Raw genomic sequence first — 72,089 nt, 5'->3', positions numbered from 1 at the left:
GGGCAAATCCTGGGCTTTCTTCCTAGTTTTCATTTATGTAATGATATTAAACCAAATGACAAATTAACTTCATTTGAAAAAAAAAAACATTAAACACGAAAGCATCTTGTCATTATCTTCTTCCTCCTCTTCTTCTTCCTCCTCTTGTTCTTCATTGCTCGATGTACTATACTCACAACTACCTACGCTGTCAGAAATACCATCATTGTCGTCCTCATGAATTTCACCTTCTTCATCAATATTATTTTCATTATCTAAACCGTTGCTTGACATTTCGTGATCATCATAATTGTTTATATTGGCTACACTTGGTATGATGATTTCATTTGATTCAACTTCATCTTCTTGGAATGCAACGTCTTTCTGATGATGATTTTCATCGGTCTAACCACGAGGTTTAACTTTAAATACATCCCACCAGTCCGAGTTGTTTGTTTTCAAAATTGGGTAAGGAATGTAACACCCTTGAGTGGCTTGCATGGCTAAAACAAATAGTTCGAACTTGTTGTATTTTCTTTTGACATTTATCTCGACCAAGTTATATTGTTTGTGAACCTTAACTCCTATGTTAGGTGTTGGATCGTACCAATGACATTTAAACAAAACTGCGGTTTTAATTGGGTAACCAGGGTACTCGACTTCTAAAATTTCCTCTACCTTACCATAATAATCACCTCCTTAGCTACTAACACACAATCCGCTATTGGTTGTTGATTTGTTCAGACTATGAGTTTCTGTGTGAAACTTGTAACCATTGGCAAAGTATACACTATATAATTTCACTTTTTTGAATGGCATTTTGGAAAGGTCAGATATATACTTGTTGTTTATCGGGATCTTACGTGCCTATATGAAAAATGGTAAAACACTTAATTAGAGTTAATTATAACCATAACAAAAAATAATGATTTTTTTAAAAAATACAAGAATAAAACCCACATAGTTTTGAAACCATACTGCAAAGTTCTTCTCAACTTCAGCTGCAAGGACCTATTCCTTTATATCCCTTATAAGTTCATTCAAATTTTCTTCAAATATTTTGTATCACAATTTGAATAACATTTTGAAGTTACTATGAATGGAATAAACAAAATCATGCGTGTTAATGTTATTAATTCATAGAAATTACACAACAAATGATTATTATAATTAAAATTGATGCAAATGTTACGTACCTAATGTAATGCTTGATTTTATCTTCGTTAAGGTGTATGTAAGTTTGGGCAGCATGTACTTCCTCATCAGACATCATTCTATTCGTGAATCTTCCATAATGACGCCCATGATATGAAAATATATCTAACTTGTCGTGGTTAGCATCCGCTTTCTCATCTCCTCCTCCATTATCATTTCGAGGCAACTTTCTATTACATGTGGGGACACCAGTATTGAAATAATGAGAGCAAAATATTGATGCTTCACGTAGCAAGTATGCGTTAACAACGGACCATTCCACTCGAGCTTTATTTTTCACATCATTTTTCAATTGATTTAGATACCTATGGTGAAGATTATTTAAATCAGCGTACAAAATAGCAACATACATTATGATGTACGATACAAACCTTTCAAATGGATACATCCACCGATATTAGACATGACCGACTATCTTTGCTTCGTATGGAAAATGTACTGGTAAATGTTTCATGGAGTAAAAAATACCAGGGACAAAGATGGTCTCTAATTTACATAGTATTATTGGGATCTCGGTTTCAATCATTTCCATGTCTTTTGCTGTGATTGTTGTTGCTGTTAATGTTTTGAAGAAAATACTCAACTCTGTTAATGCTTCCCACACTTGTTTTGGCAACATCTCACGGAATGCAATTGGCATCAATCTTTGCATAAAAACATGACAATCGTGGCTTTTCATTCGGAATAGTCTACACCCTGTTAAAGCAACACACCTCCCCAAATTAGAAACATAACCATCGGGGAAACACAATTTCTCCACCCATTGGCATATGGCCTTCTTTTGATTTTGCTCCAGAGTGTAGTATGCTCTTTCATTATCTTCGACTCCTTTTCTCTTCCTACAATAGAGCTTCAGATCTCTTCTGGCTGCTACATTGTTCTTCATCTTCCCTTTGACATCCATTATAGTGTAAAAAAAGTTTCAAATAAAATTTTCACAATATGCGTAACATCAAAATTATGTCTAATGAGATTTTTTTCCAATATGGTAAATCCCAAAATATGCTTTTCTTTTTCCAACCATGAGCGCCACATATTATGTTTACATCATCAACATTTAGTTCAGCCACTTTTACCAAACATAATTGTTCAATCTTCCTTAAATTTTGTTCACCATTCTTACTTGGAGGAGGACCTTCTATCATTTCACGATTCTTCTTGAACTTATTTTTATCCTTTCTATATGGGTGATTCACCTGTAGAAATCTTCTATGGCAGTCAAACCATGACATCTTATTACCATTCTCTAGTCTGAATGCTTGTGTATGTTTCCCACAATGAGGACATGCTAGCTTACCTACTGTAGCCATCCGGACAACATTGCATATGCTAGAAAATCACTTATTTTCCATATCAAAGCTGCTCTTAGATGGAAATTTTGTTTTAAGGATATATCATATGTTACTACGCCTTCTTCCCATAATTGCTCCAACTCTGCAACAATTGATTGCAAAAATACATCTATTTTATGCTTAGGGTTTGACGGTCCTGTCACAAGGGCAGTCAAAAACATGTAAGGCTCTTTCATGCATATAGAAGTTGGCAAGTTATAAGGTGTTATAATAATATGCTAAGATGAATATTGCTTTCCAAATGCTCCTTGTGGTGCAAACCCATCTGTACTTAGGCTTGATCTTACATTACGTACTTCTGCTGCAAATGAAGGATGACTTTTGTCAAAGTGCTTCTAAGCTTTTGAACCGGATGGATGACACATTACTCCAGCATCATGTCCATGATTCTCAGAGTGCCATCGCATGGAAGTGGCTGTGGCTTCTGAAGCATACAGTCTCTTCAACCTTGGAGTCAAAGGAAAGTAATGGATTTTCTTGAAGGATACGCGAGAACATCTGGCCAAATTTTTTGACCGTTTGTACCTATCTGCATTGCAGAATTTGCACCGACAAAGATCTTTGTCTTGACTCCAATATATCATACATCCAGACCTGCATCAGTCAATCATCTCCATGAGCAAACCTAGTGCTTGTATTAACTTTTTGCTCTCGTATAAACTACCTACCATATTATTCTCCTCTGGTAACACATCATTTATCAACTGGAAGATAGTGTCATAACTATGCTCAGGTATGAGATACTCTGATTTTAAATTCAATAGTCTAGCTACAATAGATAGTTGTGTCACTTTTTTTTACATCCAGGCCATAATTCTTTATCGGCTGCATCTAGCATATTAAAGAATTTTTTTTATCTAGTGCATTTGGCTCCTCTTCAGGATCAATATTATTTAAATCAGGAGCCATTGTATCTATGACCATTTCTCTATAAGAACATGCACCTTCTCTAAAATTTGTGTTTGAATCATCAACCCCTAAAAACGTATTGTCATCATCAATTGATGTTTCGCCATGTTTATCCCAAAACCAATATTCGTCAACAAAACCAAACTTGTACAAATGATGTTTAACAATATCAACTTATGTATATGGTATGTTACGACATTTTATGCATGGGCATTTGATTTATCTTCATCCATGAACCTATGTTGAGTGGTAGCAAAATCTATAAATATTTTCACTCCTTGTATGAAAACAAGCGATATACAACTACTATTATCTTTTCTTTCATACATCCATTTTCTACTTGAATTGTTCTTTGTCTTAAATTTGTAAAGTATAAATTTCAATAACACAATATTAATTTTATGTTCATTAATGTTGATTTGAATTCATATATGACATTTGAAGTAAATATATAGTTACCATACAAACATCGCAAAGGTACCTTAACAACGACTTGTTTCACAAAGCTAATGACCAAATGCTGAACAAATCCTCAAAGTTTTCTAATTTGAATGGTTGAATAACTTTTATTATTGGATAAAGTCTTAGAAAATTAGTAGAATGGTTTAATTGAGATCGACACTTGCAGAACACATATTCAAACAAAGTGTGTATCGATTAAAGAACCTTCGACAACCCTTGATTTCAATGTGTTGGATGGATACTAGGTCATATTAGTGGGTCGATATTATTCAGTACCTGGTTAAAACCCATGTAGTATACGGGTAATTATAAATTTAAATAACATTCATAATAAATATAGATATAGATCTACTTATAATATAAATTCTATATATACAATATTTTCCTTTTAATAACGACTTGATTAAATTTTTTTTTATTTCCATAGCAAAAATGGCCCCTTCACTTTAGAGATTGCAAATAGACCAAAGTGCCCTTGAAATCTATATCAAAACTAGGTCACAATGAACTTTTAGTTAGTAAAATGAAAAAGACAAAAATAACATACATATAAAAACTAACATATATATATATATATATATATATATATATATATATATATATATATATATATATATATATATTTATATTAACATTTAATAAAGTTAAAAATATGTATTCCCATTACACCAAAATAAACATAAAATATGCATCACTAATTGTGTGAATCAAACAACAATCATATATGTAACTACTCCAAACTAATGTTAAACATCCTAGCAAACTTAACAAAACATCCATCCCACAAACAACCAACTGCATTGATACATAAAAGCTGAATCATAACTGCTCACATAAGGATGCTTTGCACAGCTTCTATGTAAGCCATGGAATTTTATCTGCTTTGATCTCCTTGCCAAGTGGTTTTGAACCTTGTTACAGGTATGCCTTAGATTCCAACTTCTTCTAGTATTAACGTAGGCATTATTTAACACGATCAGAGCTTCTTGCTTCCTTTCAATACCTTCGGCCATCAACATCATTCCCAGAATGAAGATAGCATCCAACTGCCCATGATCAACTGCATCTTGAAGCAACTGTTTCCCTGCTAGTTCTTCCCCTAACATAAAATACTTCGCCTGACATACAATAATTAATCATACAATTATAAAAATACAAATATAAAAAACTAATTGAATTCTTAATTATCCGATTGCTTAAAAGAAGAGTACCATTCCATCGTTGAAGAGTATGTGTGGGTTGTTCAACTTTTTGCATTTGCTTATGACTTCATATTGTTGAATACTTAATGGACGAAACCTTAATCGATTTGTGTCTATGATTTTATATATTGCGTCTGATGTTATAGAATCCCTAAAGAGTTTGCAACTATAATTCACAAATCAACAAAATTAATCTATTAAACACTAAATTAAATATGTATATAAGTATAATATAAGTAATGCACATCATACTTACACTAACTGGCACTTAAAAGCATCGATTGGTGAATTTCCTCCAACCGTAGTTACTATTTTTTCGATCAAGTACGACAACAAAGTAGTAATTCTTTTTCATTGTTGTCTTGTTTGCATTCTTTCTGATGAACATCTCGCTGCCATTATGTTGAAATGCGTCTAGTGTAATTCAAATTATATAACAACAACGATTTTAGGGTTTATTGATCAACGTGCCAGAATTTTGATTGTTGGGAATGGAATGTAGATGATCAATTGCCGATAAACTTAAATGACGGGATAAGTCTGACTAAAAATTATGGTGCCTAAGTGTTTAGACTATGAATTGACATAATTGCCCTTTAACATACAAAGGTTACTACGTAAATGGTTAGGGTATTTTTGTCAATACCTACTGGCATTTTTGTAAATAAATTGACATTTTAAATTTAAAAAGATGAAGCTAAATAAAATTATTGATTAAATTTAGAGGGACGAATTTAAATAAAATTACTGACATAAGTAGGATTTGAACCTGCTACTTCAGGTAGGAAGTAAGACGTGTGTGCGAGCTAAACTAAATTAACTTCTGTTTCTTCTAATTAAAAAACCATAATATTATGCTCATTAATATTGCAACCCATATGTTATCCATGGACACCATAAGCCACTACTATGTTGACCAATGACCCATATGTCATCCATGGACACCATAAGCCACTACTATGTTGACCAATGAACCAAATGTCATCCATACGTCATCCATGGACACCATAAGCCACTACCATGTTGACCAATGGCCCATATGTCATACATGGACACCATACGCCACTACCATGTTGACCAATGGCCCATCTGTCATCCATATACACCACAAGCTACTACCATGGTGACTAATGACCCATATGTCATCCATATACACCATAAGCCACTACCATGTTGACCAATGTCCCAAATGTCATCCATATGTCATCCATGGACACCATAAGCCACTGCCATGTTGATCAATGGACCATATGTCATCCATATACACCATAAGCCGCTACCATGTTGACCAATGACCGATATGTCATCCATATACACCATAAGCCACTACCATGTTGACCAATGACCCAAATGTCATCCATGGACACCATAAGCCACTACCATGTTGACCAATGGCCCATATGTCATCCATATACACCATAAGACACTAACATGTTGACCAATAACCTAAATGTCATCCATGGACACCATAAGCCACTGCCATGTTGACTAATGGCCCATATGTTATCCATATATATCATAAGCCAATACCATGTTCACCAATGACCCATATGTCATCCATATACACCATAAGCCACTACCATGTTGACCAATGACCCATATGTCATCCATATACACCATTAGCCACTACAATGTTGACCAATGGTCCATATGTCATCGATGGACACCATAAGCCACTACCATGTTGACCAATGGCCCATATGTCATACATATACACCATAAGCCACTACCACGGTGACCAATGACCCATATGTCATCCATATACACCATAAGCCACTACTATGTTGACCAATGACCCAAGTGTCATCCATGAACACCATAAGCCACTACCATGTTCACCAATGGCCCATCTATCATCCATGGACACCATAAGCCACTACCATGTTGACCAATGACCCATATATCATCCATATACACCACAAGCCACTACTATGTTGACCAATGATCTATATGTCATTCATATACACCATAAGGCACTACCATGTTGACCAATGGCTCATATGTCATCCATATGTCATCCATGGACACCATAAGCCACTACCATGTTGACCAATGGCCCATATGTCATCCATATACACCATAAGCTACTACTATGATGACCAATGACCAATGACCAATATGTCATCCATATACACCATAAGCCACTACCATGTTGACCAATGACCCATATGTCATCCATATACACCATAAGCCACTACCATGTTGACCAATATCCCATATGTCATCCATGGACACCATAAAGCCACTACCATGTTGACCAATGGCCCATATGTCATCCATATACACGATAAGCCTCTACCATGTTGACTAATGTCCCATATGTCATCCATATACACCATAAGCCACTACCATGTTGACCAATGACCCATATGTCAGCCATAGACACCATAAGACACTACCATGTTGACCAATGACCCATATGTCATCCATGGACACCATAAGCCACTTCCATGTTTACCGGTTGACCAATGGCCCATATGTCATCCATGGACACCATAAGCCACTTCTACGTTGACTACAGTTTTTTGTTAATTTTTAAGCAAGAAAGATGTTGAACTCGAAAGCAAAAGGAGCATCCGGTGTGAAGCCAACTAAATTCATTGCACCACAGGTTATGAAACACAACAGGATATCAGCTGCAAAATCTGCAAATACATCTAAAACTTTAGTAACTGGAACAATACAATCCTTAATACTTACATCAATAACCAAAACTTCAACACCTATATCATCTAAGCCGTCATCAACACCGACACCCCCTACCACATCATCAACACCTATATCTACTACCACAACCTCAAAACCTGCATCTACACTACCATCCTCTCTACAACTACAGTAACTACCACACCCTACTTAAGTAAAGGAACTACCACAGCCTCAACATATACATCTATCCCAACACCTACCCGAAAATATACCCCATCAACAACACCTATCCCAGAATCTACCCCATCACCAACACAACCAACCATGAATGAATATGTAGTGGAAAGTGTAGAAGGTGAAACAATTCTTCTGAAGATTGTGGACCAGATAGATGTTTAACAGTTCATGTTTGGAAAAAAATGTGAGTTACCAATCAAATCTTAATTACAATTTTTTCTATGTATAACCTTTTGGTTTACATGGACATATCAATTCATAACTAAACACATCCCATGATTACTTGCAGGCTAATGCCACCGGGTGCTTGTGCACACTTTATTAGTCTGTCATTTAAACAAAGGGTAAAGCCAAAACGGTACGTTTGGGGACAAGTAAGCAAAGAAATGCGCAAATTATATTGGGAGGAGTTTCATGTAATTAGCTATATGTGATAAAATTTTGTTTGGTAAACATTTACACTTAAGTTATGTTTGTATTGTTAATGTGTAGAAAAAATGTTGTTGGGATGAAACAATAGACTCGCTAGTGACGCATGCTTGGGCAAGGAAAGAGGCACAAAGTTATGGCCAATATCTCTTCAGCATGCGGAGCCCAAAAAGAAACAAACATGGCTTTAAACCTACTCATATTCCATAGGAATTTTGGAACTCCTGGCAATTAAAATGGAATACAAAAGAATATAAGCTAAAATATGAGCAGAACAAGAAAAATAGGCGTAAAGGTGTGGCTGATGGAGTAGCAAAACCAGCACATAACGTTGGATCCGCAAGTCATTTAAAGATAGCTTCTGATTTTGGTAATTTTTTTTTAATGGTACATCGTATCAATGTTTATATATGTTTATTTGTATATTTGATATTTTATATGGTATTTATGCAGAAGAGGAAATTAGTACATAATCCACCCCATAGTGAATTGTTCCTGTATACACACACGAAGAATCACGATGGAGTCACTTTCACAAATGAAAAAGATAGACAAATTCATGTAATATTCATTTCAGTGTTAAACTTTTATATTGTAGCTACTCCATAATATCATTCATAAATTTGATATCTTTTAACTTATAATATTTTTATTTTGTAGATGGCCTATACAGAAAAACGGGAAGAGTTGGAAGCTGAAGGTGTTGAATTTGAGGAAAGCTATTTTATGCTGTTGTTGGTGGTCATGATAAAAAAAGAAAGACTTGATGGATTAGGCTCTTTTGCAAAGGCGGTTCCCAATAGGAACGGTAAAACAGATGTATGTTACATTCCGGAAAAAATGATAAAATAGAAGAAACGTGGGAGCTTGTTGCTAAACAAAAACAGGAAAATGAAGAGCTAAAAGAAATGATGAACGCCCAACAAGAGGAAAGCAAAGCAAGGGTCGGGCATCTTGAAAAACAACTTCAAACGACATTGGATCTTATTAATGTCTTTACACAACAACAACAATAGTAGGTTGATATATGTTTATTTGCAGTTTATGTATTTTAGAGTAACAACTTTCTTAATTTTTTCCATGTAATAAATAATTATTGTATTATTTTATGACATAATGGTTTTGATTTTTTTGTTTTTCATATATTACTACAAAATAATTTGGATATAATTTATAAATCAGTTATCTATCGGTCCATATGGAATATGGTATATAATATACACCACAAAAATTGCTAGGGATTCATGACCACAGAATTTGCTAGGAAGTCATCAAACGGAATTTACTAGGGATTCATGACCACGAAATTTGCTAGGGATTCAGCACGACGAAATTTGCTACGGAATCACCACCATAGAATTTACTAGGGAATGGCCACCATGGATTTTTCTAGGGAATGACCACCACGAAATTACTAGGGAATCACCACCACCGAATTTGCTAGGGATTCATCACCACATAATTTGCTAGGGAATCACCACCACGGAATTTGCTAGGGAGTCACCACCACAGAATTTGCTAGGGAATCGCCACCACAGAATTTGTGATGGAATAACTACCACGGATTGTGCGATGGAATCCTACTATGGAATAAACGACGGAATACCACCTACCACGAACTTCATTATGTTGTCACATTTGTGACGGAATTATCTTTTCTGTTGCAAACCCTCGCTACGACGTTTTTAGGGACGAAAATAGGTCATTGCAAATTCCGTCGCTATTCGTCTTTTGCAACGGAATTGCAACTTTTCACGACGGATTCCTTCCGTAGCAAAAATGTGTTTTTCTTGTATTGTGATACGTAAAAGTGTTTCCCCTAAAAATAATGTCAACTCTCCCAAAATATGAAGGATTTAGGACACACATTTTTGCATGCCCTAAAATTAGTGTCACAAAAAGAAAAACACGGAGGGCACGTAATCAAAAAAGCATGTCGTACAAGCCTGTCATTTTATAATTTTTCACGAAAGAAAGAAGTGCGTTTTCCATCCTTTAATAACTAGCACGGGGGGGGGGGGGGGGGGATGAAATCCCCAAAAATTAAAAACCCCGTCGCCTTTTAATTAACATTAAGAACCCTTGCCAAATTCAAAAACTCAATCAAGATCCCAACCTTTTCTTTTTATGACAACTTTTAATTAACATTAAGAATGTGATTGTTAAAAATATAATTTTAAATAATATAATAATGAATAGAGTATAATGAATTAAGAATAAATAATCTCGAAAAAACAGATTGTACGTTTCCTTCCTATATTTCTTTCTTCAATGCACGTATTTGACCATTTCTTGTAAATCTCTTATTTATACAAGTGATGCTTTCATTTAAAGGGAAAACTGAGGAAGGAGAGGGAAATCACAATTTTAGATTAATTGGTCGAATTTGGTAATGAAACTTAATGAAAAGGAAGATGTTTGGGGAATTTGCATCCGGTTTTATCATCATTAAGTGTTAACACCGAAATAGTAAAAAAAGTTGCAAATTTAGTGAGATTTCATATGTGTTTGTCGATGAGATTGTTAGTTGAGGAGTCTGGTCTTCGTTTTGACCTCATGGCTGATCGCTATAGAGACAAAGCGTGGGCTCATGTTGCAGAGTGTCTACAAGGAAAGAATTCACATTAACTTTAGGTGTAACTTGTACTAAAAAGATAAACAAGTACTATTTGTGTTAAAACTATAGTCTAGAACTTTAACTTTGTTATAGAAGATGCGAGCAAATCTGAAAACTAAAACAAAATACAATAATTGCATATTAGGCTCAAATAGACATCAACATATAAGTGTTAACACCTAAACTTATAAGTGCTAACACCTAAACAGGTACAAATTTGCTATGATAGCAAGATTTTATATATCTTTGTTTATGATCTTTACTAAATCGTTGATCAGTTAGAAGTCTATCATTATTGGTTCCCTTCACCAATGGATATATAGGTATATATTTATAGATTTGAGACATATATATATGTAACTACTAGATGTCGGTTTGACACTAAATATCATGTTGTTTTCAAACTAATGTAATCAACTTTAACAATGTGATAGTTAAGAAATATAATTGTACACAATATAATAATAGAGTTCTGAATGAACCAAGAATAAATAATCTCAAAGAACATATTGTAGCTATCCTTCCCATATTTCTCTATTCAATGTACATAGAGTTGAGTATGATCCATTTCATATAAATCTCTCATTCCGTACAAGTGATGCTTTCATTTAAAGGGGAAGCTGAATAGGAAGAGGGAAACAAATATTTTGGATAAATTGGACGAATTTGGTAATAAAACTAAATGAAAAGGAAGATGTTAGGGGAATTTGCGTACAATTGTATCATCAATAAGTGTTAACACCGAAATGAGCAAAACGTTGAGAATTTAGCGAGATTTCATATGTTTATCGACGATATGTATATGTATTAAATCGTTAATTAGTTGGTAATCTGTAGGTGCTGATGGTTCCCTTTACCAACATATATATAACTAGGTGTGAGACCCGTGTAGTACACGGGTTGATTTAAAAAAAACATAAACATTATATTAAAATGTAAATAGAAAATATTTTTTAATGTACAACTTTAAACTAAGAAAGGAATAAACATATTTATTGCAATTTAATATCATATATATATATATATATATATATATATATATATATATATATATATATATATATATATATATATGATATTTAATACTTTACATATATAAGTATATTACTTTAATTTTAAAAAATAAAACAAACCAAAAATTGACTATTGAATAATATTTATTTCAAAAATACCACAAAATGACAAGTGCCAAAACTTATGAGAGATTGACATATGGCAAAAAAAAACCTTTATTTATTAAGGAGGATTAGTTTTAATAGTGTTAAATGCGATTGATAAATGTTTTAAATGCGTTTTTAAAGATTTGATTTTCCCAACTTATTAACAATAGAAACAATTTTATTTTACGTATGATGTCAACCACCGGTCCAAATATGACAAATTTGCAAATTTTGAGTTGCCAGGCGTATAGAAAAAAAAAACCCACCGCTCCTGCCCATGTCCAGAAGAATAATGTGAGTTGGCACGCGTTAATAGATGTTGATGCATCCATTAGCCACCATGACATCCTTCAGTAAGAAGGATGGTTCCTGTTGAAAATTGTCAACGTAGCCACACCTACATATATAAACGATATCAGTACTACTTCCCACAAACATAACATCTCTCTCTCTCTCTCTCTCTCTCTCTCTCTCTCTCTCCATACAAACAATAATGGCAAAGTCGAACTCTAATCTTTGTGCAGTTGTTCTTTTAATATCAATTCTAATAGTAGCAGCATCAGCAGGGAGTTTTTACGATGACATGGACATCAGTTTTGGGGGTGAACGTGCTAAAATTCTGAATGGAGGTCAGGATCTTTCACTTTCACTCGACCAATACTCTGGATCGGGTTTCCAGTCGAAGCACGAGTACCTGTTTGGAAGGTTCGACATGCAACTCAAACTAGTACCAGGCAATTCTGCTGGCACCGTCACCACATTCTACGTGAGTACCATCGATCGGTTCCAATCTTGAATTTCATATCTGAATTATATATATATATATATATATATATATATATATATATTGTGATCACTCATTTGTATTAATCTTTTAAAGGCTGATAATAACCATGTCTTTGTATTAAATCACATTAGTTGTCATCACAAGGTGCGGGTCACGATGAGATCGACTTCGAGTTCTTGGGCAACTCCACGGGAAACCCTTACACAATTCACACCAATGTGTATTCACAAGGGAAAGGAAACAAAGAACAGCAGTTCCACCTTTGGTTTGACCCTACCGCAGCCTTCCACACCTATACCATCGTATGGAACAGTCTAAGAATTATGTAAGTCACGCATCCAACATAAACATTAATTGGTTCTCTTCCTTTCTCATGTTTTTCTGCTGTTCCTATATAAAGCTCTTTGTCTCTGCAGTTTCTTAATAGATAACATACCAGTAAGGGTGTTCAATAACAATGATGCTGCTGGAGTCCCATTTCCCAAGAGCCAACCCATGAGGGTTTATGCCAGCCTGTGGAACACGGATGACTGGGCAACCCAAGGTGGGCGTGTGAAGACCGACTGGACTAATGCGCCTTTCACCGCGTTATACAGGAAATTCAATGCCAATGCCAAAAAAGTTGGTCCCAATTCAGTATCTACAAGCTCAATAAATGATAACCAGTCATGGAGTACCCAAGGACTTGATGCAGCTGGCCGAAATAGGATCCGATGGGTGCAAACCAAGCACATGATCTACAACTACTGCAACGACCGCAAACGGTTTCCCAATGGTATTTCAGCGGAATGCAAGACCTCTAGATTCCTTTAAGCCTGCTTACTAACTTGACATCCATATTTTTTATTCTTTATTGATCGATTTCTGATCTTCATGATTATTTATTCTTTGATTCATTGTAAACATTCAAATTGAAAATACAAATAAATACACAAGTGTAAGATTCCATGTACACTTTAAAAACGCATTGTCTAACAGCACACTACAATAATTGAAATATCTTTTTCGTTCATATCTAATTATATAGTTTAGTTGGTCAAAATCGAAAGTTATTAGTAAAAACATTATAATTTCTAAAATCCTTTTTTTTCGACACTACATACAAACTTCATTATGTGCAGAATTAACAACAAAAAATGATCCTAGTGGTCTATCATTGTTTTTGATAGGAAACATTGTATGTGGAAGAAATGACTAAAGTCTCGTACGCCTTAGTTAATTGTAACTTCATGTATGATACGTTATGCACTAGATCTTAAATTGTAATGTAGTGGGAGGCAGTAGCAGGTTTTTGTCAAATACAAGAAAAAAAATTAGGAAGGGATGAAGTGGTCGTTATGCTATTTGAAAAGCACTTATGTGGTTACCTTACCTTTCAGAAGAAAGAAACTAGTCTTAGAAGGCTTCAATGATGTAGATAAGAGAGGTTCTAGATATTTAGGGAAAACCATAACAGGGTTTTTGTATACCATTGCGGGTATAACCATCAGTTGGATATCCACACTTTGGAAAGAGTATTCATCTATTAACCATAGAAGCATAATGAATGGAAATTGAAAAAATTATTCTTAGAACTTATTTGGTTGAAAATTTTCATATATTTGGGCAAAAAAAAGACTGTGTCCTACTTTATTAAAAGCACAGTGCATTTCACCTTTCAAAGAATCTAATCATTCATGATAGAACAAAATATGTGTAGATAAAGTAACGGTTTATCAAACAATCAATAAGCCATTGGACTCGGAACCCGAAGAAGATCCTTGGTACTAAGAATCTAGTAGACATGTTTTCCAAGGCAATCATGCTACAGAAGTTGAATCTATGTAAAGCTTCAATTGGTTTCCAAATACTTGGAAAGATAGTAGGAAAGAAGGAAGGCCTATAGAGAGATGTGGTTAACAAAGATTAAGTTTAGGTGGCAGAAGATTGGTTGATTATTTTCCACCTGGGATATTGTGAGTTGAGGAGCCTGATCTTTCTTTCAACCACATTGTCGCTATGAAGACAAAGGAAAGGGCTCCTATTACGGAGTTGCTACAACGAAAGACTTCTCGGTAACTTTAGTTGTAAGTTGTACTAAAAAGATTAAAAAGTACTATCACTACTAAAAAAACAGCCCTTTAATGTCACGCGAACCATAACACACACTGATTTATGATACATAAAAGTCCCCATGATACTCCAACCACCCCATAAATTGGTTATTCCTAAACGAGTCATGAAGGGTATAACGAACATACGCTGTCTCCACATTGGATCAAGAACAGGGTCAGAAGGATCAAAAACTGCTAATTCATACTGGGCCATAGAACCGGCCCAACCAGCGACCAAAGCTGTATGCATTATATGAACAGAAAGCAAGCGTCCGAATCATTCAATACAACGGTATGGACACAATACGAAGGCAAACCCATGGAAATACCCCTTTATGAAAGAAAAATGACACTACGTAACTTTATTGCATTGGAAATATACTATGGCTATGTTATGGACCCCCTCTTTAGTGGATTATTTTAATGCAAGGGTTCAGCTCTCCCAAAATTTGAAGCATTTAGGAGACACATTTTTGCGTGCCCTAAAATTAATGTCACAAAAAAACATGGAGGGTACCTATAAAAAAAAGCATGTCGTATAAGCATGTCATTTTGTAAGTTTTCATGAAGAATGACACACATTTCCCATCCTTTAATAATTAGTAGGGGGGGGGGGGGGGTTGAAATCCCGAAAATATTAAAAAACCTCGGTGCCTTGTTCTCTAATCATCTCCCATTCGTCATTTTGATGTCTATGATGCGTCTCCTCCTTCTTCTATACAATCATCTACCGAAGAAACCTAATGACATTTCGCGGTTGTGCATCTCTCTTTCATCTTTTTGCAGCTCTACAAAATGTTTAGGTTTATAGGGTTCATTAAATCTCGTCCTTTACACACATCATTTCTTATTCTCTCTTTCTTATTCATTAACACTCGTTCTCTCATGACTCCTCTGACTTGGCCGCCTAAAATCTTCCCTCCATTGTGCAGTTGTCTTTGCCGGAGTACATGTCGTTACTAGAGACTAGAGTGAACATTGATGTCACCTAAGCCTCAGCAAGCCTCCAATGTACCCGATCTCTCTCTCTCTCTCTCTCTCTCTCTCTCTAACTTGGTAATAACTTATTCGCTTTATAAGTATATTATTTTTTGAATCTTTTTAGGTTTGAAATATTGATTATGATTGGAAATTGTTTTCATTTGTTACAAAATCCGATTGTTACTTTGTAATTAGTTTGACGATTTTTTTTGATGATTTAGTGTTAGCGTTCTTAATTTTCCTTTAGGTTTGTGCTTTCTAATACGAAAAAGACTATAGATAGTTTATTTTCATGGAATGTTTGCTTTTGCTTGCTAAATTTTCTGTAGGGGAGTTTGTAAATGTATGGTATTACTGTGCATTTAGCAAATCGATTCTCCATTTTATTACCATCCTGAAATAGAAGATAAAACTATGTAGGTTGTTATACATGGTTTTTGTATTAATAACAGTTGTGATAACTTAGAAGATGAATCCATGAAAGCTAAAATGGTGACTTTTATGTAACCCATTAAAGAAATAAGAAACCTTTTTTTTTTAATAATCTTGTTTTATTTAATTTGCAACCATTTGGATTCTTGGTAAATTAAATGAAAGTGGAAAAGAATCCTGGAGCAATGAAGGAGAAACACACGTGTGACTGTCATTGATGGAATCTCTAGTCGAATCAAACATTTATTCATTTAATATTATATCACTTGCTATTAGTTTTTGAGTATTGTTTTTTCTATAGAGAGGAGGCAACTGGCGTAACTGGATCTCTTGCAATAGGTGTAGCATACTTTGGTGTCATAGAATCGACCAAAAAATGGATTGAAGAAACACATGTGAATCTTAGAGGTCCCTGGGCTAATATGGAAAGATAAAGGACCAAAGGGACTATATAAAGGATCGGTTGGGTCTCATGTTTCAATTGTTGCGTTTGAGGTAGGTGAATTGGTCTGAATACAAGTCTTAATCGGAGATGGTGTATTGTTAGGGGAATTGATAAGATATGATGAAATAGTTTTTGTATTACATTTATTTAAACATTGGAATGATTATTATTATTTGACATACTATATATTTTTAAATGGATTGTCTTTTTTTTAATGATATGCTATTTTATATTTTGAGACAATAATTGTCATCTAATTTGGAAATTATTAAATCCATTTAAAAAAATATTTTTTTAAAACCTTTAAAATTGTCTTTCTTTATGACACAAGCTTTAATGATACGCATTGTGTGTCGTAAATGCGTGTCGTAAGGTTACGACACATAAATGCGTGTGGTCTTCCTTTATGATAGGCCCTTCAGTGACACGCATTTGCGTGTCATATGTATCCTTCTATGACACGCAATTCTTGTCATTAAAGGATATTTTTTTATTAGTGTATTTATCTAAAAAATAAGGTCCAGAATTTTAACATTGTTACAGAAGATGCAAGCACAAATGAAAACTTAATAAAAATACAATAATTGCATATTAGGCTCAAATAGACTGCAACATATAAGTTTTAACACCAAAATGGGTAAAAATGTGCTAAATCAGGAAGATTTCATATATATTTGTCGATGATTTGTATTAAATCCTTAATGAACTGGAAGCCAACGTTGAATAGCTAATAATGCTTGTATGTATTTATACATTTGAGACATGAATAACTATTAGATGTCGGTTTGAAACTAAATATCATGTTGTTTTGAGACTAATCTAATGTTTTGTTACTATAGTTTCAATCTCTCGTGTAAATATGTGTTATGTTCACTGGTAGATACATGTTCATCCCATTCATGATACCATTTTTTTCTTGGTTTTTTTCAATAAATCCGTTAAATTTAAGAAAAAAACTATAACAAATATAAATATTCAGTTATCACCATTAAATGGTAATTTCTTATGTAGCCTCTTTAAAGAGGTTCCTCGTCCTCAAACGACATCTTCAATTTCACACCTATAGTAAATTGCAGTCACAACATCAATCCTATGATGAATTTACTTTCCCTTCCAAATTTCAAGAAATCAGTCAAGATCCCAACCTTTTCTTTTTATGATAACTTTTAATTAACATTAAGAATGTGATTGCTAAAAATATAATTGTACATAATATAATAATGGATAAAGTATAATGAATTAAGAATAAATAATCTTGAAAAACAAATTGTAGGTTTCCTTCCTATATTTCTTTATTTAATACAAGTAGAGTTGCATTTGATCCATTTCTTATAAATCTCTTATTCGTACAAGTGATGCTTTCATTTAAAGGGAAAACCGAGGAAGGAGAGGGAAATCACAATTTTAGATTAATTGATTGAATTTAGTAATGAAACTTAATGAAAAGAAGATCTTTGGGGGAATTTGCATCCGGTTTTATCATCATTAAGTGTTACCACCGAAATAGGTAAAAAAGTTGGAAATTTAGTGAGATTTCATATGTGTTTGTCGATGAGATTGTTACTTGAGGAGTCTGGTGTTCCTTTCCATTTCATGGTCGCTATAGAGACAAAGCATGGACTCCTGTTGCGGAGTGGCTACAAGGAAAGACTTCACAATAACTTTAGGTGTAAGTTGTACTAAAAAGATAAACAAGTACTATTTGTGTTAAAACTATAGTCTAGAATTTTAACTTTGTTATAGAACATGCGAGCAAATATGAAAACTAAAACGAAATACAATAATTGCATATTGGGCTCAAATAGACATCAACATATAAGTGTTAACACCTAAACATGTACAAATTTGCTATATTAGCGGGATTTTATATATATTTGTTTATGATCTTTACTAAATCGTTGATCAATTAGAAGTCTATCATTATTGGTTCCCTTCACTGATGGATATATAGGTATATATTTATAGATATAAGACATATGTAACTACTAGATTTCGGTTTGACACTAAATATCATGTTGTTTTCAGACTAATGTAATGGTTTGTTACGATAATTTCAATCCTCGTTTATATATCCATTATGTTCGCATGGTAGATAAATGTTCATCCCATTCATGATACCATTTTTTCTTGATTTCTTTCAATGAATCCGTTAAATTAAGAAAAAAAATCTATAACATATATAAATATTCAATTATCAACATTACAAGGTTATGACCAAGACAAATTGTTTTAACTGCTATTATTTCCCTATAAACATGCATTTTAGATTGCAACACATTTGAGAACTCAAAAAAACAAATAATGGTAAATTTCTTAGTTACCCTCTTTAAGGAGTGTCCTCGTCCTCAAACGTCATCTTCGGTTTCACACGCTACAGTAAATTATAACATCTATGTACTTGTTCAAGCCTATCACAAATTTACTTTCCTTATTAAATTTCAAGAACTCAATCAAGATCCCAACCACTTCAAAGAAATCAATATTTGCCGACTTTTAATTAACTTTAAGAATGTGATAGTTAAGAAATATAATTGTACATAATATAATAATAATGTTCTGAATGAACCAAAAATAAATAATCTCAAACAACATATTGTAGCTATCCTTCCCATATTTTTCTATTCAATGTACATAGAGTTGAGTTTGATCCATTTCATATAAATCTCCATTCCGTACAAGTGATGTTTTCATTTAAAGGGGAAGCCGAGGAGGGAGAGGGAAACAAATCTTTTGGATAAATTGGACGAATTTGGTAATAAAACTAAATGAAAAGGAAGATGTTAGGGGAATTTGCATACAGTTGTATTATCAATAAGTTTTAACACCGAAATGGGCAAAACGTTGATAATTTAGCGAGATTTCATATATATTTGTCGACGATATGTATTAAATCGTTAATCAGTTGGTAGTCCGCCGGTGCTGATGGTTCCCTTTACCGACAGATATATAATTAGTTTTAGTTTTAATTAGTTTTATGGATTTTATTTTCCCTTATTAACAATTAAAACAATTTTATTTTAGGTATGATGTCAACCACCGGTCCAAATATGACAAATTTGCTACTTTTGATTTGCCAGACGTATAGAAAAAAAAAACCCACCGCTCCTGCCCTTGTCCAGAAGAATAATGTGAGTTGGCACGCGTCAATAGATATTGGTGCATCCATTAGCCATCATGACATCCTTCAGTAACAAGGATGGTTCCTATTGAAAACTGTCAACGTAGCCACACCTCTCTATATAAACGATATCAGTACTACTTCTCACAAACATAACATCTCTCTCTCTCTCTCTCTCTCTCTCTCTCTCTCTCTCTCTCTCTCCATACAAACAATAATGGCAAAGTCGAACTCTAATCTTTGTGCAGTTGTTCTTTTAATATCAATTCTAATAGTAGCAGCATCAGCAGGGAGTTTTTACGATGACATGGACATCAGTTTTGGGGGTGAACGTGCTAAAATTCTGAATGGAGGTCAGGATCTTTCACTTTCACTCGACCAATACTCTGGATCGGGTTTCCAGTCGAAGCACGAGTACCTGTTTGGAAGGTTCGACATGCAACTCAAACTAGTACCAGGCAATTCTGCTGGCACCGTCACCACATTCTACGTGAGTACCATCGATCGGTTCCAATCTTGAATTTCATATCTGAATTATATATATATATATATATATATATATATATATATATATATATATATATATATATATATATATATATATATATATATACATTGTGATCACTCATTTGTATTAATCTTTTAAAGGCTGATAATAACCATGTCTTTGTATTAAATCACATTAGTTGTCATCACAAGGTGCGGGTCACGATGAGATCGACTTCGAGTTCTTGGGCAACTCCACGGGAAACCCTTACACAATTCACACCAATGTGTATTCACAAGGGAAAGGAAACAAAGAACAGCAGTTCCACCTTTGGTTTGACCCTACCGCAGCCTTCCACACCTATACCATCGTATGGAACAGTCTAAGAATTATGTAAGTCACGCATCCAACATAAACATTAATTGGTTCTCTTCCTTTCTCATGTTTTTCTGCTGTTCCTATATAAAGTTCTTTGTCTCTGCAGTTTCTTGATAGATAACATACCAGTAAGGGTGTTCAATAACAATGATGCTGCTGGAGTCCCATTTCCCAAGAGCCAACCCATGAGGGTTTATGCCAGCCTGTGGAACGCGGATGACTGGGCAACCCAAGGTGGGCGTGTGAAGACCGACTGGACTAATGCGCCTTTCACCGCGTTATACAGGAAATTCAATGCCAATGCCAAAAAAGTTGGTCCCAATTCAGTATCTACAAGCTCAATAAATGATAACCAGTCATGGAGTACCCAAGGACTTGATGCAGCTGGCCGAAATAGGATCCGATGGGTGCAAACCAAGCACATGATCTACAACTACTGCAACGACCGCAAACGGTTTCCCAATGGTATTTCAGCGGAATGCAAGACCTCTAGATTCCTTTAAGCCTGCTTACTAACTTGACATCCATATTTTTTATTCTTTATTGATTGATTTCTGATCTTCATGATTATTTATTCTTTGATTCATTGTAAACATTCAAATTGAAAATACAAATAAATACACAAGTATAAGATTCCATGTACACTTTAAAAACGCATTGTCTAACAGCACACTACAATAATTGAAATATCTTTTTCGTTCATATCTAATTATATAGTTTAGTTGGTCAAAATCGAAAGTCATTAGTAAAAACATTATAATTTCTAAAATCCTTTTTTTTCGACACTACATACAAACTTCATTTTGTGTAGAATTAACAACAAAAAATGATCCTAGAGGTCTATCATTGTTTTCGATAGGAAACATTGTATTTGGAAGAAATGGCTAAAGTCTCGTATGCCTTAGTTAATTGTTACTTCATGTATATATGATACGTTATGCACTAGATCTTAAATTGTAATGTAGTGGGAGGCAGTAGCAGGTTTATGTCAAATACAAGAAAAAAATTAGGAAGGGATGAAGTGGTCGTTATGCTATTTGAAAAGCACTTATGTGGTTACCTTACCTTTCAGAAGAAAGAAACTAGTCTTCGAAGGCTTCAGTGATGTAGATAAGAGATGTTCTAGATATTTAGGGAAAACCATAACAGGGTTTTTGTATACCATTGCGGGTATAACCATCAGTTGGATATCCACACTTTGGAAAGAGTATTCATCTATTAACCATAGAAGCATAATGAATGGAAATTGAAAAAATTATCCTTAGAACTTATTTGGTTGAAAATTTTCATATATTTGGGCAAAAAAAGACTGTGTCCTACTTTATTAAAACCATAGTGCATTTCACCTTTCAAAGAATCTAATCATTCATGATAGAACAAAGTATGTGTAGATGAAGTAACGGTTTATCAAACAATCAATTAGCCATTGGACTCGGAACCCAAAGAAGATCCTTGGTACTAAGAATCTAGTAGACATGTTTTCCAAGGCAATCATGATACAAAAGTTGAATCTATGTAAAGCGTCAATTGGTTTCTAGATACTTGGAAAGATAGTTGGAAAGAAGGAAGGCCTATAGAGAGATGTGGTTAACAAAGATTAAGTTTAGGTGGCAGAAGATTGGTTGATTATTTTCCACCTGGGATATTGTGAGTTGAGGAGCCTGATCTTTCTTTCAACCACATTGTCGCTATGAAGACAAAGGAAAGGGCTCCTATTACTGAGTTGCTACAACGAAAGACTTCTCGGTAACTTTAGGTGTAAGTTGTACTAAAAAGATTAAAAAGTACTATCACTACTAAAAAACAACACTTTAATGGCATGCGAACCATGGCACACAATGATTTATGATACATAAAACTCCCCGTGATACTCCAACCACCCGATGAATTGGTTATTCCTAAACGAGTCATGAAGGGTGTAACGAACATATGCTGTCTCCACATTGGATCAAGAACAGGGTCAGAAGGATCAAAAACTGCTAATTCATACAGGGCCCAACCAGCAACCAAAGCTGTATGCATTATATGAAAAGAAAGCAAGCGTCCGGGATCATTCAATACAACGGTATGAACACGATACGAAGGCAAACCCATGAAAATACCCCTTGATGAAAGAAAAAAGACACTACATAACTTTATTGCATTAGAAATATACTATGGCTATGTTATGGACCCCCTCTTTAGTGGATTATTTCAACGCAAGGGTTCAGCTCTCCCAAAATTTGAAGCATTTAGGAGACAAATTTTTGCGTGCCCTAAAATTAATGTCACAAAACAACATTGAGGGTACCTATAAAAAAAGTATGTCGTATAAGCATGTCATTTTGTAAGTTTTCATGAGGAATGACACACGTTTCCCATCCTTTAATAACTAGCGGGGGGGGGGGGGGGGGTTGAAAACCCGAAAATATTAAAAAACCTCGGCGCCTTGTTCTCTAATCACCTCCCATTCGTCATTTTGATGTCTATGATGCGTCTCCTCCTTCTTCTGTACAAACATCATCCGAAGAAAACCCAATGACATTTCGCGGTTGTGCATCTCCCTTTCTTCTTTTTGCAGCTCTACAAAATGTTTAGGTTTATAGGGTTCATTAAATCTCGTCCTTTACACACATCATTTCTTATTCTCTCTTTCTTATTCATTAACACTCGTTCTCTCATGACTCCTGTGACTTGGCCGCCTAAAATCTTTCCTCCATTGTGCAGCTGTCTTTGCCGGAGTACAGGTCGTTACTGGAGACTAGAGTGAACATTGATGTCGCCTAAGCCTCAGCGAGCCTCCAATGTACCAGATCTCTCTCTCTCTCTCTCTCTCTCTCTCTCTAACTTGGTAATAACTTATTCGTTTTATAAGTATATTATTTTTTTAAACTTTTTAGGTTTGAAATATTGATTATGATTGGAAATTGTTTTCATTTGTTACAAAATCCAATTGTTACTTTGTAATTAGATTGACGATTTTTTTTTGATGATTTAGTGTTAGCGTTCTTAATTTTCCTTTTGGTTTGTGCTTTCTAATACGAAAAAGATTATAGATAGTTTATTTTCATGGAATGTTTGCTTTTGCTTACTAAATTTTCTGTAGGGGAGTTTGTAAATGTATGGTATTACTATGCATTTAGCAAATGGATTCTCCATTTTATTACCATCCTGAAATAGAAGATAAAACTATGTAGGTTGTTATACATGTTATTTGTATTAATAAAAGTTGTGATAACTTAGAAGATGAATCCATGAAAGCTAAAATGGTGACTTTTATGTAACCCATTAAAGAAATAAGAAACCTTTTTTTTTTTAATAATCTTGTTTTATTTAATTTGCAACCATTTGGACTCTTGGTAAATTAAATGAAAGTGGAAAAGAATCTTGGAGCAATGAAGGAGAAACACACGTGACTGTCATTGATGGAATCTCTAGTCGAATCAAACATTTATTCATTTAGTATTATATCACTTGCTATTAGTTTTTGAGTATTGTTTTTTTATAGAGAGGAGGCAACTGGGGTAACTGGATCTCTTGCAATAGGTGTAGCATACTTTGGTGTCATCGAATCGACCAAAAAATGGATTGAAGAAACACATGTGAATCTTAGAGGTCCCTAGGCTAATATGGAAAGATAAAGGACCAAAGGGACTATATAAAGGATCGGTTGGGTCTCATGTTTCAATTGTTGCATTTGAGGTAGGTGAATTGGTCTGAATACAAGTCTTAATCGGAGATGGTGTATTGTTAGGGGAATTGATAAGATATGATGAAATAGTTTTTGTATTACATTTATTTAAACATGGGAATGATTATTATTATTTGACATACTATATCTTTTTAAATGGATTGTCTTTTTTTTTTAATGATATGCTATTTTATATTTTGAGACAATAATTGTCATCTAATTTGGAAATTATTAAATCCATTTAAAAAAATATTTTTTTAAAACCTTTAAAATTGTCTTTCTTTATGACACGAGCTTTAATGATACGCATTGTGTGATGTAAATGCACGTCGTAAGGTTACGACACATAAATGCGTGCGGTCTTCTTTTATGATAGGCCCTTCACTGACACGCATTTGCGTGTCATATGTATCCTTCTATGACACGCAATTCTTGTCATTAAAGGATATTTTTCTATTAGTGTATTTATCTAAAAATTAAGGTCCAGAATTTTAACTTTGTTACAGAAGATGCAAGCACAAATGAAAACTTAATAAAAATACAATAATTGCATATTAGGCTCAAATAGACTGCAACATATAAGTTTTAACACCAAAATGGGTAAAAATGTGCTAAATCAGGAAGATTTCATATATATTTGTCGATGATTTGTATTAAATCCTTAATGAACTGGAAGCCAACGTTGAATAGCTAATATATGCTTGTATGTATTTATACATTTGAGACATGCTTAACTATTAGATGTCGCTTTGAAACTAAATATCATGTTGTTTTGAGACTAATCTAATGTTTTGTTACTATAGTTTCAATCTCTCTTGTAAATATCTATTATGTTCACTGGTAGATACATGTTCATCCCATTCATGATACCATTTTTTTCTTGGTTTTTTTCAATAAATCCGTTAAATTTAAGAAAAAAACTATAACAAATATAAATATTCAGTTATCACCATTAAATGGTAATTTCTTATGTAGCCTCTTTAAAGCGGTTCCTCGTCCTCAAACGACATCTTCAATTTCACACCTATAGTAAATTGCAGTCACAACATCAATCCTATGAGGAATTTACTTTCCCTTCCAAATTTCAAGAACTCAATCAAGATCCCAACCTTTTATTTTTATGATAACTTTTAATTAACATTAAGAATGTGATTGCTAAAAATATAATTGTACATAATATAATAATGGATAAAGTATAATGAATTAAGAATAAATAATCTTGAAAAACAAATTGTAGGTTTCCTTCCTATATTTCTTTCTTTAATACAAGTAGAGTTGCATTTGATCCATTTCTTATAAATCTCTTATTCGTACAAGTGATGCTTTCATTTAAAGGGAAAACCGAGGAAGGAGAGGGAAATCATAATTTTAGATTAATTGATTGAATTTAGTAATGAAACTTAACGAAAAGAAGATCTTTGGGGGAATTTGCATCCGGTTTTATCATCATTAAGTGTTACCACCAAAATAGGTAAAAAAGTTGGAAATTTAGTGAGATTTCATATGTGTTTGTCGATGAGATTGTTACTTGAGGAGTCTGGTGTTCCTTTCCATTTCATGGTCGCTATAGAGACAAAGCATGGACTCCTGTTGCGGGGTGGCTACAAGGAAAGACTTCACAATAACCTTAGGTGTAAGTTGTACTAAAAAGATAAACAAGTACTATTTGTGTTAAAACTATAGTCTAGAATTTTAACTTTGTTATAGAACATGCGAGCAATTATGAAAACTAAAACGAAATACAATAATTGCATATTGGGCTCAAATAGACATCAACATATAAGTGTTAACACCTAAACAGGGACAAATTTGCTATATTAGCGAGATTTTATATATCTTTGTTTATGATCTTTACTAAATCGTTGATCAATTAGAAGTCTATCATTATTGGTTCCCTTCAATGATGGATATATAGGTATATATTTATAGATATAAGACATATGTAACTACTAGATTTCGGTTTGACACTAAATATCATGTTGTTTTCAGACTAATGTAATGTTTTGTTACGATAATTTCAATCCTCGTTTAGATATCCATTATGTTCGCATGGTAGATAAATGGATACATCCACCGATATTAGACATGACCGACTATCTTTTCTTCGTATGGAAAATGTACTGGTAAATGTTTCATGGAGTAAAAAATACCAGGGACAAAGATGGTCTCTAATTTACATAGTATTATTGGGATCTCGGTTTCAATCATTTCCATGTCTTTTGCTGTGATTGTTGTTGCTGTTAATGTTTTGAAGAAAATACTCAACTCTGTTAATGCTTCCCACACTTGTTTTGGCAACATCTCACGGAATGCAATTGGCATCAATCTTTGCATAAAAACATGACAATCGTGGCTTTTCATTCGGAATAGTCTACACCCTGTTAAAGCAACACACCTCCCCAAATTAGAAACATAACCATCGGGGAAACACAATTTCTCCACCCATTGGCATATGGCCTTCTTTTGATTTTGCTCCAGAGTGTAGTATGCTCTTTCATTATCTTCGACTCCTTTTCTCTTCCTACAATAGAGCTTCAGATCTCTTCTGGCTGCTACATTGTTCTTCATCTTCCCTTTGACATCCATTACAGTGTAAAAAAAGTTTCAAATAAAATTTTCACAATATGCGTAACATCAAAATTATGTCTAATGAGATTTTTTTTCCAATATGGTAAATCCCAAAATATGCTTTTCTTTTTCCAACCATGAGCGCCACATATTATGTTTACATCATCAACATTTAGTTCAGCCACTTTTACCAAACATAATTGTTCAATCTTCCTTAAATTTTGTTCACCATTCTTACTTGGAGGAGGACCTTCTATCATTTCACGATTCTTCTTGAACTTATTTTTATCCTTTCTATATGGGTGATTCACCTGTAGAAATCTTCTATGGCAGTCAAACCATGACATCTTATTACCATTCTCTAGTCTGAATGCTTGTGTATGTTTCCCACAATGAGGACATGCTAGCTTACCTACTGTAGCCATCCGGACAACATTGCATATGCTAGAAAATCACTTATTGTCCATATCAAAGCTGCTCTTAGATGGAAATTTTGTTTTAAGGATATATCATATGTTACTACGCCTTCTTCCCATAATTGCTCCAACTCTGCAACAATTGGTTGCAAAAATACATCTATTTTATGCTTAGGGTTTGACGGTCCTGTCACAAGGGCAGTCAAAAACATGTAAGGCTCTTTCATGCATATAGAAGTTGGCAAGTTATAAGGTGTTATAATAATATGCTAAGATGAATATTGCTTTCCAAATGCTCCTTGTGGTGCAAACCCATCTGTACTTAGGCTTGATCTTACATTACGTACTTCTGCTGCAAATGAAGGATGACTTTTGTCAAAGTGCTTCTAAGCTTTTGAACCGGATGGATGACACATTACTCCAGCATCATGTCCATGATTCTCAGAGTGCCATCGCATGGAAGTGGCTGTGGCTTCTGAAGCATACAGTCTCTTCAACCTTGGAGTCAAAGGAAAGTAATGGATTTTCTTGAAGGATACGCGAGAACATCTGGCCAAATTTTTTGACCGTTTGTACCTATCTGCATTGCAGAATTTGCACCGACAAAGATCTTTGTCTTGACTCCAATATATCATACATCCAGACCTGCATCAGTCAATCATCTCCATGAGCAAACCTAGTGCTTGTATTAACTTTTTGCTCTCATATAAACTACCTACCATATTATTCTCCTCTGGTAACACATCATTTATCAACTGGAAGATAGTGTCATAACTATGCTCAGGTATGAGATACTCTGATTTTAAATTCAATAGTCTAGCTACAGCAGATAGTTGTGTCACTTTTTTTTACATCCAGGCCATAATTCTTTATCGGCTGCATCTAGCATATTAAAGAATTTTTTTTATCTAGTGCATTTGGCTCCTCTTCAGGATCAATATTATTTAAATCAGTAGCCATTGTATCTATGACCATTTCTCTATAAGAACATGCACCTTCTCTAAATCTCTTATTCGTACAAGTGATGCTTTCATTTAAAGGGAAAACCGAGGAAGGAGAGGGAAATCACAATTTTAGATTAATTGGTTGAATTTAGTAATGAAACTTAATGAAAAAGAAGATGTTTGGGGAAATTTGCATCCGGTTTTACCATCATTAAGTGTTACCACCGAAATAGGTAAAAAAGTTGGAAATTTACATAGATTTCATATGTGTTTGTCGATGAGATTGTTACTTGAGGTGTCTGGTGTTCATTTCGACTTCATGGTCGTTATAGAGACAAAGTATGGACTCCTGTTGCGGAGTGGCTACAAGGAAAAACTTCACAATAACTTTAGGTGTAAGTTGTACTAAAATGCTAAACAAGTACTATTTGTGTTAAAACTTTAGTCCAGAATTTTAACTTTGTTACAGAAGATGCGAGCAAATATGAAAACTAAAACAAAATACAATAATTGCATATTGGGCTCAAATAGACATCAACATATAAGTGTTAACACCTAAACAGGTACAAATTTGCTATATTAGTGAGATTTTATATATCTTTGTTTACGATCTTTACTAAATCGTTGATCAATTAGAAGTCTATCATTATTGGTTCCCTTCACCGATGGATATATAGGTATATATTTATAGATACCAGACATATGTAATTACTAGATGTCGGTTTGACACTAAATATCATGTTGTTTTCAGACTAATGTAATGTTTTGTTACGATAATTTCAATCCTCGTGTAGATATCCATTATGTTCGCATGGTAGATAAATGTTCATCCCATTCATGATACCTTTTTTTTTCTTGATTTCTTTCAATGAATCCATGAAATTTAAGAAAAAAAAATCTATAAAATATATAAATATTCAATTATCAACATTACAAGGTTATGACTAAGACAAATTTTTTTAACTGCTATTATTTCCCTATAAACATGCATTTTAGATTGCAACACATTTGAGAACTCAAAAAAACCAATAATTGTAAATTTCTAAGTTTCCCTCTTTAAGGAGTGTGGTCGACCTCAAATGTCATCTTCGGTTTCACACCTACAGTAAATTATAACATCTATGTACTTGTTCAAGCTTATCACGAATTTACATTCCTTCTAAAAATTGAAGAACTCAACCAAGATCTCAACCTTTCTAAAGAAATCAATATATGACGACATTTAATAAAGTTTAAGAATGTGATACTTAAGAAATATAATTGTACATAATATAATAATAGAGAGTGTTGAATGGACTAAGAATAAATTAATAATCTCAAAGAACATATTGTAGCTTTCCTTACCATGTTTCTTTTTTCAATGTAAATGAAGTTGAGTTTGACCAATTTCTTATAAATCTCCCATTCCGTACAAGTGATGCTTTCATTTAAAGGGGAAGCCGAGGAGGGAGAAGGAAACCGAAATTTTGGATAAAATGGACGAATTTTGTAATAAAACTAAATGAAAAGGAAAATTTTTGGGGAATTTGCGTACGGATTTATCATCAATAAGTGTTAACACCGAAATGGATAAAATGTTGATAATTTAGCAAGATTTCATATGTGTTTGTCGACGAAATGTATTAAATGGTTAATCAATTGGTAGTCCGTTGCTGCGGATGGTTCCCTTTACCGACATATATATAATTAGTTTTTTTTAATAGTGTTAAATGCGATTGATAAATGTTTTAAATGCGTTTTTAAAGATTTGATTTTCCCAGCTTACAAATTATTAAAACAATTTTATTTTACGTATGATGTCAACCACCGGTCCAAATATGACAAATTTGCATATTTTGAGTTGCCAGGCGTATAGAAAAAAAAACCCACCGCTCCTGCCCATGTCCAGAAGAATAATGTGAGTTGGCACGCGTTAATAGATGTTGATGCATCCATTAGCCACCATGACATCCTTCAGTAAGAAGGATGGTTCCTGTTGAAAATTGTCAACGTAGCCACACCTACATATATAAACGATATCAGTACTACTTCTCACAAACATAACATCTCTCTCTCTCTCTCTCTCTCTCTCTCTCTCTCTCTCTCTCTCTCTCTCTCCTTACAAACAATAATGGCAAAGTCGAACTCTAATCTTTGTGCAGTTGTTCTTTTAATATCAATTCTAATAGTAGCAGCATCAGCAGGGAGTTTTTACGATGACATGGACATCAGTTTTGGGGGTGAACGTGCTAAAATTCTGAATGGAGGTCAGGATCTTTCACTTTCACTCGACCAATACTCTGGATCGGGTTTCCAGTCGAAGCACGAGTACCTGTTTGGAAGGTTCGACATGCAACTCAAACTAGTACCAGGCAATTCTGCTGGCACCGTCACCACATTCTACGTGAGTACCATCGATCGGTTCCAATCTTGAATTTCATATCTGAATTATATATATATTGTGATCACTCATTTGTATTAATCTTTTAAAGGCTGATAATAACCATGTCTTTGTATTAAATCACATTAGTTGTCATCACAAGGTGCGGGTCACGATGAGATCGACTTCGAGTTCTTGGGCAACTCCACGGGAAACCCTTACACAATTCACACCAATGTGTATTCACAAGGGAAAGGAAACAAAGAACAGCAGTTCCACCTTTGGTTTGACCCTACTGCAGCCTTCCACACCTATACCATCGTATGGAACAGTCTAAGAATTATGTAAGTCACGCATCCAACATAAACATTAATTGGTTCTCTTCCTTTCTCATGTTTTTCTGCTGTTCCTATATAAAGCTCTTTGTCTCTGCAGTTTCTTGATAGATAACATACCAGTAAGGGTGTTCAATAACAATGATGCTGCTGGAGTCCCATTTCCCAAGAGCCAACCCATGAGGGTGTATGCCAGCCTATGGAACGCGGATGACTGGGCAACCCAAGGTGGGAGTGTGAAGACCGACTGGACTAATGCGCCTTTCACCGCGTCATACAGGAAATTCAATGCCAATGCCAAAAAAGTTGGTCCCAATTCAGTATCTACAAGCTCCATAAATGATAACCAGTCATGGAGTACCCAAGGACTTGATGCAGCCGGCCGAAACAGGATCCGATGGGTGCAAACCAAGCACATGATCTACAACTACAGCAACGACCGCAAACGGTTTCTCAATGGTATTTCAGCAGAATGCAAGACCTCTAGATTCCTTTAAGCCTGCTTTCTAACTTGATATCCATATTTTTTATTTTTTATTGATCAATTTCTGATCTTGATGATTATTTATTCTTTGATTCATTGTAAACATTCAAATTGAAATTACAAATAAATACACAAGTATAAGATTCCAATTTCACTTTAAAAAATACATTCTATAACACACACTACAATAATTGAAATGTCATTTTTGTTCATTTCTAATTATATAGTTTAGTTGCTCAAAATTAGAAGTCATTAATAAAAACATTATAATTTCTAAAACCCTTTTTCCTTCGACACTGCATACAAATTTCGTTACGTGTAGAATTAACAACAAAAAATGATGCTCGTGGTCTATCATTGTTTTCGATTGGAAACGTTGTATATGGTTGAAATTTGTGCAATGGTGGAAATGTGTTTATTGAAGAAACACAGACATTTACTTTTTGACACAAAGACATAGGCATGTGAGTGAGTGATAGATGAAGATGTTAACTTTGAAATGAAGAATTCCGAATTTGAATAGTGTGATTTTTGACATTTGTAATAAATGTATTCTTGGAAAGCAATAGAAAGTTGCATTTGTGAAGACGGGTAGAAACAAGCAAGAGATGGCTAAATTCACATATGCCGCAGTTAATTGTAACTTCATCTATGATATGTTATGCACTAGACCTTATATTGTAATGTAGTGGGAGGCATTAGCAGTTTTATGTCAAATAAAAGAAAAAAAATTGGGAAGGGATGAAGTGGTCGTTATGCTATTTGAAAAGCACTTATGTGGTTTCCTTTTGCTTTTAGAAGAAAGAAACTAGTCTTAAAAGGCTTCAGTGATGTAGATAAGGGAGGTTCTAGATATTTAGGGAAAACCATAATAGGGTTTTTGTATACCATTGTGGGTATAACCATCAGTTGGATATCCATACTTTGGAAAGAGTATTCATCTATTAACTAAAGAAGCATAATGAATGGAAATTGAAAAAATTGTCCTTAGAACTTATTGGTTGAAGTTTTTCATATTAGATTTGGACAAAAAAAAAGGACTATGTCCTACTTTATTAGAACCATAGTGTATTTCACATTTCAAAGAATCTAATCATTCATGAAAGAACAAAATATGTGTAGATGAACTACCACTTTATCAAACAATCAATAAGCCATTGGACTCAGAACCTGAAGAAGATCCTTGGTACTAAGAATCTAGTAGACATGTTTTCCAAGGCAATCATGTTACAAAAGTTGAATCTATGTAAAGCTTCAATTGGCTACTAGATAGTTGGAAAGATAATTGGAAAGAAGGAAGGCCTATAGAGAGATGTGGTTAACAAAGATTAAGTTTAGGTGGCGGAAGATTGGTTGATCATTTCCTAACTAGGATATTGTGAGTTGAGGAGCCTGATCTTTCTTTCAACGACATTGTCGCTATGAAGATAAAGGAAAGGGCTCTAGTTACGGAGTTGCTACAAGGAAAGACTTCCCGATAACTTTTGGTGTAAGTTGTATAAAAAGATAAGAAAGTACTATCGCTGCTAGAAAACAGTCCTTTAATTGCATGCAAACCATGACACACACTGATTTATGATATGTAAAATTGTATGCCCTAAAAATAATGTCAGCTCTCCCAAAACTTGAAGCATTTAGGACACGCATTTTTGCGTGCTGTAATATTAGTGTAACAAAAAAAAAATACATGGAGGGTACCTATCAAAACAAGCATGCCATATAAGCATGTCATTTTATAATTTTTCATGTAGAAAAACACACGTTTCCCATCCTTAAATAACTAAGGGGGGTGGGGGGGATGAAATCCCCAAAAAATTAAAAACCCCATCGCCTTATTCTCTAATCATCTTCCATTCGTCATTTTTATGTCTATGATGCGTCTCCTCCTTCTTCTGTAAAATCATCTACCAAAGAAACCTAATGGCATTTCGTGGTTGTGGATCTCCCTTTCATCTTATTGCAGCTCTGCAACCATGGTATCAACTCCAACCTTCCTATGAACACAATACATATTCGTGTTTAGGTTTTTAGGGTTCATTAAATCTCGTTGTTTACATACATCATATCTTATTCTCTCTTTCTTCTTCATTAACCCTCGTTCCCTCATGACTCCTCTGACCTGGCCGCCTAAAATCTTCCCTCCATTGTGCAATTGTCTTTTCCGAAGTAAAGGTTGTTACTAGAGACCAGAGTGAGCATTGATGTCGCATAAGCCTGAGTGAGCCTCAATAACTTGGTAATAACTAATTCGCTTGTTAATTATATTATATATTTTTTTTAACTTTTTAGGTTTGAAATATTGATTATGATTGGAAATTAGAAATTGGCAATTGGAAATTGTTTTCTTTTGTTACAAAATCCGATTGTTACTTTTTAATTAGTTTGATGTTTTTTTTGGTGTTTTAGTGTTAACGTTCTTAATTTTCCATTAGGTTTGTGCTTTTTATTACGAAAAAGACTATAGATAGTTTATTTTCATGTAGTAGCTTTTGCTTGCTAAATTTGCTGTAGGGGAGTTTGTAAATGTATGGTATTACTATCCATTTAGCAAATCGATTCTCCATTTTATTACCATCCTGAAATAGAAGATAAAACCTTGTAGGTTGTTATACATGTTATTTGTATTAAAAACAGTTGTGATAATTTGGAAGATGAATCCATGAAAGCTAAAATTGTGACTTCTATTTAACCCATTAAAGAAATAAGAAAGCTTTTTTTAATAATCTTGTTTTATTTAATTTGCAACGATTTGGATTTTAGGTAAATCAAATGAAAGCGGAAAATAATCTAGGAGCAACATTTATTCATTTAATATTATATCACTTGCTATTAGTTTTTGAGTATTGTTTTTTATAAAGAGGTGACACCTAGGGTAACTGGATCTCTTGCAATAGGTGTAACATACTTTGGTGTCATAGAGTCAACCAAAAAATGGATTGAAGAAACACATCTGAATCTTGGAGGTCACTTGGCCAATATGGAATGATAAAGGACCAAACGGACTATATGAAGTATCGGTTGGGTCTCATGTTTCAATTGTTGCATTTTTAGTAGGTAAATTGGTCTGAATACATGTCTTAATTGGAGATGGTGTATTGTTAGGGGAATTCATAAGATATATATTGAAATAGTTTTTGTATTACATTTATTTAAGCATTGGAATAATTATTGTTATTTGACATACTATACATTTTTAAATGGATTGTCTTTTTTTATATGATATGCTATTTTATATTTTGAGACATTAACTGTAATCCAATTTGAAAATTATTAAATATGTATAGCAAAATATATATTTTTTAAATATTTAAAATTATGACAAATAAAAATGTGTGTCGTCTTTCTTTATGGCAGGGGCTTTAATGATACGCATTGCGTGTCGTAAAATGTGCGTCGTATGGTTACGAAACATAAATGTGTGTCGTTTTCCTTGATGACAGGGCCTTCTTTGACACACATCTGCGTGTCATCTGTACCCTTTTATGACACACAATGCGTGTCATTAAATGATATTTTTCTACTAGGTATTTATCTAAAAATTAAGGTCTGCAATTTTAACTTTGTTACAGAAGATGCACGCACAAATGAAAACTTAATAAAAATACAATAATTGCATATTGGGCTCAAATAGACTTCAACATATAAGTTTTAACACCAAAATGGATAAAGATATGCTAAATTAGGAAGATTTCACATCTGTTTGTCGATGATCTGTACTAAATCCTTAATCAACTAGAAGTCCAAGGTTGATGGTTCCCTTTACGGATGGATACATAGCCAATATATGATTGTACATATTTATACATTTGAGACATACGTAACCATTAGATGTCAGTTCGACATTGAATATCATGTTGTTTTTAGACTAATCTTATGTTTTGTTACGATAGTTTCAATCTCTCTTGTAGATATCCATTATGTTCACATGGTAGACACATGTTCATCCCATTCAAGATACCATTTTTTTCTTGGTTTCTTACAATGAATCCGTTAAACTTAAGGAAAAACTATAACAGTTCAGTTATCACTATTAAAAGGAAATATAGGATTTTTGTAGGAAGTATTCAAACATTTTCATCAAACAATTGCAAACTTTTTCATAAAACAAATGCGAACTTTTGACACTAAAATACTTATGAACTCACCAACTTAAATGTTGATTCTCTGTTTCAAAATAACCTGTATTCTCAAGTCACAAGTAGACAGGTACACTAGACAAGGTTTTGAGAAGACGGAGCATGTTCAAGACTCGTCTTTTATTTTGATATATTTTTGGTGTCTTACAACTATACACAGAACACACATGTATAAACTATATTATTAATGCATTAGATGTTGTTGCTTGTTTTACTATTATGCATTGTTATGATACTGTACATGACGTCCTCCACCCCCGAACGTTTCTGCCGTTCTCGGTTTGGGGGTTTGACATGAAACATGTGAACCAAAAACATATAAAGAGGTTGTTTCTGAGCTAAATTGGGTCAAAGCAATGAATGAAGAAATGGAGGCTTCGTATAGAAATCTTACATGGGAAATAATTGATCTTCCTAAACATAGAAAGCCAATTGGATGTAGGTGGATATATAAAATTAAATATAAATCAAATAGAGAAATTAAGAGATACAAAGCTAGGCTTGTTGCAAAAGGGTATAGTCAACGAGAGGGTATAGACTATGATGAGACATTTTCTCAAGTTGAAAAGACTGTTACTGTTAGGATTGTTATTAATTTAGTTGTTAATAAATCTTTGCGTCTTTATCAACTTGACATTGATAATGCTTTTCTTTATGGTGATTTAATTGAAGATGTTTATATGAGTTTGCCTAATGGATATCACTCAATTAATGATAATAAATTTTGCAAACTTGTCAAACCTTTATATAGGCTTAAACATGCACCTAGAAAATGGAATGAGATGTGTTCTTCTCTTTCAAGTTTTAGTTTTATTCAAAGCATAAATGATTACTCTTTGTTTGTTTGGTCAAAAGGTGATACTTTTGTTATATTACTTGTATATGTGGATAATATCATTTTAACAAGCAATTGTATTTGTGAAATCAATTGTGTGAAGGATTTTCTTAAGTCTCAGGTTTTAATTAAAGACTTTGGAGAATTAAAATATTTTCTAGGCATAGAGGTCATGTCTGTTAATGGTGGTATCTGTTTAAATCAAGAAAAATCTAGTTATTCCAAAGCATTGTGATATATAGTTCTCACAGTTTTGTTAATATTTCTGAATTTCAGAAACTTATAATAGGTAAGCTCATTTATTTAACTGTTGCTAGACTAAATATTGCTTATGATGTTCAAATTCTTAGTCAACATATGCATAAACCTCATAAGTCCCATTTGAACAATGCTTTCGGTTGTCGAGGTATTTAAAGTCTAATCCAAGAAAAAAATGTTTTTATTCATAAATATAATGTTTTGATCTTGTTGGATATTTTGATGTTGACTGGGCCAAGTGCGTACCGCTAGAAGACTAATAATAGGGTACTTAGTTTATCGGAGAGTTTCTCTTATTTCCTAGAAAAGTAAGAAACAAAGTATGGTGTCCAGATCTTCCACTGAATCTAAATACCATGCTTTGGGGTCTGCTATTTGTGAAATTTTGTGGGTATTAAAATTTTTATTTGATCTTGGTTTTAAAAATTTAACTCCAGTTAATTTTTTTTGTGATAATGAGTCTACAATCCAATTAGCTGTTAAACTAGTTTTTCATGAAAAATTGAAGCATTTTGAAGTAGATGTTCATTTTGTTAGGAAAAAGAACTGATAATGGTATTGTTGAAGTTGTTAAGGTTGACTCTTATGATTACAATGCTCACATTCTTACAAAATCTTTAGTTTCGTTTCAACATGAATATTTTCAAAAAGATTGGGTCTTATTGACATTTTTATGATAAATGATTAAAATGTTAAGTTTGAGAAGGGGTTATGTTATATATATATATATATATATATATATATATATATATATATATATATATATATATATATATATATATATATATATATATATATATATTTATTTATTTATTTAAGCACAACATTTTGTAATTTCGGGATAGTTTGGTCAATTTTTGTATTGACGTTATTATGCATGGGTTGTTGTGTAAGTTTCTTATTGCAAATGCGAGTTTGTCGATCCACCAGGTCACTTTTCATGATCCGGGTATATATGCTTGTTGGTCAGCTGGCTCGTCTCAATCATATGATGCATTCTGTAGATTGCTATATCTTTTCTCTCTAACTCTCGATTAGGGTTTTCTGTATTATCAAGGGTTTGTATTTCCGATTACAGTAAAATCATTTTGTGTATACGTTAGAGTGTGAGCTATGTAGTGATGATTTCCTTTGTAAGTATTGTTGTACAAACGAACTGGTTTATGGTGAATAAATTGTCCATGTCGGGAAGTTCTTGAGTTTTTACTTTTCTAAGAATATATTTGTACGTATTTATAGAGTTGAGATAAAAGAACTGGTCTTCTGTGAATATCCATTATGTTCACATGGTAGATACATGTTCATCACATGCAAGATACCATTTTTTTCTTGGTTTCTTTCAATGAATCTGTTAAATTTAAAGAAGAAAACTACAACATATATAAATATTCAACTATCACCATCAAAAAGTTATGACTAAGGCAAAAAAATTTAGCTGCTATTATTTTCCCTATAAAATTGCTGTTTAGATTACAACACATTTAAAAACTCAAAAAGACAAATAACGGTAAATTTCTTAGTTACCCTCTTCAAGGAGTGTCCTCGTCCTCAAACATCATCTTCAATTTCACACCTACAGTAAATATTGCAGTCACAACATCTATGTACTTGTTAAAGCCTATGACGAATTTACTTTCATTGCCAAATTTCAAGAACTCAATCAAGATCCTAACATTTCCAAAGAAATCAATATATGATGACTTTTAATTAGTTTTAAGAATGTGACAATTAAGAAATATAATTGTGCATAATATAATAATAGATAGAGTTCCGAATGAACCAAGAATAAATCATCACAAAGAACAGATTGTAGGTTTCCTTCCCATATTTCTTTATTCAATGTACATAGAGTTGAGTTTGATCCAATTCTTATAAATCTTTTATTCCTTACAAGTGGTGCTTTCATTTAATGTGGAAACCGAGGGAAACCAAAATTTTAGATAAAATGGAGGAATTTGGTAACCAACTTAAATGAAAAGGTAGATGTTTGGGGAATTTGCCTACGGTTTTATCATCAATAAGATGGTTCCTTTTACAGAGGGATTTATAATTAGTTTTTTAATAGTGTGAAATGTGATTGTAAATGTTGTAAATGCGTTTTTAAAGATTTGATTTTCCCAACTTATTAACAATTAAAACAAGTGTATTTTACCTATGATGTCAACCACCGGTCCAAATATGACAAATTTGCAAAATTTGAGTTGGCAGACGTTTAGAAAAAAATAAAGAAAAAACCCCACCGCTCCTGCCCATGTCCAGAACCAGAAGAATAATGTGAGTTGTCACGCGTCAATAGATATTGGTGCATCCATTAGCCATCATGACATCCTTCAGTAACAAGGATGGTTCCTGTTGAAAATTGTCAACGTAGCCACACCTATATATATATATATATATATATATATATATATATATATATATATATATATATATATATATATATATATATATATATATATATATATATATATATATAAACGATGTCAGTACTACTTCCCACAAACATAACATCTCTCTCTCTCTCTCTCTCTCCATACAAACAATAATGGCAAAGTCGAACTCTAATCTTTGTGCAGTTGTTCTTTTAATATCAATTCTAATAGTAGCAGCATCAGCAGGGAGTTTTTACGATGACATGGACATCAGTTTTGGGGGTGAACGTGCTAAAATTCTGAATGGAGGTCAGGATCTTTCACTTTCACTCGACCAATACTCTGGATCGGGTTTCCAGTCGAAGCACGAGTACCTGTTTGGAAGGTTCGACATGCAACTCAAACTAGTACCAGGCAATTCTGCTGGCACCGTCACCACATTCTACGTGAGTACCATCGATCGGTTCCAATCTTGAATTTCATATCTGAATTATATATATATTGTGATCACTCATTTGTATTAATCTTTTAAAGGCTGATAATAACCATGTCTTTGTATTAAATCACATTAGTTGTCATCACAAGGTGCGGGTCACGATGAGATCGACTTCGAGTTCTTGGGCAACTCCACGGGAAACCCTTACACAATTCACACCAATGTGTATTCACAAGGGAAAGGAAACAAAGAACAGCAGTTCCACCTTTGGTTTGACCCTACTGCAGCCTTCCACACCTATACCATCGTATGGAACAGTCTAAGAATTATGTAAGTCACGCATCCAACATAAACATTAATTGGTTCTCTTCCTTTCTCATGTTTTTCTGCTGTTCCTATATAAAGCTCTTTGTCTCTGCAGTTTCTTAATAGATAACATACCAGTAAGGGTGTTCAATAACAATGATGCTGCTGGAGTCCCATTTCCCAAGAGCCAACCCATGAGGGTTTATGCCAGCCTGTGGAACGCGGATGACTGGGCAACCCAAGGTGGGCGTGTGAAGACCGACTGGACTAATGCGCCTTTCACCGCGTTATACAGGAAATTCAATGCCAATGCCAAAAAAGTTGGTCCCAATTCAGTATCTACAAGCTCAATAAATGATAACCAGTCATGGAGTACCCAAGGACTTGATGCAGCTGGCCGAAATAGGATCCGATGGGTGCAAACCAAGCACATGATCTACAACTACTGCAACGACCACAAACGGTTTCCCAATGGTATTTCAGCGGAATGCAAGACCTCTAGATTCCTTTAAGCCTGTTTACTAACTTGATATCCATATTTTTTATTCTTTATTGATCGATTTCTGATCTTCATGATTATTTATTCTTTGATTCATTGTAAACATTCAAATTGAAATTACAAATAAATACACAAGTATAAGATTCCATTTACACTTTAAAAACGCATTGTCTAACAGCACACTACAATAATTGAAATATCTTTTTCGTTCATATCTAATTATATAGTTTAGTTGGTCAAAATCAAAAGTCATTAGTAAAAACATTATAATTTCTAAAACATTGTAGAATTGAAAACAAAAAATTTCGTTATGTGTAGAATTAACAACAAAAAATGATCCTCGTGGTCTATCATTGTTTTCGATAGGAAACAGTGTATATGGTTGATATTTGTGCAACAGGGGAAATGTGTTTATTAAAGAAACACATACATTTACTTTATGGTACAAAGACATGGGCATACGACTGAGTGATAGATGAAGATGTTAACTTTGAATCGAAGAATTCCGAATTTGAAAAGTGTGATTATTGACTTTTGAAATAAATGAATTCTTGGAAAGCAATAGAAAGTTATCTTTGTGAAGACATGTAGAAACAAGGAAGAAATGGCTAAAGTCCCTTATGCCTCAGTTAATTGTAACTTTATGTATGGTACGCTATGCACTAGACCATTAATTGTAATGTAGTGTCAAATACAAGAAAAGTAATTAGGAAGGGATGAAGCGTCTGTTATGCTACTTGAAAAGCACTTATGTGGTTACCTTACCTTTAGAAGAAAGAAACTTATGTGGTTACCTTACCATAATAGTGTTTTTGTATACCATTGTGGGTATAACCATCAGTTGGATATCCAAACTTTGGAAAGAGTATCCATCTATTAACCATAGAAGCTTACTGAATGGAAATTGAAAAAATTGTACTTAGAACTTATCTGGTTGAAAATTTTCATCTTAGATTTGGGCACAAAAAAGACTGTGTCCTACTTTATTAAAACCATAGTGCATTTCACCTTTCAAAGAATCTAATCATTCATGATAGAACAAAATATGTGTAGATGAAGTAACGGTTTATCAAACAATCAATAAGCCATTGGACTTGGAACCCGAAGAACATCCTTGGTACTAAGAATCTAGTAGACATGTTTTCCAAGGCAATCATGCTACAGAAGTTGAATCCATGTAAAGCTTCAATTGGTTTCTAGATACTTGGAAAGAAGGAAGGCCTATAGAGAGATGTGGTTAACAAAGATTAAGTTTAGGTGGCAGAAGATTGGGCTATTATTTTCCACCTGGGATATTGAGAGTTGAGGAGCCTGATCTTTCTTTCAACCACATTGTCGCTATGAAGACAAAGGAAAGGGCTCCTATTACGGAGTTGCTATAATGAAAGACTTCTCGGTAACTTTAGGTGTAAGTTGTACTAAAAGATAAAAAAGTAATACCACTACTAGAAAACAACCCTTTAATGACATGCGAACCATGACACGCACTTATTTATGACACTACAAGAAAAAAGTGATTTTGCTAGGAAGGTCCCTATGGAATGTATTTTCGTTGTTAATCTGCAATGGATCGTGATGTGAAATGTCGTTCCATAGCAATGTTGCTACCTCATTGTCTACAAATTTCATTTCTGGTAGCGAGAATGGGACTTGCTAGGGAAAATGCTACTGACTCCATATACGTTGGTATTATGCTACCGAGAGTTCTATGGAAGAAAAATTTGTAGCAACTTTCCAACGACATTTGTTACCAAATCACTTTCCGTTGTATTGCTGCTATGGAATTCATTATCGTGGTTACTATGCAATGAAGTTTGTGACGGAAACCAATTTCATAGTTGAATTGGTATGGAAGTACCATCCGTAGGTATTTGCTAGGGAATTCTGCTATGGAATATGATTTCGTTTGCTTGTTTTGGCATCGAACAAAACACGTAGCTAATTTGTGACGGCATTTGTTTGGATGTTGTATGCCTAATTAATCTTCTTATACTATGGATGAATTATTATTATGATCAATGGAATTTGTAAGATATGGTTTGAATGAAATGTTTTTGAATTGTTAATATGTGTCATAAACTAATGGCTAAAAAATGTAAAAATGAATTATAAAGTAGATATTGTTGGCAAGCGGACTCGAACATATGCTTATGCTAGAAAAGGGCGCGGTTAAGCCAGTTGTGCTAATCAAGTTGTGTATAATTTCATGAAAACATAGTATATAAAAAATAATTAACAACGAATTCATTTCAAACTTATTTTTAATTACATTAACCGGACATGATAAAGTATATAATCTATGTAGATTATTTTCTTTAATAACAAATTCATTACAAACTTATTTTTAATTACATTAACTATACTTCATCACAAAAAATAACATGGGTTTTACGTATACTTCATCCTACTCAAACAACATAGCAATCAAAAATGACTAAAATGCCCTTTTAAAAAAATGATGTAAACACAAAACAAAAATAAAATTATAGCCACTTTCATACTCTTTGGCTTTACAGTCAATAGTTTTACATTTTGACATAAAAAACACAAAAAACATCCCGGGGCAAATCCTGGGCTTTCTTCCTAGTTTTCATTTATGTAATGATATTAAACCAAATGACAAATTAACTTCATCTGAAAAAAAAACATTAAACACGAAAGCATCTTGTCATTATCTTCTTCCTCCTCTTCTTCTTCCTCCTCTTGTTCTTCATTGCTCGATGTACTATACTCACAACTACCTACGCTGTCAGAAATACCATCATTGTCGTCCTCATGAATTTCACCTTCTTCATCAATATTATTTTCATTATCTAAACCGTTGCTTGACATTTCGTGATCATCATAATTGTTTATATTGGCTACACTTGGTATGATGATTTCATTTGATTCAACTTCATCTTCTTGGAATGCAACGTCTTTCTGATGATGATTTTCATCGGTCTAACCACGAGGTTTAACTTTAAATACATCCCACCAGTCCGAGTTGTTTGTTTTCAAAATTGGGTAAGGAATGTAACACCCTTGAGTGGCTTGCATGGCTAAAACAAATAGTTCGAACTTGTTGTATTTTCTTTTGACATTTATCTCGACCAAGTTATATTGTTTGTGAACCTTAACTCCTATGTTAGGTGTTGGATCGTACCAATGACATTTAAACAAAACTGCGGTTTTAATTGGGTAACCAGGGTACTCGACTTCTAAAATTTCCTCTACCTTACCATAATAATCACCTCCTTAGCTACTAACACACAATCCGCTATTGGTTGTTGATTTGTTCAGACTATGAGTTTCTGTGTGAAACTTGTAACCATTGGCAAAGTATACACTATATAATTTCACTTTTTTGAATGGCATTTTGGAAAGGTCAGATATATACTTGTTGTTTATCGGGATCTTACGTGCCTATATGAAAAATGGTAAAACACTTAATTAGAGTTAATTATAACCATAACAAAAAATAATGATTTTTTTAAAAAATACAAGAATAAAACCCACATAGTTTTGAAACCATACTGCAAAGTTCTTCTCAACTTCAGCTGCAAGGACCTATTCCTTTATATCCCCTATAAGTTCATTCAAATTTTCTTCAAATATTTTGTATCACAATTTGAATAACATTTTGAAGTTACTATGAATGTAATAAACAAAATCATGCGTGTTAATGTTATTAATTCATAGAAATTACACAACAAATGATTATTATAATTAAAATTGATGCAAATGTTACGTACCTAATGTAATGCTTGATTTTATCTTCGTTAAGGTGTATGTAAGTTTGGGCAGCATGTACTTCCTCATCAGACATCATTCTATTCGTGAATCTTCCATAATGACGCCCATGATATGAAAATATATCTAACTTGTCGTGGTTAGCATCCGCTTTCTCATCTCCTCCTCCATTATCATTTCGAGGCAACTTTCTATTACATGTGGGGACACCAGTATTGAAATAATGAGAGCAAAATATTGATGCTTCACGTAGCAAGTATGCGTTAACAACGGACCATTCCACTCGAGCTTTATTTTTCACATCATTTTTCAATTGATTTAGATACCTATGGTGAAGATTATTTAAATCAGCGTACAAAATAGCAACATACATTATGATGTACGATACAAACCTTTCAAATGGATACATCCACCGATATTAGACATGACCGACTATCTTTGCTTCGTATGGAAAATGTACTGGTAAATGTTTCATGGAGTAAAAAATACCAGGGACAAAGATGGTCTCTAATTTACATAGTATTATTGGGATCTCGGTTTCAATCATTTCCATGTCTTTTGCTGTGATTGTTGTTGCTGTTAATGTTTTGAAGAAAATACTCAACTCTGTTAATGCTTCCCACACTTGTTTTGGCAACATCTCACGGAATGCAATTGGCATCAATCTTTGCATAAAAACATGACAATCGTGGCTTTTCATTCCGAATAGTCTACACCCTGTTAAAGCAACACACCTCCCCAAATTAGAAACATAACCATCGGGGAAACACAATTTCTCCACCCATTGGCATATGGCCTTCTTTTGATTTTGCTCCAGAGTGTAGTATGCTCTTTCATTATCTTCGACTCCTTTTCTCTTCCTACAATAGAGCTTCAGATCTCTTCTGGCTGCTACATTGTTCTTCATCTTCCCTTTGACATCCATTATAGTGTAAAAAAAGTTTCAAATAAAATTTTCACAATATGCGTAACATCAAAATTATGTCTAATGAGATTTTTTTCCAATATGGTAAATCCCAAAATATGCTTTTCTTTTTCCAACCATGAGCGCCACATATTATGTTTACATCATCAACATTTAGTTCAGCCACTTTTACCAAACATAATTGTTCAATCTTCCTTAAATTTTGTTCACCATTCTTACTTGGAGGAGGACCTTCTATCATTTCACGATTCTTCTTGAACTTATTTTTATCCTTTCTATATGGGTGATTCACCTGTAGAAATCTTCTATGGCAGTCAAACCATGACATCTTATTACCATTCTCTAGTCTGAATGCTTGTGTATGTTTCCCACAATGAGGACATGCTAGCTTACCTACTGTAGCCATCCGGACAACATTGCATATGCTAGAAAATCACTTATTTTCCATATCAAAGCTGCTCTTAGATGGAAATTTTGTTTTAAGGATATATCATATGTTACTACGCCTTCTTCCCATAATTGCTCTAACTCTGCAACAATTGGTTGCAAAAATACATCTATTTTATGCTTAGGGTTTGACGGTCCTGTCACAAGGGCAGTCAAAAACATGTAAGGCTCTTTCATGCATATAGAAGTTGGCAAGTTATAAGGTGTTATAATAATATGCTAAGATGAATATTGCTTTCCAAATGCTTCTTGTGGTGCAAACCCATCTGTACTTAGGCTTGATCTTACATTACGTACTTCTGCTGCAAATGAAGGATGACTTTTGTCAAAGTGCTTCTAAGCTTTTGAACCGGATGGATGACACATTACTCCAGCATCATGTCTATGATTCTCAGAGTGCCATCGCATGGAAGTGGCTGTGGCTTCTGAAGCATATAGTCTCTTCAACCTTGGAGTCAAAGGAAAGTAATGGATTTTCTTGAAGGATACGCGAGAACATCTAGCCAAATTTTTTGACCGTTTGTACCTATCTGCATTGCAGAATTTGCACCGACAAAGATCTTTGTCTTGACTCCAATATATCATACATCCAGACCTGCATCAGTCAATCATCTCCATGAGCAAACCTAGTGCTTGTATTAACTTTTTGCTCTCGTATAAACTACCTACCATATTATTCTCCTCTGGTAACACATCATTTATCAACTGGAAGATAGTGTCATAACTATGCTCAGGTATGAGATACTCTGATTTTAAATTCAATAGTCTAGCTACAGCAGATAGTTGTGTCACTTTTTTTTACATCCAGGCCATAATTCTTTATCGGCTGCATCTAGCATATTAAAGAATTTTTTTTATCTAGTGCATTTGGCTCCTCTTCAGGATCAATATTATTTAAATCAGGAGCCATTGTATCTATGACCATTTCTCTATAAGAACATGCACCTTCTCTAAAATTTGTGTTTGAATCATCAACCCCTAAAAACGTATTGTCATCATCAATTGATGTTTCGCCATGTTTATCCCAAAACCAATATTCGTCAACAAAACCAAAGTTGTACAAATGATGTTTAACAATATCAACTTATGTATATGGTATGTTACGACATTTTATGCATGGGCATTTGATTTATCTTCATCCATGAACCTATGTTGAGTGGTAGCAAAATCTATAAATATTTTCACTCCTTGTATGAAAACAAGCGATATACAACTACTATTATCTTTTCTTTCATACATCCATTTTCTACTTGAATTGTTCTTTGTCTTAAATTTGTAAAGTATAAATTTCAATAACACAATATTAATTTTATGTTCATTAATGTTGATTTGAATTCATATATGACATTTGAAGTAAATATATAGTTACCATACAAACATCGCAAAGGTACCTTAACAACGACTTGTTTCACAAAGCTAATGACCAAATGCTGAACAAATCCTCAAAGTTTTCTAATTTGAATGGTTGAATAACTTTTATTATTGGATAAAGTCTTAGAAAATTAGTAGAATGGTTTAATTGAGATCGACACTTGCAGAACACATATTCAAACAAAGTGTGTATCGATTAAAGAACCTTCGACAACCCTTGATTTCAATGTGTTGGATGGATACTAGGTCATATTAGTGGGTCGATATTATTCAGTACCAGGTTAAAACCCATGTAGTATACGGGTAATTATAAATTTAAATAACATTCATAATAAATATAGATATAGATCTACTTATAATATAAATTCTATATATACAATATTTTCCTTTTAATAACGACTTGATTAATTTTTTTTTTTATTTCCATAGAAAAAATGGCGCCTTCACTTTAGAGATTGCAAATAGACCAAAGTGCCCTTGAAATCTATATCAAAACTAGGTCACAATGAACTTTTAGTTAGTAAAATGAAAAAGACAAAAATAACATACATATAAAAACTAACATATATATATATATATATATATATATATATATATATATATATATATATATATATATATTAACATTTAATAAAGTTAAAAATATGTATTCCCATTACACCAAAATAAACATAAAATATGCATCACTAATTGTGTGAATCAAACAACAATCATATATGTAACTACTCCAAACTAATGTCAAACATCCTAGCAAACTTAACAAAACATCCATCCCACAAACAACCAACTGCATTGATACATAAAAGCTGAATCATAACTGCTCACATAAGGATGCTTTGCACAGCTTCTATGTAAGCCATGGAATTTTATCTGCTTTGATCTCCTTGCCAAGTGGTTTTGAACCTTGTTACAGGTATGCCTTAGATTCCAACTTCTTCTAGTATTAACGTAGGCATTATTTAACACGATCAGAGCTTCTTGCTTCCTTTCAATACCTTCGGCCATCAACATCATTCCCCGAATGAAGATAGCATCCAACTGCCCATGATCAACTGCATCTTGAAGCAACTGTTTCCCTGCTAGTTCTTCCCCTACCGTAAAATACTTCGCCTGACATACAATAATTAATCATACAATTATAAAAATACAAATATAAAAAACTAATTGAATTCTTAATTATCCGATTGCTTAAAAGAAGAGTACCATTCCATCGTTGAAGAGTATGTGTGGGTTGTTCAACTTTTTGCATTTGCTTATGACTTCATATTGTTGAATACTTAATGGACGAAACCTTAATCGATTTGTGTCTATGATTTTATATATTGCGTCTGATGTTATAGAATCCCTAAAGAGTTTGCAACTATAATTCACAAATCAACAAAATTAATCTATTAAACACTAAATTAAATATGTATATAAGTATAATATAAGTAATGCACATCATACTTACACTAACTGGCACTTAAAAGCATCGATTGGTGAATTTCCTCCAACCGTAGTTACTATTTTTTCGATCAAGTACGACAACAAAGCAGTAATTCTTTTTCATTGTTGTCTTGTTTGCATTCTTTCTGATGAACATCTCGCTGCCATTATGTTGAAATGCGTCTAGTGTAATTCAAATTATATAACAACAACGATTTTAGGGTTTATTGATCAACGTGCCAGAATTTTGATTGTTGGGAATGGAATGTAGATGATCAATTGCCGATAAACTTAAATGACGGGATAAGTCTGACTACAAATTATGGCGCCTAAGTGTTTAGACTATGAATTGACATAATTGCCCTTTAACATACAAAGGTTACTACGTAAATGGTTAGGGTATTTTTGTCAATACCTACTGGCATTTTTGTAAATAAATTGACATTTTAAATTTAAAAAGATGAAGCTAAATAAAATTATTGATTAAATTTAGAGGGACGAATTTAAATAAAATTACTGACATAAGTAGGATTTGAACCTGCTACTTCAGGTAGGAAGTAAGACGTGTGTGCGAGCTAAACTAAATTAACTTCTGTTTCTTCTAATTAAAAAACCATAATATTATGCTCATTAATATTGCAACCCATATGTTATCCATGGACACCATAAGCCACTACTATGTTGACCAATGACCCATATGTCATCCATGGACACCATAAGCCACTACTATGTTGACCAATGAACCAAATGTCATCCATACGTCATCCATGGACACCATACGCCACTACCATGTTGACCAATGGCCCATATGTCAAACATGGACACCATACGCCACTACCATGTTGACCAATGGCCCATCTGTCATCCATATACACCATAAGCTACTACCATGGTGACTAATGACCCATATGTCATCCATATACACCATAAGCCACTACCATGTTGACCAATGTCCCAAATGTCATCCATATGTCATCCATGGACACCATAAGCCACTGCCATGTTGATCAATGGACCATATGTCATCCATATACACCATAAGCCGCTACCATGTTGACCAATGACCGATATGTCATCCATATACACCATAAGCCACTACCATGTTGACCAATGACCCAAATGTCATCCATGGACACCATAAGCCACTACCATGTTGACCAATGGCCCATATGTCATCCATATACACCATAAGACACTAACATGTTGACCAATAACCTAAATGTCATCCATGGACACCATAAGCCACTGCCATGTTGACTAATGGCCCATATGTCATCCATATATATCATAAGCCAATACCATGTTCACCAATGACCCATATGTCATCCATATACACCATAAGCCACTACCATGTTGACCAATGACCCATATGTCATCCATATACACCATTAGCCACTACAATGTTGACCAATGGCCCATATGTCATCGATGGACACCATAAGCCACTACCATGTTGACCAATGGCCCATATGTCATACATATACACCATAAGCCACTACCACGGTGACCAATGACCCATATGTCATCCATATACACCATAAGCCACTACTATGTTGACCAATGACCCAAGTGTCATCCATGAACACCATAAGACACTACCATGTTCACCAATGGCCCATCTATCATCCATGGACACCATAAGCCACTACCATGTTGACCAATGACCCATATATCATCCATATACACCACAAGCCACTACTATGTTGACCAATGATCTATATGTCATTCATATACACCATAAGGCACTACCATGTTGACCAATGGCTCATATGTCATCCATATGTCATCCATGGACACCATAAGCCACTACCATGTTGACCAATGGCCCATATGTCATCCATATACACCATAAGCTACTACTATGATGACCAATGACCAATGACCAATATGTCATGCATATACACCATAAGCCACTACCATGTTGACCAACGACCCATATGTCATCCATATACACCATAAGCCACTACCATGTTGACCAATATCCCATATGTCATCCATGGACACCATAAAGCCACTACCATGTTAACCAATGGCCCATATGTCATCCATATACATGATAAGCCTCTACCATGTTGACTAATGTCCCATATGTCATCCATATACACCATAAGCCACTACCATGTTGACCAATGACCCATATGTCATCCATATGTCAGCCATAGACACCATAAGACACTACCATGTTGACTAATGACCCATATGTCATCCATGGACACCATAAGCCACTTCCATGTTTACCGGTTGACCAATGGCCCATATGTCATCCATGGACACCATAAGCCACTTCTACGTTGACTACAGTTTTTTGTTAATTTTTAAGCAAGAAAGATGTTGAACTCGAAAGTAAAAGGAGCATCCGGTGTGAAGCCAACTAAATTCATTGCACCACAGGTTATGAAACACAACAGGATATCAGCTGCAAAATCTGTAAATAGACAATTACAAGATGAAGAAATCGACTTCCCAATACCAACAACCACATCCAAAGCACCTATAACATCTACCATCAAAAGCCCTAAACCTATATCATTAACATAAACAATGACTACCACTTACTCGACATCACTTACAACTTCCACTTCGCCCTTAGAAAATACATCTAAAACTTTAGTAACTGGAACAATACAATCCTTAATACTTACATCAATAACCAAAACTTCAACACCTATATCATCTAAGCCGTCATCAACACCGACACCCCCTACCACATCATCAACACCTATATCTACTACCACAACCTCAAAACCTGCATCTACACTACCATCCTCTCTACAACTACAGTAACTACCACACCCTACTTAAGTAAAGGAACTACCACAGCCTCAACATATACATCTATCCCAACACCTACCCGAAAATATACCCCATCAACAACACCTATCCCAGAATCTACCCCATCACCAACACAACCAACCATGAATGAATATGTAGTGGAAAGTGTAGAAGGTGAAACAATTCTTCTGAAGATTGTGGACCAGATAGATGTTTAACAGTTCATGTTTGGAAAAAAATGTGAGTTACCAATCAAATCTTAATTACAATTTTTTCTATGTATAACCTTTTGGTTTACACGGACATATCAATTCATAACTAAACACATCACATGATTACTTGCAGGCTAATGCCACCGGGTGCTTGTGCACACTTTATTAGTCAGTCATTTAAACAAAGGGTAAATCTAAAAGGGTACGTTTGGGGACAAGTAAGCAAAGAAATGCGCAAATTATATTGGGAGGAGTTTCATGTAATTAGCTATATGTGATAAAATTTTGTTTGGTAAACATTTACACTTAAGTTATGTTTGTATTGTTAATGTGTAGAAAAAATGTTGTTGGGATGAAACAATAGACTCGCTAGTGACGCATGCTTGGGCAAGGAAAGAGGCACAAAGTTATGGCCAATATCTCTTCAGCATGCGGAGCCCAAAAAGAAACAAACATGTATTTAAACCTACTCATATTCCATAGGAATTCTGGAACTCCTGGCAATTAAAATGGAATACAAAAGAATATAAGCTAAAATATGAGCAGAACAAGAAGAATAGGCGTAAAGGTGTGGCTGATGGAGTAGCAAAACCAACACATAACGTTGGATCCGCAAGTCATTTAAAGATAGCTTCTGATTTTGGTAATTTTTTTAATGGTACATCGTATCAATGTTTATAGATGTTTATTTGTATATTTGATATTTTGTATGGTATTTATGCAGAAGAGGAAATTAGTACATAATCCACCCCATAGTGAATTGTTCCTGTATACACACACGAAGAATCACGATGGAGTCACTTTCACAAATGAAAAAGATAGACAAATTCATGTAATATTCATTTCAGTGTTAAACTTTTATATTGTAGCTACTCCATAATATCATTCATAAATTTGATATCTTTTAACTTATAATATTTTTATTTTGTAGATGGCCTATACAGAAAAACGGGAAGAGTTGGAAGCTGAAGGTGTTGAATTTGAGGAAAGCTATTTTATGCTGTTGTTGGTGGTCATGATAAAAAAAGAAAGACTTTATGGATTAGGCTCTTTTGCAAAGGCGGTTCCCAATAGGAACGGTAAAACAGATGTATGTTACATTCCGGAAAAAATGATAAAATAGAAGAAACGAGGGAGCTTGTTGCTAAACAAAAACAGGAAAATGAAGAGCTAAAAGAAATGATGAACGCCCAACAAGAGGAAAGCAAAGCAAGGGTCGGGCATCTTGAAAAACAACTTCAAACGACATTGGATCTTATTAATGTCTTTACACAACAACAACAATAGTAGGTTGATATATGTTTATTTGCAGATTATGTATTTTAGAGTAACAACTTTCTTAATTTTTTCCATGTAATAAATAATTATTGTATTATTTTATGACATAATGGTTTTGATTTTTTTGTTTTTCATATATTACTACAAAATAATTTGGATATAATTTATAAATCAGTTATCTATCGGTCCATATGGAATATGGTATATAATATACACCACAAAAATTGCTAGGGATTCATGACCACAGAATTTGCTAGGAAGTCATCAAACGGAATTTACTAGGGATTCATGACCACGAAATTTGCTAGGGATTCAGCACGACGAAATTTGCTACGGAATCACCACCATAGAATTTACTAGGGAATGGCCACCATGGATTTTTCTAGGGAATGACCACCACGAAATTACTAGGGAATCACCACCACCGAATTTGCTAGGGATTCATCACCACATAATTTGCTAGGGAATCACCACCACGGAATTTGCTAGGGAGTCACCACCACGGAATTTGCTAGGGAATCGCCACCACAGAATTTGTGATGGAATAACTACCACGGATTGTGCGATGGAATCCTACTACGGAATAAACAACGGAATACCACCTACTACGAATTTCATTATGTTGTCACATTTGTGACGGAATTATCTTTTCTGTTGCAAACCCTCGCTACGACGTTTTTAGGGACGAAAATAGGTCATTGCAAATTCCGTCGCTATTCGTCTTTTGCAACGGAATTGCAACTTTTCACGACGGATTCCTTCCGTAGCAAAAATGTGTTTTTCTTGTATTGTGATACGTAAAAGTGTTTCCCCTAAAAATAATGTCAACTCTCCCAAAATATGAAGGATTTAGGACACACATTTTTGCATGCCCTAAAATTAGTGTCACAAAAAGAAAAACACGGAGGGCACGTAATCAAAAAAGCATGTCGTACAAGCCTGTCATTTTATAATTTTTCACGAAAGAAAGAAGTGCGTTTTCCATCCTTTAATAACTAGCAGGGGGGGGGGGGGGATGAAATCCTCAAAAATTAAAAACCCCGCCGCCTTTTAATTAACATTAATTAACATTAAGAACCCTTGCCAAATTCAAAAACTCAATCAAGATCCCAACCTTTTCTTTTTATGACAACTTTTAATTAACATTAAGAATGTGATTGTTAAAAATATAATTTTAAATAATATAATAATGAATAGAGTATAATGAATTAAGAATAAATAATCTCGAAAAAACAGATTGTACGTTTCCTTCCTATATTTCTTTCTTCAATGCACGTATTTGACCATTTCTTGTAAATCTCTTATTTATACAAGTGATGCTTTCATTTAAATGGAAAACTGAGGAAGGAGAGGGAAATCACAATTTTAGATTAATTGGTCGAATTTGGTAATGAAACTTAAAGAAAAGAAAGATGTTTGGGGAATTTGCATCCGGTTTTATCATCATTAAGTGTTAACACCGAAATAGTAAAAAAAGTTGCAAATTTAGTGAGATTTCATATGTGTTTGTCGATGAGATTGTTAGTTGAGGAGTCTGGTCTTCGTTTTGACCTCATGGCTGATCGCTATAGAGACAAAGCGTGGGCTCATGTTGCAGAGTGTCTACAAGGAAAGAATTCACATTAACTTTAGGTGTAACTTGTACTAAAAAGATAAACAAGTACTATTTGTGTTAAAACTATAGTCTAGAACTTTAACTTTGTTATAGAAGATGCGAGCAAATCTGAAAACTAAAACAAAATACAATAAATGCATATTAGGCTCAAATAGACATCAACATATAAGTGTTAACACCTAAACTTATAAGTGCTAACACCTAAACAGGTACAAATTTGCTATGTTAGCAAGATTTTATATATCTTTGTTTATGATCTTTACTAAATCGTTGATCAGTTAGAAGTCTATCATTATTGGTTCCCTTCACCAATGGATATATAGGTATATATTTATAGATTTGAGACATATATATATATGTAACTACTAGATGTCGGTTTGACACTAAATATCATGTTGTTTTCAAACTAATGTAATCAACTTTAACAATGTGATAGTTAAAAAATATAATTGTACACAATATAATAATAGAGTTCTGAATGAACCAAGAATAAATAATCTCAAAGAACATATTGTAGCTATCCTTCCCATATTTCTCTATTCAATGTACATAGAGTTGAGTATGATCCATTTCATATAAATCTCTCATTCCGTACAAGTGATGCTTTCATTTAAAGGGGAAGCTGAACAGGAAGAGGGAAACAAATATTTTGGATAAATTGGACGAATTTGGTAATAAAACTAAATGAAAAGGAAGATGTTAGGGGAATTTGCGTTCAATTGTATCATCAATAAGTGTTAACACCGAAATGAGCAAAACGTTGATAATTTAGCGAGATTTCATATGTTTATCGACGATATGTATATGTATTAAATCGTTAATTAGTTGGTAATCCGTAGGTGCTGATGGTTCCCTTTACCAACATATATATAACTAGGTGTGAGACCCGTGTAGTACACGGGTTGATTTAAAAAAAACATAAACATTATATTAAAATGTAAATAGAAAATATTTTTTAATGTACAACTTTAAACTAAGAAAGGAATAAACATATTTATTGCAATTTAATATCATATATATATATATATATATATATATATATATATATATATATATATATATATATATATATATATGATATTTAATACTTTACATATATAAGTATATTACTTTAATTTTAAAAAATAAAACAAACCAAAAATTGACTATTGAATAATATTTATTTCAAAAATACCACAAAATGACAAGTGTCAAAACTTATGAGAGATTGACATGTGGCAAAAAAATAACCTTTATTTATTAAGGAGGATTAGTTTTAATAGTGTTAAATTCGATTGATAAATGTTTTAAATGCGTTTTTAAAGATTTGATTTTCCCAACTTATTAACAATAGAAACAATTTTATTTTACGTATGATGTCAACCACCGGTCCAAATATGACAAATTTGCAAATTTTGAGTTGCCAGGCGTATAGAAAAAAAAAACCCACCGCTCCTGCCCATGTCCAGAAGAATAATGTGAGTTGGCACGCGTTAATAGATGTTGATGCATCCATTAGCCACCATGACATCCTTCAGTAAGAAGGATGGTTCCTGTTGAAAATTGTCAACGTAGCCACACCTACATATATAAACGATATCAGTACTACTTCCCACAAACATAACATCTCTCTCTCTCTCTCTCTCTCTCTCTCTCTCTCTCTCTCTCTCTCCATACAAACAATAATGGCAAAGTCGAACTCTAATCTTTGTGCAGTTGTTCTTTTAATATCAATTCTAATAGTAGCAGCATCAGCAGGGAGTTTTTACGATGACATGGACATCAGTTTTGGGGGTGAACGTGCTAAAATTCTGAATGGAGGTCAGGATCTTTCACTTTCACTCGACCAATACTCTGGATCGGGTTTCCAGTCGAAGCACGAGTACCTGTTTGGAAGGTTCGACATGCAACTCAAACTAGTACCAGGCAATTCTGCTGGCACCGTCACCACATTCTACGTGAGTACCATCGATCGGTTCCAATCTTGAATTTCATATCTGAATTATATATATATTGTGATCACTCATTTGTATTAATCTTTTAAAGGCTGATAATAACCATGTCTTTGTATTAAATCACATTAGTTGTCATCACAAGGTGCGGGTCACGATGAGATCGACTTCGAGTTCTTGGGCAACTCCACGGGAAACCCTTACACAATTCACACCAATGTGTATTCACAAGGGAAAGGAAACAAAGAACAGCAGTTCCACCTTTGGTTTGACCCTACCGCAGCCTTCCACACCTATACCATCGTATGGAACAGTCTAAGAATTATGTAAGTCACGCATCCAACATAAACATTAATTGGTTCTCTTCCTTTCTCATGTTTTTCTGCTGTTCCTATATAAAGCTCTTTGTCTCTGCAGTTTCTTAATAGATAACATACCAGTAAGGGTGTTCAATAACAATGATGCTGCTGGAGTCCCATTTCCCAAGAGCCAACCCATGAGGGTTTATGCCAGCCTGTGGAACGCGGATGACTGGGCAACCCAAGGTGGGCGTGTGAAGACCGACTGGACTAATGCGCCTTTCACCGCGTTATACAGGAAATTCAATGCCAATGCCAAAAAAGTTGGTCCCAATTCAGTATCTACAAGCTCAATAAATGATAACCAGTCATGGAGTACCCAAGGACTTGATGCAGCTGGCCGAAATAGGATCCGATGGGTGCAAACCAAGCACATGATCTACAACTACTGCAACGACCGCAAACGGTTTCCCAATGGTATTTCAGCGGAATGCAAGACCTCTAGATTCCTTTAAGCCTGCTTACTAACTTGACATCCATATTTTTTATTCTTTATTGATCGATTTCTGATCTTCATGATTATTTATTCTTTGATTCATTGTAAACATTCAAATTGAAAATACAAATAAATACACAAGTATAAGATTCCATGTACACTTTAAAAACGCATTGTCTAACAGCACACTACAATAATTGAAATATCTTTTTCGTTCATATCTAATTATATAGTTTAGTTGGTCAAAATCGAAAGTTATTAGTAAAAACATTATAATTTCTAAAATCCTTTTTTTTCGACACTACATACAAACTTCATTATGTGCAGAATTAACAACAAAAAATGATCCTAGTGGTCTATCATTGTTTTCGATAGGAAACATTGTATGTGGAAGAAATGACTAAAGTCTCGTACGCCTTAGTTAATTGTAACTTCATGTATGATACGTTATGCACTAGATCTTAAATTGTAATGTAGTGGGAGGCAGTAGCAGGTTTTTGTCAAATACAAGAAAAAAAATTAGGAAGGGATGAAGTGGTCGTTATGCTATTTGAAAAGCACTTATGTGGTTACCTTACCTTTCAGAAGAAAGAAACTAGTCTTAGAAGGCTTCAATGATGTAGATAAGAGAGGTTCTAGATATTTAGGGAAAACCATAACAGGGTTTTTGTATACCATTGCGGGTATAACCATCAGTTGGATATCCATGTACACTTTGGAAAGAGTATTCATCTATTAACCATAGAAGCATAATGAATGGAAATTGAAAAAATTATTCTTAGAACTTATTTGGTTGAAAATTTTCATATATTTGGGCAAAAAAAAGACTGTGTCCTACTTTATTAAAAGCACAGTGCATTTCACCTTTCAAAGAATCTAATCATTCATGATAGAACAAAATATGTGTAGATAAAGTAACGGTTTATCAAACAATCAATAAGCCATTGGACTCGGAACCCGAAGAAGATCCTTGGTACTAAGAATCTAGTAGACATGTTTTCCAAGGCAATCATGCTACAGAAGTTGAATCTATGTAAAGCTTCAATTGGTTTCCAAATACTTGGAAAGATAGTAGGAAAGAAGGAAGGCCTATAGAGAGATGTGGTTAACAAAGATTAAGTTTAGGTGGCAGAAGATTGGTTGATTATTTTCCACCTGGGATATTGTGAGTTGAGGAGCCTGATCTTTCTTTCAACCACATTGTCGCTATGAAGACAAAGGAAAGGGCTCCTATTACGGAGTTGCTACAACGAAAGACTTCTCGGTAACTTTAGTTGTAAGTTGTACTAAAAAGATTAAAAAGTACTATCACTACTAAAAAAACAGCCCTTTAATGTCACGCGAACCATAACACACACTGATTTATGATACATAAAAGTCCCCATGATACTCCAACCACCCCATAAATTGGTTATTCCTAAACGAGTCATGAAGGGTATAACGAACATACGCTGTCTCCACATTGGATCAAGAACAGGGTCAGAAGGATCAAAAACTGCTAATTCATACTGGGCCATAGAACCGGCCCAACCAGCGACCAAAGCTGTATGCATTATATGAACAGAAAGCAAGCGTCCGAATCATTCAATACAACGGTATGGACACAATACGAAGGCAAACCCATGGAAATACCCCTTTATGAAAGAAAAATGACACTACGTAACTTTATTGCATTGGAAATATACTATGGCTATGTTATGGACCCCCTCTTTAGTGGATTATTTTAATGCAAGGGTTCAGCTCTCCCAAAATTTGAAGCATTTAGGAGACACATTTTTGCGTGCCCTAAAATTAATGTCACAAAAAAACATGGAGGGTACCTATAAAAAAAAGCATGTCGTATAAGCATGTCATTTTGTAAGTTTTCATGAAGAATGACACACATTTCCCATCCTTTAATAATTAGTAGGGGGGGGGGGGGTTGAAATCCCGAAAATATTAAAAAACCTCGGCGCCTTGTTCTCTAATCATCTCCCATTCGTCATTTTGATGTCTATGATGCGTCTCCTCCTTCTTCTATACAATCATCTACCGAAGAAACCTAATGACATTTCGCGGTTGTGCATCTCTCTTTCATCTTTTTGCAGCTCTACAAAATGTTTAGGTTTATAGGGTTCATTAAATCTCGTCCTTTACACACATCATTTCTTATTCTCTCTTTCTTATTCATTAACACTCGTTCTCTCATGACTCCTCTGACTTGGCCGCCTAAAATCTTCCCTCCATTGTGCAGTTGTCTTTGCCGGAGTACATGTCGTTACTAGAGACTAGAGTGAACATTGATGTCACCTAAGCCTCAGCAAGCCTCCAATGTACCCGATCTCTCTCTCTCTCTCTCTCTCTCTCTCTAACTTGGTAATAACTTATTCGCTTTATAAGTATATTATTTTTTGAATCTTTTTAGGTTTGAAATATTGATTATGATTGGAAATTGTTTTCATTTGTTACAAAATCCGATTGTTACTTTGTAATTAGTTTGACGATTTTTATTGATGATTTAGTGTTAGCGTTCTTAATTTTCCTTTAGGTTTGTGCTTTCTAATACGAAAAAGACTATAGATAGTTTATTTTCATGGAATGTTTGCTTTTGCTTGCTAAATTTTCTGTAGGGGAGTTTGTAAATGTATGGTATTACTGTGCATTTAGCAAATCGATTCTCCATTTTATTACCATCCTGAAATAGAAGATAAAACTATGTAGGTTGTTATACATGGTTTTTGTATTAATAACAGTTGTGATAACTTAGAAGATGAATCCATGAAAGCTAAAACGGTGACTTTTATGTAACCCATTAAAGAAATAAGAAACCTTTTTTTTTTTAATAATCTTGTTTTATTTAATTTGCAACCATTTGGATTCTTGGTAAATTAAATGAAAGTGGAAAAGAATCCTGGAGCAATGAAGGAGAAACACACGTGTGACTGTCATTGATGGAATCTCTAGTCGAATCAAACATTTATTCATTTAATATTATATCACTTGCTATTAGTTTTTGAGTATTGTTTTTTCTATAGAGAGGAGGCAACTAGCGTAACTGGATCTCTTGCAATAGGTGTAGCATACTTTGGTGTCATAGAATCGACCAAAAAATGGATTGAAGAAACACATGTGAATCTTAGAGGTCCCTGGGCTAATATGGAAAGATAAAGGACCAAAGGGACTATATAAAGGATCGGTTGGGTCTCATGTTTCAATTGTTGCGTTTGAGGTAGGTGAATTGGTCTGAATACAAGTCTTAATCGGAGATGGTGTATTGTTAGGGGAATTGATAAGATATGATGAAATAGTTTTTGTATTACATTTATTTAAACATTGGAATGATTATTATTATTTGACATACTATATATTTTTAAATGGATTGTCTTTTTTTTAATGATATGCTATTTTATATTTTGAGACAATAATTGTCATCTAATTTGGAAATTATTAAATCCATTTAAAAAAATATTTTTTTAAAACCTTTAAAATTGTCTTTCTTTATGACACAAGCTTTAATGATACGCATTGTGTGTCGTAAATGCGTGTCGTAAGGTTACGACACATAAATGCGCTTGGTCTTCCTTTATGATAGGCCCTTCAGTGACACGCATTTGCGTGTCATATGTATCCTTCTATGACACGCAATTCTTGTCATTAAAGGATATTTTTCTATTAGTGTATTTATCTAAAAAATAAGGTCCAGAATTTTAACATTGTTACAAAAGATGCAAGCACAAATGAAAACTTAATAAAAATACAATAATTGCATATTAGGCTCAAATAGACTGCAACATATAAGTTTTAACACCAAAATGGGTAAAAATGTGCTAAATCAGGAAGATTTCATATATATTTGTCGATGATTTGTATTAAATCCTTAATGAACTGGAAGCCAACGTTGAATAGCTAATAATGCTTGTATGTATTTATACATTTGAGACATGAATAACTATTAGATGTCGGTTTGAAACTAAATATCATGTTGTTTTGAGACTAATCTAATGTTTTGTTACTATAGTTTCAATCTCTCGTGTAAATATGTGTTATGTTCACTGGTAGATACATGTTCATCCCATTCATGATACCATTTTTTTCTTGGTTTTTTTCAATAAATCCGTTAAATTTAAGAAAAAAACTATAACAAATATAAATATTCAGTTATCACCATTAAATGGTAATTTCTTATGTAGCCTCTTTAAAGAGGTTCCTCGTCCTCAAACGACATCTTCAATTTCACACCTTTAGTAAATTGCAGTCACAACATCAATCCTATGATGAATTTACTTTCCCTTCCAAATTTCAAGAAATCAGTCAAGATCCCAACCTTTTCTTTTTATGATAACTTTTAATTAACATTAAGAATGTGATTGCTAAAAATATAATTGTACATAATATAATAATGGATAAAGTATAATGAATTAAGAATAAATAATCTTGAAAAACAAATTGTAGGTTTCCTTCCTATATTTCTTTATTTAATACAAGTAGAGTTGCATTTGATCCATTTCTTATAAATCTCTTATTCGTACAAGTGATGCTTTCATTTAAAGGGAAAACCGAGGAAGGAGAGGGAAATCACAATTTTAGACTAATTGATTGAATTTAGAAATGAAACTTAATGAAAAGAAGATCTTTGGGGGAATTTGCATCCGGTTTTATCATCACTAAGTGTTACCACCGAAATAGGTAAAAAAGTTGGAAATTTAGTGAGATTTCATATGTGTTTGTCGATAAGGTTGTTACTTGAGGAGTCTGGTGTTCCTTTCCATTTGATGGTCGCTATAGAGACAAAGCATGGACTCCTGTTGCGGAGTGGCTACAAGGAAAGACTTCACAATAACTTTAGGTGGTTGAAAATTTTCATATATTTGGGCAAAAAAAGACTGTGTCGTACTTTATTAAAACCATAGTGCATTTCACCTTTCAAAGAATCTAATCATTCATGATAGAACAAAGTATGTGTAGATGAAGTAACGGTTTATCAAACAATCAATTAGCCATTGGACTCGGAACCCAAAGAAGATCCTTGGTACTAAGAATCTAGTAGACATGTTTTCCAAGGCAATCATGATACAGAAGTTGAATCTATGTAAAGCGTCAATTGGTTTCTAGATACTTGGAAAGATAGTTGGAAAGAAGGAAGGCCTATACAGAGATGTGGTTAACAAAGATTAAGTTTAGGTGGCAGAAGATTGGTTGATTATTTTCCACCTGGGATATTGTGAGTTGAGGAGCCTGATCTTTCTTTCAACCACATTGTCGCTATGAAGACAAAGGAAAGGGCTCCTATTACGGAGTTGCTACAACGAAAGACTTCTCGGTAACTTTAGTTGTAAGTTGTACTAAAAAGATTAAAAAGTACTATCACTACAAAAAAAACAGCCCTTTAATGGCATGCGAACCATGGCACACAATGATTTATGATACATAAAACTCCCCGTGATACTCCAACCACCCGATGAATTGGTTATTCCCAAACGAGTCATGAAGGGTGTAACGAACATATGTTGTCTCCACATTGGATCAAGAACAGGGTCAGAAGGATCAAAAACTGCTAATTCATACAGGGCCATAGAACCGGCCCAACCAGCAACCAAAGCTGTATGCATTATATGCAAAGAAAGCAAGCGTCCGGGATCATTCAATACAACGGTATGAACACGATACGAAGGCAAACCCATGAAAATACCCCTTGATGAAAGAAAAAAGACACTACATAACTTTATTGCATTGGAAATATACTATGGCTATGTTATGGACCCCCTCTTTAGTGGATTATTTCAACGCAAGGGTTCAGCTCTCCCAAAATTTGAAGCATTTAGGAGACAAATTTTTGCGTGACCTAAAATTAATGTCACAAAACAACATTGAGGGTACCTATCAAAAAAAAGTATGTCGTATAAGCATGTCATTTTGTAAGTTTTCATGAGGAATGACACACGTTTCCCATCCTTTTATAACTAGCGGGGGGGGGGGGGGGGGGGGGGGGTTGAAAACCCGAAAATATTAAAAAACCTCGGCGTCTTGTTCTCTAATCATCTCCCATTCGTCATTTTGATGTCTATGATGCGTCTCCTCCTTCTTCTGTACAAACATCATCCGAAGAAAACCCAATGACATTTCGCGGTTGTACATCTCCCTTTCTTCTTTTTGCAGCTCTACAAAATGTTTAGGTTTATAGGGTTCATTAAATCTCGTCCTTTACACACATCATTTCTTATTCTCTCTTTCTTATTCATTAACACTCGTTCTCTCATGACTCCTGTGACTTGGCCGCCTAAAATCTTTCCTCCATTGTGCAGCTGTCTTTGCCCAGGTCGTTACTGGAGACTAGAGTGAACATTGATGTCGCCTAAGCCTCAGCGAGCCTCCAATGTACCGAATCTCTCTCTCTCTCTCTAACTTGGTAGTAACTTATTCACTTTATAAGTATATTATTTTTTTAAACTTTTTAGGTTTGAAATATTGATTATGATTGGAAATTGTTTTCATTTGTTACAAAATCCAATTGTTACTTTGTAATTAGATTGACGATTTTTTTTGATGATTTAGTGTTAGCGTTCTTAATTTTCCTTTTGGTTTGTGCTTTCTAATACGAAAAAGATTATAGATAGTTTATTTTCATGGAATGTTTGCTTTTGCTTGCTAAATTTTCTGTAGGGGAGTTTGTAAATGTATGGTATTACTATGCATTTAGCAAATCGATTCTCCATTTTATTACCATCCTGAAATAGAAGATAAAACTATGTAGGTTGTTATACATGTTATTTGTATTAATAAAAGTTGTGATAACTTAGAAGATGAATCCATGAAAGCTAAAATGGTGACTTTTATGTAACCCCTTAAAGAAATAAGAAACCTTTTTTTTTTTTAATAATCTTGTTTTATTTAATTTGCAACCATTTGGACTCTTGGTAAATTAAATGAAAATGGAAAAGAATCTTGGAGCAATGAAGGAGAAACACACGTGACTGTCATTGATGGAATCTCTAGTCGAATCAAACATTTATTCATTTAATATTATATCACTTGCTATTAGTTTTTGAGTATTGTTTTTTTTATAGAGAGGAGGCAACTGGGGTAACTGGATCTCTTGCAATAGGTGTAGCATACTTTGGTGTCATTGAATCGACCAAAAAATGGATTGAAGAAACACATGTGAATCTTAGAGGTCCCTAGGCTAATATGGAAAGATAAAGGACCAAAGGGACTATATAAAGGATCGGTTGGGTCTCATGTTTCAATTGTTGCGTTTGAGGTAGGTGAATTGGTCTGAATACAAGTCTTAATCGGAGATGGTGTATTGTTAGGGGAATTGATAAGATATGATGAAATAGTTTTTGTATTACATTTATTTAAACATTGGAATGATTATTATTATTTGACATACTATATATTTTTAAATGGATTGTCTTTTTTTTAATGATATGCTATTTTATATTTTGAGACAATAATTGTCATCTAATTTGGAAATTATTAAATCCATTTAAAAAAATATTTTTTTAAAACCTTTAAAATTGTCTTTCTTTATGACACAAGCTTTAATGATACGCATTGTGTGTCGTAAATGCGTGTCGTAAGGTTACGACACATAAATGCGCTTGGTCTTCCTTTATGATAGGCCCTTCAGTGACACGCATTTGCGTGTCATTTGTATCCTTCTATGACACGCAATTCTTGTCATTAAAGGATATTTTTCTATTAGTGTATTTATCTAAAAAATAAGGTCCAGAATTTTAACATTGTTACAGAAGATGCAAGCACAAATGAAAACTTAATAAAAATACAATAATTGCATATTAGGCTCAAATAGACTGCAACATATAAGTTTTAACACCAAAATGGGTAAAAATGTGCTAAATCAGGAAGATTTCATATATATTTGTCGATGATTTGTATTAAATCCTTAATGAACTGGAAGCCAACGTTGAATAGCTAATAATGCTTGTATGTATTTATACATTTGAGACATGAATAACTATTAGATGTCGGTTTGAAACTAAATATCATGTTGTTTTGAGACTAATCTAATGTTTTGTTACTATAGTTTCAATCTCTCGTGTAAATATGTGTTATGTTCACTGGTAGATACATGTTCATCCCATTCATGATACCATTTTTTTCTTGGTTTTTTTCAATAAATCCGTTAAATTTAAGAAAAAAACTATAACAAATATAAATATTCAGTTATCACCATTAAATGGTAATTTCTTATGTAGCCTCTTTAAAGAGGTTCCTCGTCCTCAAACGACATCTTCAATTTCACACCTTTAGTAAATTGCAGTCACAACATCAATCCTATGATGAATTTACTTTCCCTTCCAAATTTCAAGAAATCAGTCAAGATCCCAACCTTTTCTTTTTATGATAACTTTTAATTAACATTAAGAATGTGATTGCTAAAAATATAATTGTACATAATATAATAATGGATAAAGTATAATGAATTAAGAATAAATAATCTTGAAAAACAAATTGTAGGTTTCCTTCCTATATTTCTTTATTTAATACAAGTAGAGTTGCATTTGATCCATTTCTTATAAATCTCTTATTCGTACAAGTGATGCTTTCATTTAAAGGGAAAACCGAGGAAGGAGAGGGAAATCACAATTTTAGATTAATTGATTGAATTTAGTAATGAAACTTAATGAAAAGAAGATCTTTGGGGGAATTTGCATCCGGTTTTATCATCACTAAGTGTTACCACCGAAATAGGTAAAAAAGTTGGAAATTTAGTGAGATTTCATATGTGTTTGTCGATAAGGTTGTTACTTGAGGAGTCTGGTGTTCCTTTCCATTTCATGGTCGCTATAGAGACAAAGCATGGACTCCTGTTGCGGAGTGGCTACAAGGAAAGACTTCACAATAACTTTAGGTGTAAGTTGTACTAAAAAGATAAACAAGTACTATTTGTGTTAAAACTATAGTCTAGAATTTTAACTTTGTTATAGAACATGCGAGCAAATATGAAAACTAAAACGAAATACAATAATTGCATATTGGGCTCAAATAGACATCAACATATAAGTGTTAACACCTAAACAGGTACAAATTTGCTATATTAGCGGGATTTTATATATCTTTGTTTATGATCTTTACTAAATCGTTGATCAATTAGAAGTCTATCATTATTGGTTCCCTTCACTGATGGATATATAGGTATATATTTACAGATATAAGACATATGTAACTACTAGATTTCGGTTTGACACTAAATATCATGTTGTTTTCAGACTAATGTAATGTTTTGTTACGATAATTTCAATCCTCGTTTAGATATCCATTATGTTCGCATGGTAGATAAATGTTCATCCCATTCATGATACCATTTTTTTTCTTGATTTCTTTCAATGAATCCGTTAAATTAAGAAAAAAAATCTATAACATATATAAATATTCAATTATCAACATTACAAGGTTATGACTAAGACAAATTGTTTTAACTGATGTTATTTCCCTATAAACATGCATTTTAGATTGCAACACATTTGAGAACTCAAAAAAACAAATAATGGTAAATTTCTTAGTTACCCTCTTTAAGGAGTGTCCTCGTCCTCAAACGTCATCTTCGGTTTCACACGCTACAGTAAATTATAACATCTATGTACTTGTTCAAGCCTATCACAAATTTACTTTCCCTATTAAATTTCAAGAACTCAATCAAGATCCCAACCACTCCAAAGAAATCAATATTTGCCGACTTTTAATCAACTTTAAGATTGTGATAGTTAAGAAATATAATTGAACATGATATAATAATAATGTTCTGAATGAACCAAAAATAAATAATCTCAAACAACATATTGTAGCTATCCTTCCCATATTTTTCTATTCAATGTACATAGAGTTGAGTTTGATCCATTTCATATAAATCTCCATTCCGTACAAGTGATGTTTTCATTTAAAGGGGAAGCCGAGGAGGGAGAGGGACACAAATCTTTTGGATAAATTGGTCGAATTTGGTAATAAAACTAAATGAAAAGGAAGATGTTAGGGGAATTTGCGTACAGTTGTATCATCAATAAGTTTTAACACCGAAATGGGCAAAAGGTTGATAATTTAGCGAGATTTCATATATATTTGTCGACGATATGTATTAAATCGTTAATCAGTTGGTAGTCCGCCGGTGCTGATGGTTCCCTTTACCTGACAGATATATAATTAGTTTTAGTTTTAATTAGTTTTATGGATTTTATTTTCCCTTATTAACAATTAAAACAATTTTATTTTAGGTATGATGTCAACCACCGGTCCAAATATGACAAATTTGCTACTTTTGATTTGCCAGACGTATAGAAAAAAAAAACCCACCGCTCCTGCCCTTGTCCACAAGAATAATGTGAGTTGGCACGCGTCAATAGATATTGGTGCATCCATTAGCCATCATGACATCCTTCAGTAACAAGGATGGTTCCTATTGAAAACTGTCAACGTAGCCACACCTCTCTATATAAACGATATCAGTACTACTTCTCACAAACATAACATCTCTCTCTCTCTCTCTCTCTCTCTCTCTCTCTCCATACAAACAATAATGGCAAAGTCGAACTCTAATCTTTGTGCAGTTGTTCTTTTAATATCAATTCTAATAGTAGCAGCATCAGCAGGGAGTTTTTACGATGACATGGACATCAGTTTTGGGGGTGAACGTGCTAAAATTCTGAATGGAGGTCAGGATCTTTCACTTTCACTCGACCAATACTCTGGATCGGGTTTCCAGTCGAAGCACGAGTACCTGTTTGGAAGGTTCGACATGCAACTCAAACTAGTACCAGGCAATTCTGCTGGCACCGTCACCACATTCTACGTGAGTACCATCGATCGGTTCCAATCTTGAATTTCATATCTGAATTATATATATATTGTGATCACTCATTTGTATTAATCTTTTAAAGGCTGATAATAACCATGTCTTTGTATTAAATCACATTAGTTGTCATCACAAGGTGCGGGTCACGATGAGATCGACTTCGAGTTCTTGGGCAACTCCACGGGAAACCCTTACACAATTCACACCAATGTGTATTCACAAGGGAAAGGAAACAAAGAACAGCAGTTCCACCTTTGGTTTGACCCTACCGCAGCCTTCCACACCTATACCATCGTATGGAACAGTCTAAGAATTATGTAAGTCACGCATCCAACATAAACATTAATTGGTTCTCTTCCTTTCTCATGTTTTTCTGCTGTTCCTATATAAAGCTCTTTGTCTCTGCAGTTTCTTAATAGATAACATACCAGTAAGGGTGTTCAATAACAATGATGCTGCTGGAGTCCCATTTCCCAAGAGCCAACCCATGAGGGTTTATGCCAGCCTGTGGAACGCGGATGACTGGGCAACCCAAGGTGGGCGTGTGAAGACCGACTGGACTAATGCGCCTTTCACCGCGTTATACAGGAAATTCAATGCCAATGCCAAAAAAGTTGGTCCCAATTCAGTATCTACAAGCTCAATAAATGATAACCAGTCATGGAGTACCCAAGGACTTGATGCAGCTGGCCGAAATAGGATCCGATGGGTGCAAACCAAGCACATGATCTACAACTACTGCAACGACCGCAAACGGTTTCCCAATGGTATTTCAGCGGAATGCAAGACCTCTAGATTCCTTTAAGCCTGCTTACTAACTTGATATCCATATTTTTTATTCTTTATTGATCGATTTCTGATCTTCATGATTATTTATTCTTTGATTCATTGTAAACATTCAAATTGAAAATACAAATAAATACACAAGTATAAGATTCCATGTACACTTTAAAAACGCATTGTCTAACAGCACACTACAATAATTGAAATATCTTTTTCGTTCATATCTAATTATATAGTTTAGTTGGTCAAAATCGAAAGTCATTAGTAAAAACATTATAATTTCTAAAATCCTTTTTTTTTCGACACTACATACAAACTTCATTATGTGTAGAATTAACAACAAAAAATGATCCTAGAGGTCTATCATTGTTTTCGATAGGAAACATTGTATGTGGAAGAAATGGCTAAAGTCTCGTATGCCTTAGTTAATTGTAACTTCATGTATGATACGTTATGCACTAGATCTTAAATTGTAATGTAGTGGGAGGCAGTAGCAGGTTTATGTCAAATACAAGAAAAAAATTAGGAAGGGATGAAGTGGTCGTTATGCTATTTGAAAAGCACTTATGTGGTTACCTTACCTTTCAGAAGAAAGAAACTAGTCTTAGAAGGCTTCAGTGATGTAGATAAGAGATGTTCTAGATATTTAGGGAAAACCATAACAGGGTTTTTGTATACCATTGCGGGTATAACCATCAGTTGGATATCCACACTTTGGAAAGAGTATTCATCTATTAACCATAGAAGCATAATGAATGGAAATTGAAAAAATTATCCTTAGAACTTATTTGGTTGTAAATTTTCATATATTTGGGCAAAAAAAGACTGTGTCCTACTTTATTAAAACCATAGTGCATTTCACCTTTCAAAGAATCTAATCATTCATGATAGAACAAATTATGTGTAGATGAAGTAACGGTTTATCAAACAATCAATTAGCCATTGGACTCGGAACCCAAAGAAGATCCTTGGTACTAAGAATCTAGTAGACATGTTTTCCAAGGCAATCATGATACATAAGTTGAATCTATGTAAAGCGTCAATTGGTTTCTAGATACTTGGAAAGATAGTTGGAAAGAAGGAAGGCCTATACAGAGATGTGGTTAACAAAGATTAAGTTTAGGTGGCAGAAGATTGGTTGATTATTTTCCACCTGGGATATTGTGAGTTGAGGAGCCTGATCTTTCTTTCAACCACATTGTCGCTATGAAGACAAAGGAAAGGGCTCCTATTACTTAGTTGCTACAACGAAAGACTTCTCGGTAACTTTAGGTGTAAGTTGTACTAAAAAGATTAAAAAGTACTATCACTACTAAAAAACAGCACTTTAATGGCATGCGAACCATGGCACACAATGATTTATGATACATAAAACTCCCCGTGATACTCCAACCACCCGATGAATTGGTTATTCCCAAACGAGTCATGAAGGGTGTAACGAACATATGTTGTCTCCACATTGGATCAAGAACAGGGTCAGAAGGATCAAAAACTGCTAATTCATACAGGGCCATAGAACCGGCCCAACCAGCAACCAAAGCTGTATGCATTATATGAAAAGAAAGCAAGCGTCCGGGATCATTCAATACAACGGTATGAACACGATACGAAGGCAAACCCATGAAAATACCCCTTGATGAAAGAAAAAAGACACTACATAACTTTATTGCATTGGAAATATACTATGGCTATGTTATGGACCCCTCTTTAGTGGATTATTTCAACGCAAGGGTTCAGCTCTCCCAAAATTTGAAGCATTTAGGAGACAAATTTTTGCGTGCCCTAAAATTAATGTCACAAAACAACATTGAGGGTACCTATCAAAAAAAAGTATGTCGTATAAGCATGTCATTTTGTAAGTTTTCATGAGGAATGACACACGTTTCCCATCCTTTTATAACTAGCGGGGGGGGGGGGGGGGGGGTTGAAAACCCGAAAATATTAAAAAACCTCGGCGCCTTGTTCTCTAATCATCTCCCATTCGTCATTTTGATGTCTATGATGCGTCTCCTCCTTCTTCTGTACAAACATCATCCGAAGAAAACCCAATGACATTTCGCGGTTGTGCATCTCCCTTTCTTCTTTTTGCAGCTCTACAAAATGTTTAGGTTTATAGGGTTCATTAAATCTCGTCCTTTACACACATCATTTCTTATTCTCTCTTTCTTATTCATTAACACTCGTTCTCTCATGACTCCTGTGACTTGGCCGCCTAAAATCTTTCCTCCATTGTGCAGCTGTCTTTGCCCAGGTCGTTACTGGAGACTAGAGTGAACATTGATGTCGCCTAAGCCTCAGCGCGCCTCCAATGTACCGGATCTTTCTCTCTCTCTCTCTTTCTCTCTCTCTCTCTCTCTCTCTCTCTCTCTCTAACTTGGTAATAACTTATTCACTTTATAAGTATATTATTTTTTTAAACTTTTTAGGTTTGAAATATTGATTATGATTGGAAATTGTTTTCATTTGTTACAAAATCCAATTGTTACTTTGTAATTAGATTGACGATTTTTTTTTGATGATTTAGTGTTAGCGTTCTTAATTTTCCTTTTGGTTTGTGCTTTCTAATACGAAAAAGATTATAGATAGTTTATTTTCATGGAATGTTTGCTTTTGCTTGCTAAATTTTCTGTAGGGGAGTTTGTAAATGTATGGTATTACTATGCATTTAGCAAATCGATTCTCCATTTTATTACCATCCTGAAATAGAAGATAAAACTATGTAGGTTGTTATACATGTTATTTGTATTAATAAAAGTTGTGATAACTTAGAAGATGAATCCATGAAAGCTAAAATGGTGACTTTTATGTAACCCCTTAAAGAAATAAGAAACCTTTTTTTTTTTAATAATCTTGTTTTATTTAATTTGCAACCATTTGGACTCTTGGTAAATTAAATGAAAGTGGAAAAGAATCTTGGAGCAATGAAGGAGAAACACACGTGACTGTCATTGATGGAATCTCTAGTCGAATCAAACATTTATTCATTTAATATTATATCACTTGCTATTAGTTTTTGAGTATTGTTTTTTTTATAGAGAGGAGGCAACTGGGGTAACTGGATCTCTTGCAATAGGTGTAGCATACTTTGGTGTCATCGAATCGACCAAAAAATGGATTGAAGAAACACATGTGAATCTTAGAGGTCCCTAGGCTAATATGGAAAGATAAAGGACCAAAGGGACTATATAAAGGATCGGTTGGGTCTCATGTTTCAATTGTTGCGTTTGAGGTAGGTGAATTGGTCTGAATACAAGTCTTAATCGGAGATGGTGTATTGTTAGGGGAATTGATAAGATATGATGAAATAGTTTTTGTATTACATTTATTTAAACATTGGAATGATTATTATTATTTGACAGATATATAATTAGTTTTAGTTTTAATTAGTTTTAAGGATTTTATTTTCCCTTATTAACAATTAAAACAAATTTATATTAGGTATGATGTCAACCACCGGTCCAAAT

The 72,089-nt window shown here is 33.9% G+C and overlaps 6 protein-coding genes across 8 annotated transcripts; all 6 read left to right on the top strand.

The window, feature by feature from the left end:
• Positions 1-12,698: 12,698 nt before the first annotated feature.
• Positions 12,699-13,925, top strand: LOC111894037 (xyloglucan endotransglucosylase protein 1). Of its 2 annotated transcripts, XM_052765930.1 has the most exons (4): positions 12,783-12,977; positions 13,130-13,323; positions 13,415-13,634; positions 13,665-13,925. In XM_052765930.1, the coding sequence occupies exons 1-4, from the start codon at positions 12,795-12,797 to the stop codon at positions 13,809-13,811; spliced, it is 744 nt and encodes a 247-aa protein (XP_052621890.1). In that variant the 5' UTR covers positions 12,783-12,794; the 3' UTR covers positions 13,812-13,925. The 2 variants fall into 2 exon arrangements, with proteins under 2 accessions (XP_023745873.2, XP_052621890.1); XM_023890105.3 differs by having other exon boundaries at positions 12,699-12,977; positions 13,415-13,925.
• A 6,353-nt stretch (positions 13,926-20,278) lies between these two features.
• On the top strand, positions 20,279-21,613 carry LOC128127456 (xyloglucan endotransglucosylase protein 1-like). Of its 2 annotated transcripts, XM_052765929.1 has the most exons (4): positions 20,363-20,557; positions 20,754-20,947; positions 21,039-21,258; positions 21,289-21,613. In XM_052765929.1, the coding sequence occupies exons 1-4, from the start codon at positions 20,375-20,377 to the stop codon at positions 21,433-21,435; spliced, it is 744 nt and encodes a 247-aa protein (XP_052621889.1). In that variant the 5' UTR covers positions 20,363-20,374; the 3' UTR covers positions 21,436-21,613. The 2 variants fall into 2 exon arrangements, with proteins under 2 accessions (XP_052621888.1, XP_052621889.1); XM_052765928.1 differs by having other exon boundaries at positions 20,279-20,557; positions 21,039-21,613.
• A 9,027-nt stretch (positions 21,614-30,640) lies between these two features.
• On the top strand, positions 30,641-31,857 carry LOC128127348 (xyloglucan endotransglucosylase protein 1-like). The gene is made up of 3 exons (XM_052765814.1): positions 30,641-30,913; positions 31,040-31,233; positions 31,325-31,857. Exons 1-3 carry the CDS (start codon positions 30,641-30,643, stop codon positions 31,719-31,721), a joined length of 864 nt encoding a protein of 287 aa, XP_052621774.1. The 3' UTR covers positions 31,722-31,857.
• A 7,619-nt stretch (positions 31,858-39,476) lies between these two features.
• LOC128127455 (xyloglucan endotransglucosylase protein 1-like) lies at positions 39,477-40,704 on the top strand. The gene is made up of 3 exons (XM_052765927.1): positions 39,477-39,755; positions 39,882-40,075; positions 40,167-40,704. The coding sequence occupies exons 1-3, from the start codon at positions 39,483-39,485 to the stop codon at positions 40,561-40,563; spliced, it is 864 nt and encodes a 287-aa protein (XP_052621887.1). The 5' UTR covers positions 39,477-39,482; the 3' UTR covers positions 40,564-40,704.
• Positions 40,705-55,985: 15,281 nt separating this feature from the next.
• On the top strand, positions 55,986-57,217 carry LOC128125922 (xyloglucan endotransglucosylase protein 1-like). Its single transcript, XM_052765926.1, has 3 exons — positions 55,986-56,264; positions 56,391-56,584; positions 56,676-57,217. Exons 1-3 carry the CDS (start codon positions 55,992-55,994, stop codon positions 57,070-57,072), a joined length of 864 nt encoding a protein of 287 aa, XP_052621886.1. The 5' UTR covers positions 55,986-55,991; the 3' UTR covers positions 57,073-57,217.
• Positions 57,218-67,560: 10,343 nt separating this feature from the next.
• LOC128127454 (xyloglucan endotransglucosylase protein 1-like) lies at positions 67,561-68,647 on the top strand. Its single transcript, XM_052765925.1, has 3 exons — positions 67,561-67,839; positions 67,966-68,159; positions 68,251-68,647. Exons 1-3 carry the CDS (start codon positions 67,567-67,569, stop codon positions 68,645-68,647), a joined length of 864 nt encoding a protein of 287 aa, XP_052621885.1. The 5' UTR covers positions 67,561-67,566.
• Positions 68,648-72,089: the final 3,442 nt, after the last annotated feature.

This window comes from Lactuca sativa, chromosome 7 (assembly GCF_002870075.4).
Source record: "Lactuca sativa cultivar Salinas chromosome 7, Lsat_Salinas_v11, whole genome shotgun sequence".
Classification (NCBI taxonomy): Eukaryota; Viridiplantae; Streptophyta; class Magnoliopsida; order Asterales; family Asteraceae; genus Lactuca; species Lactuca sativa.
This window is presented reverse-complemented; position numbering and strand designations above follow the sequence as displayed.

What these genes read in the sequence shown, in the direction of transcription:
- LOC111894037 (XM_023890105.3), top strand. Translation starts at nt 12,705, where the DNA reads ATGGCAAAGTCGAACTCTAATCTTTGTGCAGTTGTTCTTTTAATATCA. An exon ending in GCACCGTCACCACATTCTAC is followed by an intron (nt 12,978 to 13,129) that starts GTGAGTACCATC and finishes AAATCACATTAG; the next exon opens with TTGTCATCACAAGGTGCGGG. An exon ending in TGGAACAGTCTAAGAATTAT is followed by an intron (nt 13,324 to 13,414) that starts GTAAGTCACGCA and finishes TTGTCTCTGCAG; the next exon opens with TTTCTTAATAGATAACATAC.
- LOC128127455 (XM_052765927.1), top strand. Translation starts at nt 39,483, where the DNA reads ATGGCAAAGTCGAACTCTAATCTTTGTGCAGTTGTTCTTTTAATATCA. An exon ending in GCACCGTCACCACATTCTAC is followed by an intron (nt 39,756 to 39,881) that starts GTGAGTACCATC and finishes AAATCACATTAG; the next exon opens with TTGTCATCACAAGGTGCGGG. An exon ending in TGGAACAGTCTAAGAATTAT is followed by an intron (nt 40,076 to 40,166) that starts GTAAGTCACGCA and finishes TTGTCTCTGCAG; the next exon opens with TTTCTTAATAGATAACATAC.
- LOC128127454 (XM_052765925.1), top strand. Translation starts at nt 67,567, where the DNA reads ATGGCAAAGTCGAACTCTAATCTTTGTGCAGTTGTTCTTTTAATATCA. An exon ending in GCACCGTCACCACATTCTAC is followed by an intron (nt 67,840 to 67,965) that starts GTGAGTACCATC and finishes AAATCACATTAG; the next exon opens with TTGTCATCACAAGGTGCGGG. An exon ending in TGGAACAGTCTAAGAATTAT is followed by an intron (nt 68,160 to 68,250) that starts GTAAGTCACGCA and finishes TTGTCTCTGCAG; the next exon opens with TTTCTTAATAGATAACATAC.
- LOC128127348 (XM_052765814.1), top strand. Translation starts at nt 30,641, where the DNA reads ATGGCAAAGTCGAACTCTAATCTTTGTGCAGTTGTTCTTTTAATATCA. An exon ending in GCACCGTCACCACATTCTAC is followed by an intron (nt 30,914 to 31,039) that starts GTGAGTACCATC and finishes AAATCACATTAG; the next exon opens with TTGTCATCACAAGGTGCGGG. An exon ending in TGGAACAGTCTAAGAATTAT is followed by an intron (nt 31,234 to 31,324) that starts GTAAGTCACGCA and finishes TTGTCTCTGCAG; the next exon opens with TTTCTTGATAGATAACATAC.
- LOC128125922 (XM_052765926.1), top strand. Translation starts at nt 55,992, where the DNA reads ATGGCAAAGTCGAACTCTAATCTTTGTGCAGTTGTTCTTTTAATATCA. An exon ending in GCACCGTCACCACATTCTAC is followed by an intron (nt 56,265 to 56,390) that starts GTGAGTACCATC and finishes AAATCACATTAG; the next exon opens with TTGTCATCACAAGGTGCGGG. An exon ending in TGGAACAGTCTAAGAATTAT is followed by an intron (nt 56,585 to 56,675) that starts GTAAGTCACGCA and finishes TTGTCTCTGCAG; the next exon opens with TTTCTTAATAGATAACATAC.
- LOC128127456 (XM_052765928.1), top strand. Translation starts at nt 20,285, where the DNA reads ATGGCAAAGTCGAACTCTAATCTTTGTGCAGTTGTTCTTTTAATATCA. An exon ending in GCACCGTCACCACATTCTAC is followed by an intron (nt 20,558 to 20,753) that starts GTGAGTACCATC and finishes AAATCACATTAG; the next exon opens with TTGTCATCACAAGGTGCGGG. An exon ending in TGGAACAGTCTAAGAATTAT is followed by an intron (nt 20,948 to 21,038) that starts GTAAGTCACGCA and finishes TTGTCTCTGCAG; the next exon opens with TTTCTTGATAGATAACATAC.